General features: G+C 40.8%; 9 protein-coding genes across 9 annotated transcripts; all 9 read left to right on the top strand.

Annotated features, from left to right (window-relative positions):
- The first annotated feature begins 59 nt into the window (after positions 1-59).
- On the top strand, positions 60-1041 carry LOC109997056 (olfactory receptor 52D1-like). The gene has a single exon (XM_020651422.3). It carries the CDS (start codon positions 60-62, stop codon positions 1011-1013), a length of 954 nt encoding a protein of 317 aa, XP_020507078.2. The 3' UTR covers positions 1014-1041.
- A 4568-nt stretch (positions 1042-5609) lies between these two features.
- On the top strand, positions 5610-8144 carry LOC109997062 (olfactory receptor 52E8-like). The gene is made up of 2 exons (XM_020651427.2): positions 5610-6558; positions 7996-8144. Exons 1-2 carry the CDS (start codon positions 5610-5612, stop codon positions 8142-8144), a joined length of 1098 nt encoding a protein of 365 aa, XP_020507083.2.
- Positions 8145-18619: 10475 nt separating this feature from the next.
- LOC109997061 (olfactory receptor 52K1-like) lies at positions 18620-19584 on the top strand. The gene has a single exon (XM_020651426.2). It carries the CDS (start codon positions 18631-18633, stop codon positions 19582-19584), a length of 954 nt encoding a protein of 317 aa, XP_020507082.2. The 5' UTR covers positions 18620-18630.
- A 9353-nt stretch (positions 19585-28937) lies between these two features.
- LOC109997060 (olfactory receptor 52D1-like) lies at positions 28938-29934 on the top strand. Its single transcript, XM_020651425.2, has one exon. It carries the CDS (start codon positions 28949-28951, stop codon positions 29900-29902), a length of 954 nt encoding a protein of 317 aa, XP_020507081.2. The 5' UTR covers positions 28938-28948; the 3' UTR covers positions 29903-29934.
- A 4523-nt stretch (positions 29935-34457) lies between these two features.
- On the top strand, positions 34458-35411 carry LOC109997053 (olfactory receptor 52D1-like). Its single transcript, XM_020651419.3, has one exon. The coding sequence runs from the start codon at positions 34458-34460 to the stop codon at positions 35409-35411; it is 954 nt and encodes a 317-aa protein (XP_020507075.2).
- A 6867-nt stretch (positions 35412-42278) lies between these two features.
- Positions 42279-43659, top strand: LOC109997052 (olfactory receptor 52Z1P-like). Its single transcript, XM_029280687.2, has one exon. It carries the CDS (start codon positions 42358-42360, stop codon positions 43294-43296), a length of 939 nt encoding a protein of 312 aa, XP_029136520.1. The 5' UTR covers positions 42279-42357; the 3' UTR covers positions 43297-43659.
- A 3749-nt stretch (positions 43660-47408) lies between these two features.
- Positions 47409-49086, top strand: LOC114921170 (olfactory receptor 52D1-like). The gene has a single exon (XM_029280686.2). The coding sequence runs from the start codon at positions 47484-47486 to the stop codon at positions 48420-48422; it is 939 nt and encodes a 312-aa protein (XP_029136519.2). The 5' UTR covers positions 47409-47483; the 3' UTR covers positions 48423-49086.
- Positions 49087-51969: 2883 nt separating this feature from the next.
- LOC114921169 (olfactory receptor 52D1-like) lies at positions 51970-54554 on the top strand. Its single transcript, XM_029280685.2, has one exon. It carries the CDS (start codon positions 52046-52048, stop codon positions 52982-52984), a length of 939 nt encoding a protein of 312 aa, XP_029136518.1. The 5' UTR covers positions 51970-52045; the 3' UTR covers positions 52985-54554.
- A 5844-nt stretch (positions 54555-60398) lies between these two features.
- Positions 60399-68389, top strand: znf346 (zinc finger protein 346). The gene is made up of 7 exons (XM_020651450.3): positions 60399-60526; positions 62787-62890; positions 63436-63528; positions 64403-64532; positions 65107-65367; positions 65504-65603; positions 66264-68389. Exons 1-7 carry the CDS (start codon positions 60469-60471, stop codon positions 66487-66489), a joined length of 972 nt encoding a protein of 323 aa, XP_020507106.1. The 5' UTR covers positions 60399-60468; the 3' UTR covers positions 66490-68389.
- Positions 68390-71612: the final 3223 nt, after the last annotated feature.

Raw genomic sequence — 71612 nt, 5'->3', positions numbered from 1 at the left:
TGCTTCACCAGCCTGTATTATAAAATGTATGCTTTTCTTTTACAGAGATGAAGTGAAATATGGACAACAGAACCGTGCTGACATTCACGATGACTGCCTATGCTGTCATGGAAAACAACAAACACGAGCTGTTCACTGTATTCCTCTTGCTGTATCTTATCATTCTCACTCTGAATACGCTGCTCATCACCGTCATACATCAGAACAAAGAGCTGCACCAACCCATGAATGTGTTCACATGTATATTATCTGTCAATGAAATGTACGGCACCACCGCGCTGTTACCTGCAGTCATGGCTCTGCTCATGTCTGACACACATGAGACTAGCGTGAAGTGGTGTTTGGCTCAGGTCTACTTTCTGCAAACATACGCAAGTGCTGAGTTCTGTATATTAGCTGTGATGGGATATGACCGGTACGTTGCCATCTGTTACCCTCTACATTACCACAGCATCATGTCTTATTCAAAGATAAGCAAGCTTGTGGCATTAGCTAGTCTTTACCCGCTGATTCTGTTTGCATGTTTCTACGCTCTGACCTTAAACCTGAGCTTCTGCGGAAAAGTGCTGCAGAAATTATACTGTGTGAACATTGAAGTGGTCAAAAACTCATGTTCAAGTGTGCCATACATAAGTATAGTGGGACTCGTACTGATTCCTTTTTTTGTTGTCCCTCAGCTAGTGATGATTGTTTTCTCTTACATGCAAATTGCAAGAGTGTGTGGGAAACTGCTGCGAGAATCTCGGGGCAGTGCTCTTAAAACATGCATCCCTCATATATTCTCTTTGCTAAACTACACCATAGGATTATTATTCGAAGTCATCCAATCTCGATTCAACATGAACCATGTGGCTGTAGATGCAAGGATCTTCCTCTCTTTGTATTTTATCATCATCCCATCAGTTGCCAACCCCGTGCTGTATGGACTCGGTACTCAAATAGTGAGAGTTCACATACTGAAACGTTTTATCAGACATAAGATCCTGCCTTCAAAGATAAGAGACTTTGGTTAGAGCTTGAATACGGACGAACCTATTACATTGCAAAGCCCCCCCCACCCTTCACAAAAGGTTATTCTTATAATGAAATGAATATGATCAAACTATGTGTTTTCTCATTCATCTTTTGGGCCACCTGACACTTTGCTGTCTTTTAACTCTGTTATTTAGATTTTTTTAAAAGGCGGAAAAAGGCAGCTGGTAAAATATTAATAATTAATGTGTAATGTTTATTTTACACTAAAATGATACAATACGGGTCTTTGCTTACATTAATTGCATTAACTAAAATTAATGGTACTATCCTTTACTTGTAGATAAATATGCACGAGCCAAAAATAAATAAGTTTCTAATACATTAGGCCTCTGTGTTGGATTAAAAAAATGTTACTGTAATGGATGCATTGACTTTTTCAGACACACTGTATATAAATTGCTGGATTGTGCATTTCAGTTATTATTATCTTTATTCTAAGTCATTTGATATGTCTATTTTTTAGTTTAAATAACGACAAAGCTTGGCGTCAAATATCAAATATGAGTATGTTCAATGAAAACTTTCTTCAGCTAATGTCTGCATGTAATGGCTTCAAGTGTTTTTTTTTAAAGTGTAACATTGTTGGTGAAGAGGTAAAGACGGTGCTGCTGTCATGAGTTAAGATTTCACGTCTGTAAAGTTTAAAATTGTAAAGGTAAAGCTCCAGGAGACAGAAGGATGAGACTTATTTATTATAAATAAAGCAAAGATTTACTATCATTGATGGTAAATATATTTGAGTTTTGTGAGTTTGTTCTTGAATCTTTAAGACAACATAACATGCACTTATAGCCCTTATACTGACTGCCATCATTATGGAAAAAACCTGTCATAAGCATCATGGTCCTGGAGGTTTCACACTAATTCTTGCTCTGTTGGTACTTGGTGCTTTTTCTTCTGAGCCGGTAACAGTCTTCAGTTGTGTTTGTGTGGAGCAACACATCAAGCTGACAATATGCTTTTATGTTGGACACTGTGCATTGTTGGGCCTGCTTTCTAAGTAAATACTTGCATTTTGTAAAGTTGTTTGAATTAACTTAAGTTGTCATCTTGTGGTTCTTACATATCCGGCCCCTAATGATTAAGCAGGATGATTAAGCCATTACCAGCTACAATACTAAGAGCCATCAAACTAAAGCACTCAACAAATTAATTCAAATAATAAGAGTTATAAGTCACCATTTAACTGCAATTACTATTTTAAACTCTTATTCATCAGTCCCATTTATGTTGTCCATCATGTAGTCTTTGTGATCACACTGCTTCTTGTAGCAGACACAGTTTATTTACAGGTCTGTGCAGCTTTACTCGGCGTACCATTCCACTGGAGTCAGGCAAGGTTTGGATTATTCTTCCCATTGTCCATGTATTTCATGGGGAAGAACTGTCGTTTGAAACATTGAAACTTTTCTGCCCAAAAGACAGACTTGGTAGACTAACTATTCACTTGGCTTTGGCTGTGAGTCAGTTGTGTCTCGACCAGAAGGTCAGGGGTTAAATCCCTGGCTCTTGCAGTAACATGAAGATTCCTTGGGCTGGACACTGAAGCCCAAGTTTTTCCTGCTGTCGCATCTGCGGTGTGTGAATGTGAATGTGACAATATTGATGGACACTTAACTTAGCAGCCGCTGCCACCAGTGTGTGAATGTGGTTTGAATGGATGAATGAGACGTGGTGTGAAAAGTATTTTGAGGGGCGCTAGTGGCACAGTGGTTAGTGCTCGCGCCCCATGTATGGAGGCTGTCGTCTCAAGCGGGCGGCCCGGGTTCACATCCCACCTGTGGCCTTGTATTTAAAGAGACATACACACCAAAACAGAGCGTTCTGAGAGAGCTGGATTATACGGTGTCGCAAACCTCGTCTGGTGCTTGATTCATGTTAAATTTTGACCAAAGCACAGCACAGATGTTTCATTTAGACCACAGGGGACTGTTTGAAAAGGTGGAAAAGGTGGAAAAGGGAGATAATATGTCCTCTTTAAAGACAAATATGGCAGTTCAGACCTCAGATGGAACGAAACATCTGACAGAACACAGAGATGGAACAAAACAAACTTCACTGACTTTTCAACATACCGTATTTTCCGCACTATAAGGCGCACCGGATTATAAGGCGCACCTCCAATGAATGGCCTATTTTAGAACTGTTTTCATATATAGGGCGCACCGGATTATAAGGCGCATAGAATAGAACGTGTTTACAACTGAACAAGGCTGGGAGATATTGTGAATATATAAATATAAATACGTATAAAACGTAACGTATAAAACTACAAAAACAAAAGTACATAAGACGATTTCCCCAAATAATAAATTATTTCTTTGACGTTTCTCTTAACTCTCAAAACGTAGTTTTATACGTAGTGCATTCACAATAACTCAACATTGTTCAAACGTTAATGTGCATATTCACAATATCTCCCAGCCTTGTTCAGTTGTAAACACGTAAAAGAAACACAGTCTGATACCGCTAATTCAAATGTTAGTGCAGGGGTGCCCAAACAGTCGATCGCGATCGACAGGTAGATCGCTGACTGATTCTCAGTCGATCGCGAGATGTTTTGTCAATATAAAATACAATTGTAAAATAGAAAAGTGATTTCAATTTCATCTCATTGCGCTGTTTCCCACACACGATACCTGTGTTGGGAGCCCAAGTATACTTCCGACCTGTGTGTATTTAATTTTTCATTTATTCATGAAATTGCTGCGTGCATGAGAGAGCGAGCGGCGGAGATAGAGAGAGAGAGAGAGAGAGAGCGCGCTCAAGAGAGAGTGCAGGCATGCGCAATGACGTGCAGGTAAAACCGGGGGGGGTAAATGTTTTACCAAAAAGTCATATATAGAAACTATGCTACGAGTATTAAGCGCATTTGATGAAGCTGCAGCTACTTTTCTCTGCTCCTCTCTGCTGTCATGACTGTGAGCATCGCGGGGGACGAGACACACCAACAAACAGCGCACACGCACACTCACACACACGCACACACACACGCACACACACACACACTTGCACTGGAGCGCCAGCCACCACGCGAACCTTTTTACTTTTTACTTTTAGTGCTACAGCACACAGTTGATCCGTGATCCGTACGGACCGAGGTGGGAACACACGTGACCCGGTCAAACAGTCGGTTGGACTTTACTCCGTTCACTCTCACCGTGTCTGCAGCTAATTTAACAAAAGCAAAATCATCTCACAGCAGCCTGCTGTAGTCTGTAGTCTGCATTATTTTTTACAGAACTCTCATTTATTATTTTCTGTTTGGTGTGTGAGTATTACATGCGTTTGTAGGCTGTTGGTAAAGGCTATGGCTCACTATGTGGACAGGTAGATCTCGGCAGACTGGTAACTTTAAAAGTAGATCTTGGTTCAAAAAAGGTTGGGCACCCCTGCGTTAGTGCATAACTCAACAATGTTCAGTTACGTATAACACGTAAAGCTCACTTTTTCAGTTCATTCCCCGTCCACGAATCCCTCGAATTCTTCTTCTTCAGTGTCCGAATTGAACAGTTGGGCGAGTACGGCATCCAACATGCCCGGCTCCCTCTCGTCATTATCCGAGTCAGTGTCGCTGAGCGCCGTGTACAACCAGTATGGATCAACCAATTAACCAATTGATCCATATATAAGGCGCTCCGGATTATAAGGCGCACTGTCGTTTTTTGAGAAAATTAAAGGCTTTTAAGTGCGCCTTATAGTGCGGAAAATACAGTAGTTGTTTTTCCGGGCACAAATTCGCAACCCACTGATAACGGCTCCGCGACCCACTTTCAGGTCCCAACCCCCCAGTTGAGAACCGCTGCATTAAAGGACTTTTAAATAAACACACACGCTGCAGCTGTTTCAAGCATCACATTTTATTTTTATGTGTTACTTTTACACTTTGCTAAGGTGTCAGAATCTGTGTTGTTGTTTCTCAACCAAACTTTTCTGCTTTTGTGAAGGTGTTGGAGGAACAACATACTTTGGACGCCATGGTAACAAGTTACACACTTATATCACATGATATCAACGCATCTCGGATGAGCATTGTTAAAAGCCCACCCGTGACCAAGTGGCACACTTCGCTACCTCCAGAAGAGGACAGAAAGCAGGTAACAGGATGTGTGTTTGTTGTACTCTGAACCAACAACTTTAGCTTGTTCTGTGATTAAATGTGTTCATTGTTGAGTAATGACCTCTGGTACCATGATACAACATCTACTTAAGGTCAATGCACTTTTACCTTTTTAGATATTTGATGTTAGACCGTCCAAACTTTAATTGTTTTATATAAGTGTACTTTCTAGCTATTTATTCTTCCAATCTTAATCTCATCATATTTTAACAATTCAAGACCTTTCTAGACATAATCTTACACACTGTATAATATTTTAACCCTGCTTTGTGATTTTAATGGCTCTCTATCCATCTGTCTTCTTGTTCTCGCTTTGTTATCCGTCTTTTAATTTCTTCGTTGTTGACTTGATATCATTGAAATAGCTTTGAGTAGCTTCAGTACCAATCATAAAGTGCTTCACCAGCCTGTATTATAAAATGTATGCTTTTCTTTTACAGAGATGAAGTGAAATATGGACAACAGAACCGTGCTGACATTCACGATGACTGCCTATGCTGTCATGGACAACAACAAACACGGGCTGTTCACTGTATTCCTCTTGCTGTATCTTATCATTCTCACTCTGAATACGCTGCTCATCACCGTCATACATCAGAACAAAGAGCTGCACCAACCCATGAATGTGTTCACATGTATGTTATCTGTCAATGAAATGTACGGCACCACCGCGCTGTTACCTGCAGTCATGGCTCTGCTCATGTCTGACACACATGAGACTAGCGTGAAGTGGTGTTTGGCTCAGGTCTACTTTGTGCACACATATGGATGTGCTGAGTTCTTTATATTAGCTGTGATGGGATATGACCGGTACGTTGCCATCTGTTACCCTCTACATTACCACAGCATCATGTCTTATTCAAAGATAAGCAAGCTTGTGGCATTAGCTAGTCTTTACCCGCTGATTCTGTTTGCATGTTTCTACGCTCTGACCTTAAACCTGAGCTTCTGCGGAAAAGTGGTGCCGAAATTATACTGTGTGAACATGGAAGTGGTCAAAAACTCATGTTCAAGTGTGCCATACATAAGTATAGTGGGACTCGTACTGATTGTGTTTTTGATTGTCCCTCAGGTAGTGATGATTGTTTTCTCTTACATGCAAATTGCAAGAGTGTGTGGGAAACTGCTGCGAGAATCTCGGGGCAGTGCTCTTAAGACGTGCATCCCTCTTATAGTCTCTTTGCTAAACTACACCATAGGATCCTTATTCGAAGTCATCCAAACTCGATTCAACATGAACCATGTGGCTGTAGATGCAAGGATCTTCCTCTCTTTGTATTTTATCATCATCCCATCAGTTGCCAACCCCGTGCTGTATGGACTCGGTACTCAAACAGTGAGAGTTCACATACTGAAACGTTTTATCAGACATAAGAGCCTGCCTTCAAAGATAAGAGACTCTGGTTAGTGCTTGAATACGGACACGGCTTGAATACGGACACGGATTTCATTGCAAAGCCCCCCCCCCCCCCCCCCTTAAAAAAAGGTTATTCTTATAATGAAATGAATATGATCAAACTATGTGTTTTCTAATTCACCTTTTGGGCCTCCTGACACTTTGCTATCTGTTAACTCTGTTATTTAGATTTTTAAAAGGTGGAAAAATGCAGCTGGTAAAATATTAATAATTAATGTGTAATGTTTAGATAAATATGCATGAGCCAAAAATAAATAAGTTTCTAATACATTAGGCCTCTGTGTTAGATTAAAAAAATGTTACTGTAATGGATGCATTGACTTTTTCAGACACACTGTATATAAATTGCTGGATTGTGCATTTCAGTTATTATTATCTTTATTCTAAGTCATTTGATATGTCTATTTTTTAGTTTAAATAACGACAAAGCTTGGCGTCAAATATCAAATATGAGTATGTTCAATGAAAACTTTCTTCAGCTAATGTCTGCATGTAATGGCTTCAAGTGTTTTTTTTAAAGTGTAACATTGTTGGTGAAGAGGTAAAGACGGTGCTGCTGTCATGAGTTAAGATTTCACGTCTGTAAAGTTTAAAATTGTAAAGGTAAAGCTCCAGGAGACAGAAGGATGAGACTTATTTATTATAAATAAAGCAAAGATTTACTGTCATTGATGGTAAATATATTTGAGTTTTGTGAGTTTGTTCTTGAATCTTTAAGACAACATAACATAAACTTATAGCCCTTATACTGACTGCCATCATTATGGAAAAAACCTGTCATAAGCATCATGGTCCTGGAGGTTTCACACTAATTCTTGCTCTGTTGGTACTTGGTGCTTTTTCTTCTGAGCCAGTAACAGTCTTCAGTTGTGTTTGTGTGGAGCAACACATCAAGCTGACAATATGCTTTTATGTTGGACACTGTGCATTGTTGGGCCTGCTTTCTAAGTAAATACTTGCATTTTGTAAAGTTGTTTGAATTGACTTAAGTTGTCATCTTGTGGCTCTTACATATCCGGCCCCTAATGATTAAGCAGGATGATTAAGCCATGACCAACTACAATACTAAGAGTCATCAAACTAAAGCACTCAACAAATTAATTCAAATAATAAGAGTTATAAGTCACCATTTAACTGCAATTACTATTTTAAAGTCTTATTCATCAGTCCCATTTATGTTGTCCATCATGTAGTCTTTGTGATCACACTGCTTTGTGGCGGTGCCCTGCTCGGCTGCGGCTGCAGTGGCTCGTGATAGCAACACGAATATAATGGATAATAACCCAGTCAGTTCTGATAATTTCACAGTACACCTGCAGCGTAGTTACTCTAAAGTAATATACGACCGCCAGGCAATTTTAGTTTTAGGTAAATCAAACAGTTTCAGTCCGGTAGAAGCAACTACTCTGGACCTTCTACGTAGCCTCGGAATACTACGCCGGCTACATCCAGCGGCCTGTGAAGCAGCGGAGCCTCGTACCAGCGGTGTCCACCAGCGGAGGAGACGGAAGCGGTGTGACCGGAAGCAAAAACGGGGATGCCGAGCGGGGCAACAACCAAGCTAAAAGCTAACCCGCACAGAACGCCGCTTCCTTCCATCCTGCTTTCTAATGTCCGCTCCCTGGAGAACAAACTGGACTACCTGAAGCTGGATTTAACTGCAAAACGGGAGATGAGAGACTGCTGCATATTTCTCACAGAAACGTGGCTGAAACCATCCGTTCCACATGAGGCAGTTAGCATAGAGGGGCTAACATTATTTCGGTCGGATAGGAGCAGCTCTCTCACTGGTAAATCCCGAGGCGGCGGTGATAGCAACAGGAATATAATGGCAAATAACCCAGTCTGTTCTGATAATTTCACAGTAAACCTGCAGCGTAGTTACTCTAAAGCAGGGGTGGTCACACTTTTTCAGCATGCTAGCTACTTATAAAATAACCAAGTCAAAATGATCTACCTACTACAAAAATGCTAAACATATTTATTCATGAATATATTGAGAATTCTCTATATGTACAATGTATGTTGATGTCCCTTGCATAACAGCATGAGCCCATATTGCACAACACAACACAATTAACTATGTACATTTTTTGTCATTACCTTATTCTGATGACTTGCACTGAATGGAATCAGCCAGGGATGCATAGTCCGGACAGTAGCTGCTGTTAGCCAGCCTCAAGCACACTTCCAAATGACCATCAGTTATAGTGGAACGGTACTTGGACTTAATGATCTTCATGTGGGAAAAGGCTGACTCACATAAATAAGTGGAGCCGAATAAAGCAGTCAAGGAGGTAGCACATTTCCTCATGTTGGGGTACTTTTCCTCTGTGAGTAAGTTCCAGAACTCTCCATGAGCTCTGGACTTCAGCTGAATGTCTGCTTGTAATGTCAAAATCTCATCTTCCACTCCAGAAGAGTTCAAGTGAAACAGGGTTGAAATTTTTGATGCGAGTGAATCAACCTCAGCATCTTCCCGAAAAGGATAGCACATGAATGTAGCGACTGGCTCGAGCAAAAAAAAGTCTTGAAAGTGTTTGTCAAACTCTGACAGACATTTGTCAATCTGCTCTGTGTAGCGTGCACTGTCAAGTTGCACACAGGCCTTCCCTTGCATCTCCAGCTCTGACGCCAGGTTCTGGACGTTTGCCAAATCATGGCGCCGCAGCTTTGAGGAGAGATGTTGCATCTTTCGTTTGAATGCATTAACTGAGCTGATCATATTAATTACTGTTTTGTCTTTTCCCTGCAGCTCTAGATTAAGGTCATTCAATAGGTTTGTCAGATCAGTTAAAAATGCCAAGTCTAACAGCCACTGACCGTCATTTAGTTGCTTGTATTCTGCATGTCCAGCTACACGGAAAAACTCCTTAATCTCCGGACAGAGCTCTCGAAATCTTTGCAGGAATTTCCCTCGACTAAGCCATCTCACGTCAGTGTGTAGCAACAACTCAGAGTGGTCGCAGTCAGCCTGCTCCAGATGTGCACGGAATAGCCGTCTTTGAAGAGATCTGGCGCGAATAGAACAGGCGATCTTCATTGCCACATCCATGATCTCTTTCATGTTGAGCATTTTAGCGCATAACGCTTGTTGGTGTATTATGCAGTGGTAATTCAGGAAGTCCGGGAAAGCATCGTCCTCCCTGCATTTGGCAATAAATCCATTCACACGGCCAACCATTGCGGGTGCTCCATCCGTGGTGATGGACACCAATTTGTACACTGGGAGCTGGGTTTTCGTGATAAAGTTATTGAAAGACTGAAATATATCCTCTCCTCGTGTGTGTTCTTTCATGGGCAGTAGTGTTAACAGCTCCTCTTTTGCAGTCATGTCAGTAAACACCATCCGAATAAAAATGCACAACTGGGCTGTGCCACTCACGTCCGTAGATTCGTCCAACTGCAGTGAGAAGCACTCGCAATCTGCGATGTCCTTCCAAAGTTGCTGCGTCAAATCCTCGGCTATGGCTTCACTGCGCCGTGTAACTGTACTTCTTGACAGCTGGAGAGCTTTGATCGAAGATAATTTTAGTTTTAGGTAAATCAAACAGTTTCAGTCCGGTAGAAGCTACTACTCTGGACCTTCTACGTAGCCTCGGAATACTACGCCGGCTACATTCAGCGGCCTGTGAAGCAGCGGAGCCTCGTACCAGCGGTGTCCGCCAGCGGAGGAGACGGAAGCGGTGTGACCGGAAGCAAAAACGGGGATGCCGAGCGGGGCTAACAACCAAGCTAAAAGCTAACCCGCACAGAACGCCGCTTCCTTCCATCCTGCTTTCTAATGTCCGCTCCCTGGAGAACAAACTGGACTACCTGAAGCTGGATTTAACTGCAAAACGGGAGATGAGAGACTGCTGCGCCATATTTCTCACAGAAACGTGGCTGAAACCATCCGTTCCACATGAGGCAGTTAGCATAGAGGGGCTAACATTATTTCGGTCGGATAGGAGCAGCTCTCTCACTGGTAAATCCCGAGGTGGCGGTGTTTGCATATACACCAACAACAACTGGTGCAACAACGGTGAGATAGTCTCAAGTCACTGCTCTCCTGATGTAGAACTACTGACTATAAAATGCAGGCCTTTTTATTTACCCAGGGAATTCACTGTTATGATCTTCACAGCAGTATACATTCCTCCCAGTGCAAACACCAGAGAAGCCCTGAATGTTTTATACCGCTCCATCAGTGAACTGCAATCTACACATCCAGAGGGAGTTTTCATTGTGGCAGGGGGACTTTAATCAGGCCAATATGAAAACTGTTTTTCCTCATTTCCATCAATATGTGGATTTTGCAACCAGGGGTGGGAGCACGCTGGACCTGGCCTACAGCAACATCAAGAAGGCATTCAAGGCTGCACCCCGCCCCCACCTTGGCTCCTCAGACCATCTCTCTGTGATGCTAATTCCAGCATACAAGCCCCTGCTGATCAGGAAAAAACCCACAGTGAAGCAGGTGAGGGCCTGGCCTGAGGGAGCTATGGAAGCATTACAGGACTGCTTTGAATGCACGGACTGGGACATGTTCAAGGCGGCTGCTACGGACAATCACCAGACGTGTGTGGAGGAGTATGCTGAGTCTGTGTCTGCATACATTCAGAAGTGCATGGAGGATGTTAGTGTGATCAAGAACATCTCCACACGGGCCAACGAGAAACCCTGGATGACTAGTGAGGTACGTGCAATGCTGAAAGCCCGGAACGACGCTTTTAAATCTAGCGACATGGTGGCACTAAAAACAGCCAGAGCCAACCTGAACCGTGCCATAAAGGTTGCAAAGCGTGCTCACAGTCAGAAAGTGCAGGACTTCTTTGAGGACCCCACGAACACCAGACGAATGTGGCAGGGCATACAAGTCATCACAGACTATAAAGCTACTCCTCCCCCTCGTGACAACAACATCAACTTTCTCAACGACCTCAACCACTACTTTGCAAGGTTTGAGGCACTCAACACCACTCCAGCGAGGAAATCTATTCCTCACTCCAATGAGCAGCCAATCAGCCTGGACGCAGCTGATGTCCGGAGAACCCTGAGGAGAGTGAACACCCGGAAAGCAGCGGGCCCTGACGACATACCGGGACGGGTGCTTAAGGAATGTGCTGACCAGCTGGCTGGGGTTCTCACAGACATCTTCAACACCTCGCTGATCCAGGCTGTGGTACCTTCATGTTTAAAGACTGCTACAATTATACCAGTGCCTAAAAAATCCACAATCTCCTCGCTCAATGATTACCGCCCTGTAGCACTAACCCCCATCATGATGAAGTGCTTTGAGAGGCTGGTAAAGGACCACATTGTCTCCAGACTTCCCCCCACATTCGACCCGTACCAGTTTGCTTACCGCCCAAACCGCTCCACAGAGGATGCCATCTCCTCTGCACTCCACCTGGGCTTACAACATCTGGAAGAGAAGGACACACATGTGCGGATGTTGTTTCTGGACTTCAGCTCAGCGTTCAATACAATCATCCCGCAGCATCTGGTGAGCAAACTGCCCCCCCTTGGTTTCAGCACCCCCCTGTGTAACTGGCTGCTTGACTTCCTCACAAACAGACCCCAGTCTGTGCGGGTGGGCAACAACACCTCCAGTGTCATCTCCCTGAGCACCGGCTCCCCTCAGGGCTGCGTTCTGAGTCCACTGCTGTTCACCCTGATGACCCATGACTGCTGCGCCAGGTCCACTACTAACCACATCGTGAAGTTTGCAGACGACACAACAGTAGTGGGCCTCATCCGTGACAACAACGACATGGACTACAGAGAGGAGGTGAAACATCTGGTTGACTGGTGCAGAACCAACAACCTGACCCTGAACGTCGATAAAACCAAAGAGATCATCGTCGACTTCAGGAGGCGCCAGCCCAGCCACACACCACTCCTCATCAATGGCACAGCAGTGGAGAGAGTTAGCAGCACAAAGTTCCTGGGGGTGCAGATAACAGACACTCTGACCTGGTCCCTTCACACCGGCGCTCTTGTGAAAAAAGCGCAGCAGCGCATGCACTTTCTGCGTCGGATGAAGAGAGCACACCTCCCTCCTCCTATTCTCACCAACTTTTACAGAGGCACTATAGAGAGCATCATAACAAACTGCATCTCTGTCTGGTCCGGAGCCTGCAGTGCCTCCGACTGGAAGTCCCTGCAGAGAGTGGTGAGGACGGCAGAAAAGATCATTAAGACTCCACTTCCTCCCATCCAGGAGATCGCAAAGATCCGCTGTCTGACCAGGGCTCAGAAAATCAGCAGACACCTCCCACCCCCACCAAGGACTGTTTTCGCTGCTGGACTCTGGAAAGAGGTTCCGCAGCCTCCGAAGCAGAACTTCCAGGTTCTGTAACAGCTTCTTCCCACAGGCCATAAGACTTTTGAACAGGAAAAAATAATCCCTCCATTCCCCCTCAAACCCCCACACAGGACTACCTCACTGGACTGTAAAACACAATATAACGTGCAATATATTTATCTGTATAGTATTTTTACTCATAGTTTTTCTTTTTATATCTATTTATATCTGCACCTTATTTTTAATTTTTATATGTAAGTACATGCTGCTGTTTTTATCCTGCACTACAACGAGCCAAATGCAACGAAATTTTGTTCTTATCTGCACTGTAAAATACAAGTTTGAATGACAATAAAGAAAGTCTAAGTCTAAGTCTAAGTCTAAGTTCTTGTAGCAGACACAGTTTATTTATAGGTCTCTCCAGGACGTTGGTTTTGGTCTGCAGCTTTACTTGGCGTACCATTCCACTGGAGTCAGGCAAGGTTTGGATTATTCTTCCCATTGTCCATGTATTTCGTGGGGAAGAACTGTCGTTTGAAACATTGAAACTTTTCTGCCCAAAAGACAGACTTAGTAGACTAACTATTCCAGACCAGAAGGTCAGGGGTTAAATCCCTGGCTCTTGCAGTAACATGAAGATTCCTTGGGCTGGACACTGAAGCCCAAGTTTTTCCTGCTGTCGCATCTGCGGTGTGTGAATGTGAATGTGACAATATTGATGGACACTTAACTTAGCAGCCGCTGCCACCAGTGTGTGAATGTGGTTTGAATGGATGAATGAGACGTGGTGTGAAAAGTATTTTGAGGGGCGCTAGTGGCGCAGTGGTTAGTGCTGGGGATCCCACCTAATGGTCCAGTCTTCCTGAGTGGTGGAACTGACGGCCAGGATGGACCCACTGAGGCAGCAGGGGCCATCACTGATGGGGGGTTGTATGAAGAGGCACAAGCTCAGGGGCTGCACATCGATACCTTTCTAACCAACAATGATTCTAACACCTTCTTCTCAAGTCTCTCTGCTGGCAAGCGCTTACTTGTTGATGTATGGAGGCTGTCGTCTCAAGCGGGCGGCCCGGGTTCACAGCCCCATGTAAGAGACATACACACCAAAATGGAGCGTTCTGAGAGAGCTGGTTTATACTGGGTCGCAAACCTCCTCTGGTGCTTGATTCATGTTAAATTTTGACCAAAGCACAGCACAGATGTTTCATTTAGACCACAGGGGACTGTTTGAAAAGGTGGAAAAGGGAGATAATATGTCCTCTTTAAAGACAAATATGGCAGTTCAGACTTCAGATGGAACGAAACATCTGACAGAACACAGAGATGGCGGCGCGAGCACATCGCGAGGCCCAGCGTCTCTCTCAGATTTGCAATTTTGCTGTAATTTTATTGTTAATTTCGGGTCTGTTCGCACGGAACAGCCTCGCCTTAACATCCTACACCCGACAGGAACTTTTGGATATCGGAATACACCTCCCTGATGATTTAATCAACAATCTTCGACTCATCCCTGAGATTGCCAAAACACCCGAGGCTACGCACTCTACCCGGCCGGGCGGAAGTGCTCGCAGGCGGCGTCGAGACCGTAAACAAAGGCGGGGGAAGCGCGGAGGTATAAGGGCTAAGCTAAAGCTAACACCGCACCGTCTCCCGTTACCCAGCATTTTCCTCGCTAATGTGCGGTCTTTGGTGAACAAAATGGACGAGTTACGACTTCGCATCATCCACAGCAAGAGAATTATGGACTGTAATGTCATGATATTCACGGAAACATGGCTAAACAACGGAGTACCGGACGATGCTATCAAGCTAGCCGGTCGCCACACACACCGAGCAGACAGAACAGCAGAGGACTCCGGTAAGACCAGAGGAGGAGGGCTGTGCATTTATATTAACAAAGCTTGGTGTACAGACTCTGTCATTATTGGGAGACACTGCTCAGCTAACATAGAGTTTCTCATGGTTAAATGTAGACCTTTCTATCAGCCAAGGGAGCTCAGCTCCACTATTGTAACTGCAGCCTACATCCCCCCTGATGCCGATGCTAAAGCTGCTATGAAGGAACTTTACACCGCTATCAGTAAACAACAGACTGCTCACCCGGAGGCTGCATTTATAGTTGCAGGTGATTTTAATCACTCAAACTTAAAGACAGTGCTCCCTAAATTTCACCAGCATGTTTCCTGCAATACAAGAGGAAACAAAACTTTGGACCATGTTTACACAAACATCGCAGGGGCCTACACCACGACCCCCCTCCCCCACCTGGGACAGTCAGACCACCTTTCTTTGTTCCTCATCCCCAAGTACTCCCCACTCATCCAACGTGTGAAGCCATCAGTGACAACGATTAAAGTGTGGCCAGCGGGGACAGACTCTGTACTTCAGGACAAGTTCCATCACACAGACTGGAGTATGTTTGCTTCGCAGGCTACCTTGGGCTCTCACACAGACATTGACACCTACACTTCTTCTGTGCTGGATTATATCAATACCACCATCGACAGTGTTACAACATGGAAGCAGATCACCACGTACCCAAATCAGAAGCCATGGATGAACAAGGAGGTGCGTCTCCTGCTGAAGGCCCGCAACACCGCCTTCAGATCAGATGATGCAATGGCCTACAGCGTATCCAGGGCAAACCTGAGGAGGGGCATCATCAAGGCCAAGCACTGCTACAAGCTGAAGGTAGAGGAACACTTCTCCAACTCCGACCCCAGACGCATGTGGCAGGGCATCCAGGCCATCAGTGACTATAAACCCAGAAACTCCACCCCGATAACCACAGATGTCTCCTTCCTGAACGAGGTAAATCACTTTTATGCTCGTTTCGATAGAGACAACAGAGAGACACAGACCACGACCAGACCTCCTGCAGACAACCAGCCCCTCTCACTCACCTCCACAGATGTCCACGCTGCACTGAGCCGGATCAACGCTCGAAAGGCTGCTGATCCAGACGGCACCCCCGGGCGCGTGCTTAGGGCATGTGCGGAGCAGCTCACTGGGGTTTTTACGGACATCTTCAACCTGTCCCTCGCCCAAGCAGCTGTGCCAGCATGCCTCAAAGCCACCTCCATTGTCCCAGTGCCGAAACACTCCAGCCCGACAGGCCTGAACGACTACCGCCCTGTGGCACTCACACCCATCATAATGAAGTGCTTTGAGCGACTGGTCCTAGCACACCTGAAAAACTGCCTCCCACCCACACTGGACCCATTCCAGTTTGCCTACCGCAGCAATAGGAGTACAGAGGATGCAGTCTCCACTGCGCTGCACTCTGTGCTCACTCATCTGGACAATAACAACACATACGCACGAATGCTGTTTGTTGATTTTAGCTCAGCATTCAACTCTGTCATCCCCTCCAAGTTGAACACTAAACTCGGAGACCTGGGCTTCAACTCCTCCCTCCGTCACTGGATAATGGACTTTCTGACCAACAGACCCCAGTATGTTAGGTCAGGACACACCTGCTCCACCACCATCACACTTAACACAGGCGTACCACAGGGCTGTGTGCTGAGCCCATTCCTCTACTCCCTCTTCACCCACGACTGCAGACCTGTACATGGATCCAACACCATCATCAAGTTTGCGGACGATACAGCGGTGATTGGCCTCATCAGCAACAACGATGACACGGCCTACAGGGAGGAGGTACAGCATCTGGCCGCCTGGTGTGCTGACAACAACCTGCTCCTCAACACCAGCAAGACGAAGGAGATCATCGTGGACTTCAGGAGAGAAAGAGGAAGCACGCACAACCCCATTCACATCAACGGGATGGCTGTTGAACGTGTCTCCAGCTTCAAGTTCCTGGGGACTCACATCACAGAGGACCTCTCCTGGTCCACTAACACCTCCAGTCTGGTTAAGAAGGCTCATCAACGCCTCTTTTTCCTGAGGACACTGAAGAGACACCACCTGTCTTCAGCTGTACTGATGAACTTCTACCGCTGTGTGATCGAGAGCATCCTGACCAGCAGTGTCTCAGTCTGGTACGGAAACTGCTCTGTCGCAGACCGTAAGGCGCTACAGCAGGTGGTAAAAACCGCCCAGCGCATCACAAGGTGTCCACTTCCTGCCATTGAGGATGTCCAAAGAAAACGCTGTCTGCGGCGAGCTCATGGCATCCTTAAAGACTCCTCCCACCCTGCCCACAGACTGTTTACCCTCCTGCCCTCCGGCAGGCGCTTCAGAAGCTTCCGGACCAGAACCAGCAGACTGAGGAACAGCTTTTTCCCCAGAGCTGTTTCTCTACTGAACTCTACCCCCCGAACTCTGAACTCTGTCTCTCTCTCTCTCTCCCTCTCTCTCTCCGCACCCTGCTAACCCCCCTTTCCCCTGCATATCACCTCACACCCATCATCCCCCGACCACTCCTCCTGGTCACACACACACATCTCTCATCCATCTGTATTATTATTGTATTATAGTATGTTCATATTCTTTAAATTATCTGTAAACTTGTATAACATGCTCACTGCATCTTAATCTGTATATTATTAGTATAGCATGCTCACTGCATCTTAATCTGTATATTATAATCCTAAAAACACACTTATTTTGTAGCATTACTTATTTATAGCATTTATTTATATTTATTGCATCCCATTAATCCAGCCGTCCAGATTTACCTAATAATTCACTTTTTTTGGCTACATCTGTAAATTTTGCAATTACTGTACATAGCACAGAATTACTGTACATAGCACAGACTCTTGCACTCAATTACTGTACATAGCACAGACTATTGCACTTTCTGCTTATTTGCACTTCTGGTGAGATGCCAAACCTCATTTCGTTACTCTATACTTGTATATGTGTAATGACAATAAAGTTGAATCTCATCTCATCTCATCTCATCTCAGATGGAACAAAACAAACTTCACTGACTTTTCAACATTGTTTTTCCGGGCACAAATTCGCAACCCACTGATAACGGCTCCGCGACCCACTTTCAGGTCCCAACCCCCCAGTTGAGACCCGCTGCATTAAAGGACTTTTAAATAAACACACACACGCTGCAGCTGTTTCAAGCATCACATTTTATTTTTATGTGTTACTTTTACACTTAGCTAAGGTGTCAGAATCTGTGTTGTTGTTTCTCAACCAAACTTTTCTGCTTTTGTGAAGGTGTTGGAGGAACAACATACTTTGGACGCCATGGTAACAAGTTACACACTTATATCACATGATATCAATGCATCTCGGATGAGCATTGTTAAAAGCCCACCCGTGACCAAGTGGCACACTCTGCTACCTCCAGAAGAGGACAGAAAGCAGGTAACAGGATGTGTGTTTGTTGTACTCTGAACCAACAACTTTAGCTTGTTCTGTGATTAAATGTGTTCATTGTTGAGTAATGACCTCTGGTACCATGATACAACATCTACTTAAGGTCAATGCACTTTTACCTTTTTAGATATTTGATGTTAGACCGTCCAAACTCTAATTGTTTTATATAAGTGTACTTTCTAGCTATTTATTCTTCCAATCTTAATCTCATCATATTTTAACAATTCAAGACCTTTCTAGACATAATCTTACACACTGTATAATATTTTAACCCTGCTTTATGATTTTAATGGCTCTCTATCCATCTGTCTTCTTGTTCTCGCTTTGTTATCTGTCTTTTAATTCCTTTGTTGTTGACTTGATATCATTGAAATAGCTTTGAGTAGCTTCAGTACCAATCATAAAGTGCTTCACCAGCCTGTATTATAAAATGTATGCTTTTCTTTTACAGAGATGAAGTGAAATATGGACAACAGAACCGTGCTGACATTCACGATGACTGCCTATGCTGTCATGGAAAACAACAAACATGGGCTGTTCACTGTATTCCTCTTGCTGTATCTTATCATTCTCACTCTGAATACGCTGCTCATCACCGTCATACATCAGAACAAAGAGCTGCACCAACCCATGAATGTGTTCACATGTATGTTATCTGTCAATGAAATGTACGGCACCACCGCGCTGTTACCTGCAGTCATGGCTCTGCTCATGTCTGACACACATGAGACTAGCGTGAAGTGGTGTTTGGCTCAGGTCTACTTTCTGCAAACATATGGATGTGCTGAGTTCTTTATATTAGCTGTGATGGGATATGACCGGTACGTTGCCATCTGTTACCCTCTACATTACCACAGCATCATGTCTTATTCAAAGATAAGCAAGCTTGTGGCATTAGCTAGTCTTTACCCGCTGATTCTGTTTGCATGTTTCTACGCTCTGACCTTAAACCTGAGCTTCTGCGGAAAAGTGGTGCCGAAATTATACTGTGTGAACATGGAAGTGGTCAAAAACTCGTGTTCAAGTGTGCCATACATAAGTATAGTGGGACTCGTACTGACTGTGTTTTTGATTGTCCCTCAGCTAGTGATGATTGTTTTCTCTTACATGCAAATTGCAAGAGTGTGTGGGAAACTGCTGCGAGAATCTCGGGGCAGTGCTCTTAAAACATGCATCCCTCATTTATTCTCTTTGCTAAACTACACCATAGGATTATTATTCGAAGTCATCCAATCTCGATTCAACATGAACCATGTGGCTGTAGGTGCAAGGATCTTCCTCTCTTTGTATTTTATCATCATCCCATCAGTTGCCAACCCCGTGCTGTATGGACTCGGTACTCAAATAGTGAGAGTTCACATACTGAAACGTTTTATCAGACATAAGATCCTGCCTTCAAAGATAAGAGACTTTGGTTAGAGCTTGAATACGGACGAACCTATTTCATTGCAAAGCCCCCCCCTTTAAAAAAAGGTTATTCTTATAATGAAATGAATATGATCAAACTATGTGTTTTCTCATTCACCTTTTGGGCCACCTGACACTTTGCTGTCTGTTAACTCTGTTATTTAGATTTTTAAAAAAGGTGGAAAAAGGCAGCTGGTAAAATATAATTAATTAATGTGTAATGTTTATTTTACACTAATATGATACAATACAGGTCTTTGCTTACATTAATTGCATTAACCGAAATGAATGGTACTATCCTTTACTTTTAGATAAATATGTATGAGCCAATAAATAAATAAGTTTCTAATACATTAGGCCTCTGTGTTAGATTAACAAAATGTTACTGTAATGGATGCATTGACTTTTTCAGACACACTGTATATAAATTGCTGGATTGTGCATTTCATTTATTATTATCTTTATTCTAATTCATTTGATATGTCTATTTTTTAGTTTGAATAACTAAAGCTTGGCGTCAAATATCAAATATGAGTATGTTCAATGAAAACTTTCTTCAGCTAATGTCTGCATGTAATGGCTTCAAGTGTTTTTTTTAAATGGGAACATTGTTGTTGAAGAGGTAAAGACGGTGCTGCTGTCATGAGTTAAGATTTGACGTCTGTAAAGTTTAAAATTGTAAAGGTAAAGCTCCAGGAGACAGAAGGATGAGACTTATTTATTATAAATAAAGCAAAGATTTACTATCATTGATGGTAAATATATTTGAGTTTTGTGAGTTTGTTCTTGAATCTTTAAGACAACATAACATGCACTTATAGCCCTTATACTGACTGCCATCATTATGGAAGAAACCTGTCATAAGCATCATGGTCCTGGAGGGTTCACACTAATTCTTGCTCTGTTGGTACTTGGTGCTTTTTCTTCTGAGCCGGTAACAGTCTTCAGTTGTGTTTGTGTGGAGCAACACATCAAGCTGACAATATGCTTTTATGTTGGACACTGTGCATTGTTGGGCCTGCTTTCTAAGTAAATACTTGCATTTTGTAAAGTTGTTTTGTCAATAAATCTTAAAATTTGGTTGCTTTATCATAAAACTAACAATATGAATAATATAATTATGAAAAGATACACTTTGCAGATGATATATTTACACACACTTTCCTTACCACAGAAATACAACAGACATTATAAGCCTGGAGAATAAAGAAACAGGGATTGATTTTGTGAACTAACTTACAAAATGGCACCTTGGCAATCATACAGCTGGATTGTATTCATGAAGCTAATCAGTAATAAAGTAGGTCTTTATATTGGGGTATTTAAGCGTACAATTTTATGCTGAACCCAAACATATCCTAAGTGACTGAAAGGTTACTCTATAGTACATAGGATTGTGTAGTCTGACAAGGCAACTGGTCAGCTTTGCATTTTAAGGAGGCCTTTTTGTAACTTTTGGTTACCCGGGAAAAAGTCAAGTCACATTTATTTATAAAGCACATTTAAAAACAGAGTGCTGTACAAAGCATTAAAAAAAGGATGTACAGGTCACAAAATCCACAAGAAACATAAAATACAATAAAATAAAAAATGATGAAAGCGACAACTGGAACCTGAAATAAAGGCCTATTCAGGGCCAGAGGACTCAAATGCTAACGTATAAAAATATGTCTTGAAATATTAATTAACCACATTTAGAGGAAGACCAAGCAGTTACTCTTGATAAACCATTCACAACAACAGAATTCCATAATGCATTAAAACTCATGCCAAACAACAAAGCTCCAGGTCCTGACGGCTTCCCTTCTGGAATATTCTAGCCCCCATTTTCAACAGATTAAAAGCAGAAATCCAACAAACATCTAAACTTCCCACAAACATGAACACTGTTTTAATATGCCTCCACTTTAAAAATGTGGTTTTGGAAAATTTTTTATTCACTGGGTGAGGGTTCTTTACACAACACCTATGGCCACAATCACAACCAATGGAATCACTTCAAACCGTTTCACTTTACACAGGGGCACGAGACAAGGATACCCACTCTCTCCTTCGCTATTCGCTATTTTTATTGAACCACTTGCTGCAGCCAGCCGCCAAAAACAAACCATCACAGGAATCAAAACACAAAATATGCATCATAAAATCAGCCTTTATGCAGACGACATTCTCCTTTATCTACAAAAATCATCATCATCCGTACCTGAAACCATTAATCTCATAAACACTTTCTCAAAAATCTCAGACTACACTATAAACTGGTCCAAATCAACTATTCTCCCTCTCAGTCCAAATAGTTGGGATGTGGCAGCGAAAACATCACCAAACTCCCTGCGCACCTCTAACATCACTTATTTAGGAATTAATATTTCCCCCAGGCTGTCAGAGTTAATTAGTCTCAACTTCAACCCCCTTCTCAAAACAATAGATGATGAACTCCACTGCTGGATGACCCTACCGCTATCACTCATAGGTAGAATTGCTACAATAAAAATGACCATATTACCCAAAATTAACTACCTCTTCTCTATGATCCCAACAAAGCCCCCACAATCCTGGTTCAAATCCCTTGACTGCATCACTTCAAAATTCTATTGGAAGAACAAAACAGCCAGAATTAAATTAGAAACACTACAAAACCCCAAACCCCAAGGAAGTCTACAAGCACCTAACTTTTTCCACTACTTCATTACCCACCAACTACAATACATTCACAAATGGACCAATCCCATTGAATCTGACAATTTATTATAAAACATTATGCATAGAAATCAACATCTCACACCTTCCTTTCATTAGCCCCTCTATCAAACGCCACCCGTTTTAAAATCCCTTCCATAGCAACAACTCTGACAGCCTGGTGGAAATTTCACCAAATAACTAACGCCACTATTTCTTAAACCAAACAAACTCCCATCTGGAACAACCCGGACTTTACAATAAACAAGAAACCACTCCACCTCTCAGCATGGATCACTAAAGGCATCACACACCTCGAGCACATTTTTCATAACAACACTCTTGCCTCATTCCCTCATTTGATTCAGAAGTTCGGCATTGGGGAACAGCACTTTTTAGAATATCATCAAATTCATTCCTCTATAAAAAGCAAAATCAATATTATCACATCCAACTTTGAACTTCCACCACTAACCACAGACATAATCAATATCAAAACAAGGAAAAAAATATTATCTAAAATCTACAAAATAATCCTGAAATCTGACCAAACAGTATCCATACCGTTCACAAAACGGGAAACTGACCTCCAGATAGCCCCCAATGCCGACTTCTGGACCCAAATCTGCAGAAACATATTCTCCATGTCAAACAATACAAACCTACAACTCATACAATACAAGATTATTCACAGAGTTCACTACACGGGTGAGAGGATGTTTAAAATGGGCTTCACTGATTCTAAATTATGCTCACACTGCACACAAAACGCCACAGACGGATACCTGCAGGTCACATGGGACTGTACACCAATAAAGAATTCTGGCATGACATCACTGACCACCTCTCTGTACTCTTGAGCTGCCACATGTTCACCAACACTCTGAATACTAGGAGACATATCTACCATCAACTTAAATATCACATCCAGCAAAATACTTCTCATAGCCTTAACCATCGCCAAGAAAACTATCCTCATGAACTGGAAGTTGAGAAAAAAAATCAACATTGCACATTGGAAAAACTTACTCACCGAATATATATCAATGGAAAAACTAACTGCCTCACTCAGAAATCAAACTGCCGAATTTGAATCTGTCTGGAACCCAATAATCAACAACCTCAACTCATAACTACCCCCACAACATCCAACCCATCAACTCTCTCTGCCTGTGCACCAATCACACCCAACACACACACAAACAAACAAACACACACACACACACACACACACAATTTACAAGTGACTGCATTTTCATACACTTTTATTTTTTCTCAAACCAACCCCAAAACCCCGGCTGCAGTCAACTTCCGCTAAAACATAATCATTACACAAACTCTCACCTCTCACACCACAACATTGGTTAACATCAACATATTCAACACATACCACTGCTCAACTCTTCAACTCTCTTCCACCTCTCAAGTCCCCCTTACTAAGGACCTTCTCTTCCTCTGCATAGCCTTTTCAACATGCAATTGTTTCCGATGGCTTCTCGCAACACCTTTTCTGCACAGACGAAATTTGTGCTGTTATCAGAGTGCATGACAGTGACCTGTCCTCGTCTGCTTATGAAACGGCGCAAGGCGTTGATGCAGGAACTGGTGTCAAGACTGTCTGCTACCTCTATGTGTACTGCTCTGATGGTAAGACAAGTAAACAGTACCCCATACTTTTTGACAGTTACCCGGCCCCGTTTAACATCAAAGGGTCCAAAGAAATCGACACCTACATTGGTGAAAGGTGGTGGTTGTCTGGTAGGAGACGATCTTCTGGCAGATTTGCCATTTTCTGTTGACCAGCTCGGCCTCGTAGTCTTCTGCAGATTGTGCAGTCCGATACAAGCTTCCTGATGGCTGAGTTTGCTTGAGGAATCCAATATCTTTGTCTTAATTGCGACAACATGTAGTTGCGCCCGCAGTGACCAACCTTTTCATGAACATCACGCAAGATAAGAGTAGCAGCTCTGGAGTGTTTCGAAAGGATTGCTGGATGTTTTGCATCCTTTGGCATGGCAGATTTTTCCAGCCGTCCTCCAACTCTCAATATGCCATCTTGCAAATTGGGGTCAAGCTTGAATGATCTCTCTCTCTGCCGCCCTCAACTGTTTCAAGGTAAGTGTTTTCTTCTGCGCAGCAGATTTCTACTTGTGCTGTTGTACAAGTACCCTCTGTCTCGCTGGGTCTATTTCTGACTGACTGACGAAGCATTGGAACTCTTTTCTTTTGCCTTTCAGGTGGATCAACGTTTCCTTGACTTGCAAAATCCATGAAACTGCTCTCTTCAGTCTGTCCCAACTTGAGAAGTACTGAAGCAATTGATTCATGGGGTCAGACTTTTCTTTAGCTGTGATTCTGTCTGCTGTGATGGTCTTGATTTCTGAATCATATTGCAGGTCTTGAGTTGAATTTTTTGGTCTTTGTGGCCATTCACTTGCTGGCTGCAATAGAAACTGTGGTCCGTTTATCCATGTTTCACCTTGCATCAAGCTCTCGACTTTTATGCCTCTAGTGGCCTGATCCACAGGGTTGTCTGTTGTTCTGACATACCTCCACTGTTCTGACTTGGTGGCCTCTCGTATGAGGGCAATCCTGTTTGCCACAAAATTTTTGAAGCGAGCAGTCTCACTGTCGATGTATCTGAGAACAGTCATACTGTCAGTCCAGAATATAGACTGCTGAAGTGGGAGCTGCATTTCTACCTGCAGCATCTTGTCCACCTTCACTGCGACAACTGCTGCAGTTAACTCGAGTCTCACAAATCCACAAATCTTGTAGTCTTTTGAACTGACAGCATGAACTGTTTGTCCTCCTGAGACATCTCTTCCTTGTCATCATAATGACGCTCTGGAAAGTCTGTGTTGTACTGCTGGATCAGTAGTTGTTCGATTTCCATCACTGAGATCCGGTTGATGCTGTAGTGAGTTGTCTCATCCGTGGAACTTGTCATTCTGTCATTCTTTACAGGTCCACACACCATCCAGCCCAGGATAGTCTTTACAGCATAGGGCCCATTGTTTTGACTATTGACTACGTGCCACGGTTCCATAGCCTTTGCGTTGTTGGCTCCAATGAGAAGTCCCACTTCAGCATCAATGTAAGGAAAGCTTATGTCGTTCAGATATGGACACTTTTGGAGATGTGATTGACTGGGGATGTTCTCTTTCTGGACAGGGATATTGCTGTGTATAAAGACCTTTGACAATTGAATGTACTCTGTTTCTTCCAATCCACACACTGCCAAGTGTGAGAGCATGTAACTGCTTAACAGCGTCTGTCCACCAGGTTTATTTTGGCCCATTGTGCTTATGAAGATCTGAGTAGGCTTCCCTTTCACATTCAGTTTCTTTCGTAGTGCCTCTGTACAGAACGTGGCTGTACTGCCGGGGTCCATAAAGGCGTACGTCTCGATGTACCTTCCACCTTTACCAGCTCTCACTTTCACTGGCACAATAGCTAACATACACTCTGACTCTCCGGCCCCAGTGCAGCCCACTACTTCTTGTGCAACAGACTTTTGAGCACCGGCAACCTCTTCTGTTATAGCGCTGTCATCGTTTGTTAACACAGTTGTAGTCTTGGTTGCTTCTTTCTCCTTGTGCAGGATGTGGGGGTGTCTCAGTGAGCACTGTCTGCACACCATTCTCTTCTTGCAGGTCTTGCTTAGATGACCTTGCGTTAAACACCCAAAACATAGCCCTTTTGTCTCAAGGAACTCAACACGCTCTTGGTGTACCAGTGCCTTAAACTTGAAACAAGACTCCAATGTGTGATTCTTCTGACAGAAAAGACAAGGTGTTTCAAAGGCATTAGCTGCTTTAACAGGGATAGCTTGCTTTGCTGTTGTATCCAGCCTTTTTCTCTCCACTGATACGTTGGTTGCAAAGCTGCTTCCTTTCACTCCACCTTTGAGTGGTTTTCCCTTTTCTTTGATTTTTCCCCACTGCAGATGTGCGACTGTCTTGGAGGTCTCCAAAGATTGGATCCATAGCTATCTTTGCTTGACGGTCAATGAAGACAACAAGATCTGCAAATATTGCTCTGTGTCCTCTCCTTTCCTTAATATCAAATGCTGCATTGCGCCACTTTTCTTTCATTTTGTATGGCAACTACTGGATTCTTCTATCCTCATGTTTGTAGGGTTATCCATTTCCTCCAGAAAGTCCACATCTTCCATTGTTTTACAACAGCCAGTCAAAAATACAGCATAAGTGCTTAGTGCTTTTCCGTCTTCAGACTTGATCTGTGGCTATGACAATGCTTTGTCAATGTAAGCACTAGCTATTCATGTCATCTTCAGATTTCTCACAGTCTTTCAGTACTCTCACTTCAGCTCTTTTTTCTGTAATCGCTGACTCCAAAGCCAGCCTTTCCAGTTTGGCTTTAATACGTGCTTCTTCTAGTTCAAGCTCCTGTTTTGCCTGTAAAGCTGCAGCACGTTCAATCAATCCAGCTAGCTTTGCTTTTTCATGAGCACAAACTGATGATATAACTAACTAACAGCTAACATCCAGCTGGCTCCATCTCCGAGCAGTTTTTCTACTAATGTAGTGGCGTTCCTTCTGGACGTCAAAAAAGTCACTTCCTGAGCTGTAGGCACAGTAACTTCAGTCTGACACGAATGACAGGAGATGTAATCCAGTTCAAAACGTTTAATAAAGAAAAATAAAATTCAAATTACAGTTCGTCACACGGTAGAAAAACTAAATGCTCCCGTGCCTTCCGCAGCTCAAAGCATCAATCAACTGCGCACATGACTCACCAAATTAAAGGTCCAATATGCAAGTTTTATCAGGGAGGGAGCATAAAGATATTAACCAACATAAGTTTGTTTTTAAATCTTTTAACATTGTTTCCCTGGTATGCACATGAAATAACATGAAATTATAAATTATGCATCATATCTTAAATTAAGTTAAATTCTCATCTTGTGGCTCTTACAAACAGTGCAATCTTAAAATTGATTCTGAATCGTATTGGGAGCCAATGAAGGGACGCTAGGACAGGACTGATATGTTCCCTCTTCCTGGATCCTGTCAGCAGCCTTACTGCAGGACCAGCTGCAGACGGGACAGGGACGACTGGCTTATCCCAGTATAAGGAATTCCTTGTTAAAATTAAAAATCCCTTATTCAAGAGTGTCCTGGCCAATACAGGCGGCAGCACAACCTTACTAAGGCCAGAAGAACAGAAAGGCCGATTTTGAAGGAGCACTGACTGAAACTAAAAATAGCGAACAATGACATAAAAAAAATGAAGAACAAATTCACTGACCATGGTTTGAAACATTGAAACTTTTCTGCCCAAAAGAAAGACTTGGTAGAATGTTGGTGTGTGAATGTGAATGTTGGTGTGTGAATGTGAATGTGACAATACTGATGGACACTTAACTTAGCAGCCGCTGCCACCAGTGTGTGAATGTGGTTTGAATGGATGAATGAGACGTGGTGTGAAAAGTATTTTGAGGGGTGCTGGTGGAGCAGTGGTTAGTGCTCGCGCCCCATGTATGGAGGCTGTCGTATCAAGCGGGCGGCCCGGGTTCACAGCCCACCTGTGGCATTGTATTTAAAGAGACATACACACCAAAACAGAGCGTTCTGAGAGAGCTGGTTTATACTGGGTCGCAAACCTCCTCTGGTGCTTGATTCATGTTAAATTTTGACCAAAGCACAGCACAGATGTTTCATTTAGACCACAGGGGACTGTTTGAAAAGGTGGAAAAGGGAGATAATATGTCCTCTTTAAAGACAAATATGGCAGTTCAGACCTCAGATGGAACGAAACATCTGACAGAACACAGAGATGGAACAAAACAAACTTGACTGACTTTTCAACATAGTTGTTTTTCCGGACACAAATTCGCAACCCACTGATAACGGCTCCGCGACCCACTTTCAGGTCCCAACCCCCCAGTTGAGAACCGGTGCATTAAAGGACTTTTAAATAAACACACACACGCTGCAGCTGTTTCAAGCATCACATTTTATTTTTATGTGTTACTTTTACACTTTGCTAAGGTGTCAGAATCTGTGTTGTTGTTTCTCAACCAAACTTTTCTGTTTTTGTGAAGGTGTTAGAGGAACAACATACTTTGGACGCCATGGTAACAAGTTACACACTTATATCACATGATATCAACGCATCTCGGATGAGCATTGTTAAAAGCCCACCCGTGACCAAGTGGCACACTCCGCTACCTCCAGAAGAGGACAGAAAGCAGGTAACAGGATGTGTGTTTGTTGTACTCTGAACCAACAACTTTAGCTTGTTCTGTGATTAAATGTGTTCATTGTTGAGTAATGACCTCTGGTACCATGATACAACATCTACTTAAGGTCAATGCACTTTTACCTTTTTAGATATTTGATGTTAGACCGTCCAAACTCTAATTGTTTTATATAAGTGTACTTTCTAGCTATTCATTCTTCCAATCTTAATCTCATCATATTTTAACAATTCAAGACCTTTCTAGACATAATCTTACACACTGTATAATATTTTAACCCTGCTTTGTGATTTTAATGGCTCTCTATCCATCTGTCTTCTTGTTCTCGCTTTGTTATCCGTCTTTTAATTTCTTCGTTGTTGACTTGATATCATTGAAATAGCTTTGAGTAGCTTCAGTACCAATCATAAAGTGCTTCACCAGCCTGTATTATAAAATGTATGCTTTTCTTTTACAGAGATGAAGTGAAATATGGACAACAGAACCGTGCTGACATTCACGATGACTGCCTATGCTGTCATGGAAAACAACAAACATGGGCTGTTCACTGTATTCCTCTTGCTGTATCTTATCATTCTCACTCTGAATACGCTGCTCATCACCGTCATACATCAGAACAAAGAGCTGCACCAACCCATGAATGTGTTCACATGTATGTTATCTGTCAATGAAATGTACGGTACCACCGCGCTGTTACCTGCAGTCATGGCTCTGCTCATGTCTGACACACATGAGACTAGCGTGAAGTGGTGTTTGGCTCAGATCTACTTTGTGCACACATATGGATCTGCTGAGTTCTTTATATTAGCTGTGATGGGATATGACCGGTACGTTGCCATCTGTTACCCTCTACATTACCACAGCATCATGTCTTATTCAAAGATAAGCAAGCTTGTGGCATTAGCTAGTCTTTACCCGCTGATTCTGTTTGCATGTTTCTACGCTCTGACCTTAAACCTGAGCTTCTGCGGAAAAGTGGTGCCGAAATTATACTGTGTGAACATGGAAGTGGTCAAAAACTCATGTTCAAGTGTGCCATACATAAGTATAGTGGGACTCGTACTGATTGTGTTTTTGATTGTCCCTCAGGTAGTGATGATTGTTTTCTCTTACATGCAAATTGCAAGAGTGTGTGGGAAACTGCTGCGAGAATCTCGGGGCAGTGCTCTTAAAACATGCATCCCTCATTTACTCTCTTTGCTAAACTACACCATAGGATCCTTATTCGAAATCATCCAAACTCGATTCAACATGAACCATGTGGCTGTAGATGCAAGGATCTTCCTCTCTTTGTATTTTATCATCATCCCATCAGTTGCCAACCCCGTGCTGTATGGACTCGGTACTCAAACAGTGAGAGTTCACATACTGAAACGTTTTATCAGACATAAGAGCCTTCTTTCAAAGATAAGAGACTCTGGTTAGAGCTTGAATACGGACGAACCTATTTCATTGCAAAGCCCCCCCCCCCCCTTCACAAAAGGTTATTCTTATAATGAAATGAATATGATCAAACTATGTGTTTTCTCATTCACCTTTAGGGCCACCTGACACTTTGCTGTCTGTTAACTCTGTTATTTAGATTTTTTTAAAAGGCGGAAAAAGGCAGCTGGTAAAATATTAATAATTAATGTGTAATGTTTATTTTACACTAAAATGATACAATACAGGTCTTTGCTTACATTAATTGCATTAACTAAAATTAATGGTACTATCTTTTACTTTTAGATAAATATGCACGAGCCAAAAATAAATAAGTTTCTAATACATTAGGCCTCTGTGTTAGATTAAAAAAATGTTACTGTAATGGATGCATTGACTTTTTCAGACACACTGTATATAAATTGCTGGATTGTGCATTTCAGTTATTATTATCTTTATTCTAATTCATTTGATATGTCTATTTTTTTGTTTAAATAATGACAAAGCTTGGCGTCAAATATCAAATGAGTATGTTCAATGAAAACTTTCTTCAGCTAATGTCTGCATGTAATGGCTTCAAGTGTTTTTTTAAAGTGTAACATTGTTGGTGAAGAGGTAAAGACGGTGCTGCTGTCGTGAGTTAAGATTTCACGTCTGTAAAGTTTAAAATTGTAAAGCTCCAGGAGACAGAAGGATGAGACTTATTTATTATAAATAAAGCAAAGATTTACTATCATTGATGGTAAATATATTTGAGTTTTGTGAGTTTGTTCTTGAATCTTTAAGACAACATAACATAAACTTATAGCCCTTATACTGACTGCCATCATTATGGAAAAAACCTGTCATAAGCATCATGGTCCTGGAGGTTTCACACTAATTCTTGCTCTGTTGGTACTTGGTGCTTTTTCTTCTGAGCCGGTAACAATCTTCAGTTGTGTTTGTGTGGAGCAACACATCAAGCTGACAATATGCTTTTATGTTGGACACTGTGCATTGTTGGGCCTGCTTTCTAAGTAAATACTTGCATTTTGTAAAGTTCTTTGAATTAACTTAAGTTGTCATCTTGTGGTTCTTACATATCCGGTCCCTAATGATTAAGCAGGACAATTAAGCCATTACCAACTACAATACTAAGAGTCATCAAACTAAAGCACTCAACAAATTAATTCAAATAATAAGAGTTATAAGTCACCATTTAACTGCAATTACTATTTTAAAGTCTTATTCGTCAGTCCCATTTATGTTGTCCATCATGTAGTCTTTGTGATCACACTGCTTCTTGTAGCAGACACAGTTTATTTACAGGTCTGTGCAGCTTTACTTGGCGTACCATTCCACTGGAGTCAGGCAAGGTTTGGATTATTCTTCCCATTGTCCATGTATTTCGTGGGGAAGAACTGTCGTTTGAAACATTGAAACTTTTCTGCCCAAAAGACAGACTTGGTAGACTAACTATTCACCCGGCTTTGGCTGTGAGTCAGTCGTGTCTCGACCAGAAGGTCAGGGGTTAAATCCCTGGCTCTTGCAGTAACATGAAGATTCCTTGGGCTGGACACTGAAGCCCAAGTTTTTCCTGCTGTCGCATCTGCGGTGTGTGAATGTGAATGTGACAATACTGATGGACACTTAACTTAGCAGACGCTGCCACCAGTGTGTGTATGTGGTTTGAATGGATGAATGAGACGTGGTGTGAAAAGTATTTTGAGGGGCGCTAGTGGCGCAGTGGTTAGTGCGCGCGCCCCATGCATGGAGGCTGTCGTCTCAAGCGGGCGGCCTGGGTTCACAGCCCACCTGTGGCATTGTATTTAAAGAGACATACACACCAAAATGGAGCGTTCTGAGAGAGCTGGTTTATACTGGGTCGCAAACCTCCTCTGGTGCTTGATTCATGTTAAATTTTGACCAAAGCACAGCACAGATGTTTCATTTAGACCACAGGGGACTGTTTGAAAAGGTGGAAAAGGGAGATAATATGTCCTCTTTAAAGACAAATATGGCAGTTCAGACCTCAGATGGAACGAAACATCTGACAGAACACAGAGATGGAACAAAACAAACTTCACTGACTTTTCAACATACCGTATTTTCCGCACTATAAGGCGCACCGGATTATAAGGCGCACCTCCAATGAATGGCCTATTTTAGAACTGTTTTCATATATAGAGCGCACCGGATTATATGGCGCATAGAATAGAACGTGTTTACAACTGAACAAGGCTGGGAGATATTGTGAATATATAAATATAAATACGTATAAAACGTAACGTATAAAACTACAAAAACAAAAGTACATAAGACGATTTCCCCAAATAATAAATTATTTCTTTGACGTTTCTCTTAACTCTCAAAACGTAGTTTTATACGTAGTGCATTCACAATAACTCAACATTGTTCAAACGTTAATGTGCATATTCACAATATCTCCCAGCCTTGTTCAGTTGTAAACACGTAAAAGAAACACAGTCTGATACCGCTAATTCAAACGTTAGTGCAGGGGTGCCCAAACAGTCGATCGCGATCGACAGGTAGATCGCTGACTGATTCTCAGTCGATCGCGAGATGTTTTGTCAATATAAAATACAATTGTAAAATAGAAAAGTGATTTCAATTTCATCTCATTGCGCTGTTTCCCACACACGATACCTGTGTTGGGAGCCCAAGTATACTTCCGACCTGTGTGTATTTAATTTTTCATTTATTCATGAAATTGCTGCGTGCATGAGAGAGCGAGCGGCGGAGACAGAGAGAGAGAGCGCGCGCAAGAGAGAGTGCAGGCATGCGCAAGGACGTGCAGGTAAAACCGGGGGGGGTAAATGTTTTACCAAAAAGTCATATATAGAAACTATGCTACGAGTATTAAGCGCATTTGATGAAGCTGCAGCTACTTTTCTCTGCTCCTCTCTGCTGTCATGACTGTGAGCATCGCGGGGCACGAGACACACCAACAAACAGCGCACACGCACACTCACACACACGCACACACACACACACTTGCACTGGAGCGCCAGCCACCACGCGAACCTTTTTACTTTTTACTTTTAGTGCTACAGCACACAGTTGATCCGTGATCCGTACGGACCGAGGTGGGAACACACGTGACCCGGTCAAACAGTCGGTTGGACTTTACTCCGTTCACTCTCACCGTGTCTGCAGCTAATTTAACAAAAGCAAAATCATCTCACAGCAGCCTGCTGTAGTCTGTAGTCTGCATTATTTTTTACAGAACTCTCATTTATTATTTTCTGTTTGGTGTGTGAGTATTACATGCGTTTGTAGGCTGTTGGTAAAGGCTATGGCTCACTATGTGGACTGGTAGATCTCGGCAGACTGGTAACTTTAAAAGTAGATCTTGGTTCAAAAAAGGTTGGGCACCCCTGCGTTAGTGCATAACTCAACAATGTTCAGTTACGTATAACACGTAAAGCTCACTTTTTCAGTTCATTCCCCGTCCACGAATCCCTCGAATTCTTCTTCAGTGTCCGAATTGAACAGTTGGGCGAGTACGGCATCCAACATGCCCGGCTCCCTCTCGTCATTATCCGAGTCAGTGTCGCTGAGCGCCGTGTACAACCAGTATGGATCAACCAATTAACCAATTGATCCATATATAAGGCGCTCCGGATTATAAGGCGCACTGTCGTTTTTTGAGAAAATTAAAGGCTTTTAAGTGCGCCTTATAGTGCGGAAAATACAGTAGTTGTTTTTCCGGGCACAAATTCGCAACCCACTGATAACGGCTCCGCGACCCGCTTTCAGGTCCCAACCCCCCAGTTGAGAACCACTGCATTAAAGGACTTTTAAATAAACACACATACGCTGCAGCTGTTTCAAGCATCACATTTTATTTTTATGTGTTACTTTTACACTTAGCTAAGGTGTCAGAATCTGTGTTGTTGTTTCTCAACCAAACTTTTCTGCTTTTGTGAAGGTGTTGGAGGAACAACATACTTTGGACGCCATGGTAACAAGTTACACACTTATATCACATGATATCAACGCATCTCGGATGAGCATTGTTAAAAGCCCACCCGTGACCAAGTGGCACACTCCGCTACCTCCAGAAGAGGACAGAAAGCAGGTAACAGGATGTGTGTTTGTTGTACTCTGAACCAACAACTTTAGCTTGTTCTGTGATTAAATGTGTTCATTGTTGAGTAATGACCTCTGGTACCATGATACAACATCTACTTAAGGTCAATGCACTTTTACCTTTTTAGATATTTGATGTTAGACCGTCCAAACTCTAATTGTTTTATATAAGTGTACTTTCTAGCTATTTATTCTTCCAATCTTAATCTCATCATATTTTAACAATTCAAGACCTTTCTAGACATAATCTTACACACTGTATAATATTTTAACCCTGCTTTGTGATTTTAATGGCTCTCTATCCATCTGTCTTCTTGTTCTCGCTTTGTTATCCGTCTTTTAATTTCTTCGTTGTTGACTTGATATCATTGAAATAGCTTTGAGTAGCTTCAGTACCAATCATAAAGTGCTTCACCAGCCTGTATTATAAAATGTATGCTTTTCTTTTACAGAGATGAAGTGAAATATGGACAACAGAACTGTGCTGACATTCACGATGACTGCCTATGCTGTCATGGAAAACAACAAACATGGGCTGTTCACTGTATTCCTCTTGCTGTATCTTATCATTCTCACTCTGAATACGCTGCTCATCACCGTCATACATCAGAACAAAGAGCTGCACCAACCCATGAATGTGTTCACATGTATGTTATCTGTCAATGAAATGTACGGCACCACCGCGCTGTTACCTGCAGTCATGGCTCTGCTCATGTCTGACACACATGAGACTAGCGTGAAGCGGTGTTTGGCTCAGGTCTACTTTCTGCACACATACGCATGTGCTGAGTTCTTTATATTAGCTGTGATGGGATATGACCGGTACGTTGCCATCTGTTGCCCTCTACATTACCACAGCATCATGTCTTATTCAAAGATAAGCAAGCTTGTGGCATTAGCTAGTCTTTACCCGCTGATTCTGTTTGCATGTTTCTACGCTCTGACCTTAAACCTGAGCTTCTGCGGAAAAGTGCTAGAGAAATTATACTGTGTGAACATTGAAGTGGTCAAAAACTCATGTTCAAGTGTGCCATACATAAGTATAGTGGGACTCGTACTGACTGTGTTTTTTGTTGTCCCTCAGCTAGTGATGATTGTTTTCTCTTACATGCAAATTGCAAGAGTGTGTGGGAAACTGCTGCGAGAATCTCGGGGCAGTGCTCTTAAAACATGCATCCCTCATATAGTGTCTTTGTTAAACTACATCATAGGATTCTTTTTCGAAGTCATCCAATCTCGATTCAACATGAACCATGTGGCTGTAGATGCAAGGATCTTCCTCTCTTTGTATTTTATCATCATCCCATCAGTTGCCAACCCCGTGCTGTATGGACTCGGTACTCAAATAGTGAGAGTTCACATACTGAAACATTTTATCAGACATAAGATCCTGCCTTCAAAGATAAGAGACTTTGGTTAGAGCTTGAATACGGACGAACCTATTTTATTGCAAAGCCCCCCCCCCCCTTTAAAAAAAGGTTATTCTTATAATGAAATGAATATGATCAAACTATATGTTTTCTCATTCACCTTTTGGGCCACCTGACACTTTGCTGTCTGTTAACTCTGTTATTTAGATTTTTTTAAAAGGTGGAAAAAGGCAGCTGGTAAAATATTAATAATTAATGTGTAATGTTTATTTTACACTAATGATATAATACAGGTCTTTGCTTACATTAATTGCATTAACTTAAATGAATTGTACTATCTTTTACTTGTAGATAAATATGCACGAGCCAAAAATAAATAAGTTTCTAATACATTAGGCCTCTGTGTTAGATTAAAACATTTTTACTGTAATGGATGCATTGACTTTTTCAGACACACTGTATATAAATTGCTGGATTGTGCATTTCAGTTATTATTATCTTTATTCTAATTCATTTGATATGTCTTTTTTTTAGTTTAAATAACGGCAAAGCTTGGTGTTAAATATCAAATGAGTATGTTCAATGAAAACTTTCTTCAGCTAATGTCTGCATGTAATGGCTTCAAGTGTTTTTTGAAAGTGTAACATTGTTGGTGAAGACGTAAAGACGGTGCTGCTGTCATGAGTTAAGATTTCACGTCTGTAAAGTTTAAAATTGTAAAGTTAAAGCTTCAGGAGACAGAAAGATGAGACTTATTTATTATAAATAAAGAAAAGATTTATTATCATTGATGGTAAATATATTTGAGTTTTGTGAGTTTGTTCTTGAATTTTTAAGACAATATAACATATGCACTTTCAACCCCTTACACTGACCGTCTTCATTTCAGCAACAAGGCAAGGATAGCAAAATGTTTTATCACTGTATCTGCCTTTTTGAGGACAGGCTGTGTAGTTCTTTATATGTTGAGTTTGTCGATGTTAACGTCGAATGAAATTTAAAGAGTGAAAACAACCTGCCATAAGCATCATGGTCCTGGAGGTTTCACACTAATTCTTGCTCTGTTGGTATTTGGTGCTTTTTTTTTCTGAGCAGGTAACAGTCTTCAGTTGTGTTTGTGTGGAGCGACACATCAAGCTGACAATACAAGATGAATCTTAAATAGATTTCCTGACATTGTTCATGCTTTGATGTCAATCAAACAATAGATAATACAGTAGACATGTGGTGTGCTAAAGCTGGAACTCAAACATATTTTGATTTTGAACTGAACTTGTTAATAGTGACCTCTTGATGGTGATTTCACAACAGACTGTACTCCTCTACATGAGACCATGCTGCTTTTATGTTGGACACTGTGCATTGTTGGGCCTGCTTTCTAAGTAAATACTTGGATTTTGTAAAGTTGTTTTGTCAATAAATCGAGAGTTACTTATGTAACTACGGTTCTATGAATTCTTCCTGACCGCCAGAGGCAGTTCTTAACACTGGATTATATCTGTCTCGTGCACGCACAGGTCGAGTATTTAATATCAACAAAGTCACGTGACCTGGGATGACGCCTGACGTAGCTTAAATAGCCCGCGTCATCACGTGAGACGCCCCTTCAGAATCTTCTCGCCAAGATTCCGGGTGACGGAGACCTCTAGCGGTCATGTAGAATTCATAGAACCGTAGTTACATACGTAACTCACGTTCTATTTCATTCTTCCTGACCGCCAGAGGCAGTTCTTAACACTGGATGACTAATACCAGCATGGTCACAAGGAATCCCAACTCACCGTGAACTGTCTCAAAGTTCCTGAAAAACAGCTGCTGCCAGGGCACAGCAGCGACATTCACCCTGTAAAAACGGGCAAAGGTACATGGTTTGGCCCAAGTGGCTGCAGCACGTATCTCACTTAGAGGGACCTCTTAGAGGGTAGTGCTGCCCAGGAAGTGGAGACACTCCTGGTGGAATGGCCCTTATTAAGAGGCATTGAGCACTGAGTTCCATCGCATGCATGCCTCACTCACCGACAAGACTTGAAGCTCACTCACACGTTTCGCCGAAGCCATCGCCAGAAGAATAGCGGCCTTTGCTGACAGCCACTCAATCCCTGCCTGCCAAGGAGGCTCAAAGGGGGGGAGGCAAAGGCCTTCAAGCACCAACTACAGGTCCCACGAGGGAACCTTAATAGCCCGCGGAGGGTTTTGCCGCTGAGCACCTCTAAGAAACTGGGTCACCAGAGTGTGAGACCCCAAGGTGTGGTTATCAACTTTAATATGCCTGGCCAAAATTGCAGCCACATATACCTTTAAGGTGGAAACAGAGAGCTCCTTCTCTAGCAAAGACTGCAGAAACCGCAGTACTACTGGCACAGAGGTACTCTCAGGAGTCTCTTTGTGGGCTCTACACCAATCTGAAAAAAGCTTCCTCCTGTTGGCATAAAGTGCCCTTGTGGAGGGTGCCCTCAAGTCATTTATGGTCTGGATAACCGCTTGGTCACAAGCAGCAAGGAGTGGTTCAGGCCCCTCAAGGGCCACACCCACAATTGCAGGCCCTCCGGAGTCAGATGCCAGATGCTGCCCCCCAGCTGTGAGAGCAAGTCCTGCCGTGTTGGCAGGCACCATGGAACTCTGTTCAGAAGACTGTACATGCGTGGAAACCAGGGCCTCCCTTCGGGGCAACCAACAAAAGTCTGTGGTTGACCTGCTGTAGTCTGTGCAGCGTTGCTGCTATGAGAGGAAACGGTGGGAAGGCATAAAGAAGACGATCTGGCCATGGGTGTGCCAGAGCATCCTGTCCTAGAGGACTCGTCGTCTCCATCAAGGAGAACCAAAGGCAGTGGGTCGAGGACCTCGAAGCAAACAGGTCCACCTCTGTCTTGCCATATATTCGCCATATCTCCTCTATCACCTCTCCACTCCTCCACTCCCCCGAGGGAGGTTTCTGGCGAGATAGAAAGTCTGCCACCAGGTTCTGTGGCCCTGGCAGGTACATGGCCCTGAGGCTAGCAAGGCGAGGGAAAGCCCATACCAGGAGACGGTGCGCCACCCGCAGCAGCCAGCTTGACCTCATGCCCCCTTGATGATTGATATGGTAGACTGCAGATATGTTGTCGGAACGCACAAGAACATGTCTGCCCTTTAAATACGGCAGGAACTAGATGAGTGCCAAATGCATTACCCGGAGTTCGAGCACATTTATGTGCTGCGTAGCCTCCTGCGCTGTCCAAAGCCCTCTCACCGTTCTGCATTTCCACACTGCCCCGCAACCTGAAGTTGAGGCATCGGTCATTACAACTTCGCGACGTGAGGGTACTATACCCAACAAAACGCCTCCGGACAGAAACTCCCTGTTTCTCCATGGCCGCAGAGCAAGAAGACATCAGCTGGACACCATGACTCTCTTGGATCTGTGCCCCCTTGGACCTAAATGGAGGCCATTTGTCCAAACCTGGAGGGGCCGTAGGTACAAAAGGCCCAGTGGCACCACTGATGTTACAGACGTTAGCATACCCAACAGCCTGAGGAAAAGGCTGTACTGTAACCTCCTGCCCCTCCGGAAACGGAGGAGATGCTGGAGTATGGCCTCCACTCTGCATTGTGTCGGGGAGGCCAGCATATGACCTGAATCCAGGGTCAATCCAATAAACACCGCCCTTTGGCTGGGTATGAGACAGCTCTCGGCATAATTGACTGTGAGGCCCAACTGTGACACATGGTGAAGAAGGGCTGAAGTGTCCTGATCTGACTGCCTCCGGGTCGAGGCACAGATCAGCCAGTCGTCCAGGTATGGGTGGACATGCATACCCCTGGCCTGCAACTGGGCCAATGCTGCCCGCATGCACCGTGTAAAGACCCGCAGGGCCAGGGATAGCCCGAAGGGGAGCACTTTGAACTGATAAACCCTGCCTTCGAATACAAAGCGCAGGAATTTTCTGTGATGGAGTGCGATTGGCACATGAAAGTATGCGTCCTTTAAATCGATGGATGTGAACCAACTCTGCCGCGTCACAGCCTGTAGCACATCTGCTGTTCTCAGCATGTGGAAGGGCAACACCTTCAGAAATGTGTTCAGCCCTCTTAGATCTAGGATAGGGCAAAACCCACCCTCTTTTTTGGGGATCAGAAAACACACTGAGAAGAACCCACCTTGCTGTGTCTGATGATTTACGCCTTCTATGGCGTCCTTCTCCAGGAGGTTGGCTATCTCTTGGCTGAGTGCCTGACGTCTTCGCTGACCGTGGTATGTCGGACTCCACTGAAAACTGGGAGCCGGTGTCGGAACTGAAGATTGTACCCTTGGGAAATCGTGGCCACCACCCAAGGGTCTGAAGTACAGCTTCTCCAGTAGCTGAGGTGCTGCTCGGAGAAGCATCCGACAGCCGGCCCTGGGGCATCAGGGCCTGCCCCCCTGGCCCTTAGGGTCCTTTCCCTTAGGGAAAGCCAGACCCCCGACCTCTCTGGGTCTGCGGGCACAGACCGCGGGGGAGCTCGTCGGTGGTAATCAGGCCGCTCAAAGGCCGCTTGTGAGGTTCTTGGGCAGCCACCAGGCCGGGCCGGCAGTCGAAGACGACCAGTGCCATAACCCTCCTGAGACCGTCGTCTCAGAGCGGGCGCAGGGCCCTGAAGGCGAGCAAACTGTAACCAAGTTTGGTTCACCTGGACTCCACGCTCTAAGGCTTGCTGTTCTGCTGGCCCAAACAACTCCCCAGGCACTACTGGGAGAACTCGAAGAGCCCTCTGACCTGGCTCAGGAAGTGGAGACTGAGCCAGCCATACCTGGCGCCTAGTCAGGGTTAGTATTGACATTAACCTGCCAAGCTCCCTTGTCAAAGATGTGTCACTCAGGCTCTGGACAGATGCATCCAGACCAGAGGACTGCATCAAATGGGAAAGTGAGTTACCAATACGCCCCATGCGGGCCGCCGTATCATAACATTTCACCAGAAAATCGTCTGTCATGCGACACTGCAGCCTGGGACAGCGAGCATCAGGTCTCAAGGCCTCATCAGGTGACACAATGATGGAGGCTACAGCTGGTTCTACCGCTGGCATCTGGGCCAGCCCATAACTGCCAGGATTCTGCATGGAAGCCAGGGCCCTGCTGTCAGAAATAGGGCGATTCAAGTAAAATAGAACTTGAAACGAACTGGCCCCACAAAACCTACAAAAAAAAAAAAAGCTACAGGAAGCTCTTGTAGACAAGGCATCTCCTTTCCAATCAGGTGGGCCCTCTCCTGGACTTGCCGCCCACCTGCTCGGCTGAAGGTTAAGAAGCAGAGTCTTAATCTCTGCAAACTCTGAGGCTAGCTTATCAACCTTAATGGCTAAACCATCCACCTTCTCTTCCTAGGTGGAGCACATTCCGGCGGTGCGCCACTCGCCCCACCACGCCTCTTTGAAGCCGATCCAGATGGAGGCAGCTGGTCTCCAGGCTGCTGTCCTTCCACCTCAGCAAACTTAACAAACAATTAAGCCGTTCTGTCTTTTCTTTTTCAATATTTCTCTTTTTTATTCTAAATTATTTTACCATTAACCCACAAGCGAAAACTGTTTGCTGGAGAGCCCTCGCTCTTTTACACAAACAAAAATTGTCACGCCTTGACGAGCGAACCCACTCGCGTAGCAGTGTTACAATTACAATCAGCTGTCACACACCGTGATACCATCAGCCTTGCGTTGAAAGTGCAGACACTTCTCACCGCGGAAAAAATAACCAAAGAAACCCGAAGCCAGACTCTTCTCAAAATTAAATCACTGTACAGCTAAGGAAAGGATAATACTTACCTCAGTGGTCCAACTGCAAGCTATCATTAGCCAGTCCGTAATGCGCTGAGAGCCCCAGCGAAAACACCGGCCAGACAGCTCGGTACGGTGAAACAATGTAGCCGTTGTAACTAATTGCAGCCCTTGGAGGACGAAATTCCGTAGCTCCAACCGTGGTTACAGGGCTCCAAGCAAAAAGTTTTTTGGTTTCCTTCTGTAAACAACCTGCATCGCGGATACCTGCGAGAAGATAGAAGGGGCGTCTCACGTGATGACGCGGGCTATTTAAGCTACGTCAGGCGTCATCCCAGGTCACATGCGACTTTGTTGATATTAAATACTCGACCTGCGCGTGCACAAGACAGATATAATCCAGTGTTAAGAACTGCCTCTGGCGGTAAGGAAGAATGAAATAGAATTTAAAATATGGTTGCTTTATCATAAAACTAACAATATGAATAATATAATTATGAAAATATACACTTTGCAGGTGATCTATTCACACACACTTTCCTTACCACAGAAATACAACAGATAGTATAAGCACGGAGAATAAAGAAACAGGGATTGAACTTTTAAAATAACTTACAAAATGGCACCTTGGGTATCATACAGCTGGACTGTATTCATGAAGCTAATCAGTAAGTAGATTTTTATATTGTGGTATTTAAGCGTACAATATTATGCTAAACCCAAACATATCCTATGTAACTGAAAGGTTACTCTATAGAGTTTTCATTATAGAGGCATTTTTTCCAAAAGCAAGTCAATCCCAAGCAGCAAACTTTGGTGCTGAAAAAATCAAACCATGGTAGAAAGTGTAAAAAAAATAAAAAAGTGTCCACTTGAGGCTGGCTCCAAAAACCAAAGAATCCCCATTAGCCCCATTTTAAAATTCCCATTTTTACAGCAGAAATAAACATGTTTACAGACAATGATTTTGGTCCCAATAGTTCCTTTTTTTATTGGTTAAAATGGTATGGGGGATTAATTTTTATAACTCATATATTTAGTTAGTTTAGTCACCCCTGTCTTCAGATTTTGGGAACCAGATATGCAGGTCAAATGACTTCATTTCAGTAGGGAACAAATGTGAAGGGTATAAAAGTATAGCTCAGGAGGAGGGGAGGGGATCTGCTCACACAGGTAATATTACAGGACATTATATGTCATCATACAGAGTTAATCATTGTACAGTATTTTAAGGATAACAACATTTTGTCATATCTAATATCTGTCAGGATGACAAATGTATCTGAAGTCACATCTTTTCATTTGTCTGCTTATCATGGGATGGATGACTTGAAGCCAATGTATTTCTGCATATTCCTGATAATTTACCTAACCATCATTGTTGAAAATGTCGTCTTAATCCGATTGATTTATCATGAAAAAAGCCTGCATGAGCCCATGTACTTATTGGTGTGTAACTTGGCAGTGAATGGTCTGTATGGAAGCACAGCTTTACTGCCAGCAGTCCTGAGCAACCTGTTGTTACGCTCATATGACATATCTCTGGCACTTTGTCAGACACAGATCTATGCAGTACACACATATGCCACCACTGAATTCACAATTCTTGCAGCGATGAGTTATGACAGGTATGTGGCCATTTGTTATCCACTGCTTTATCATGCCATCATGTCACAAAGACTTGTTAAACTGATTGTTTTTACCTGGCTTTACCCTTTTCTGGCTTTTCTGACTGTTTTACTGTTCACTCTTCAGCTGAGGTTTTGTGAAAGAACAATTGAAAAGTTGTACTGCATGAATTATGTTTTAGTCAAACTGGCCTGTTCTGATACGTCTATTGTCAACATAATCGGTCTGTTATCTGCAGTTGTGTACACAGTTCCACAGATTTGTATGATATTTTATTCATATGCACACATCCTAAGAGTATGTTTAGCATCATTTAGCAAGTCCAAGCTCAAAGCCCTCCGGACATGCACTCCCCACCTACTAGCGATAGTTAACTACGCAATAGGTTGCTTTTTAGAAATAGCACTAAGTCGATTTAACACAACTGACCTTCCTTACCAAACCAAGTTGTTTCTGTCTTTGTACTTTTTGATATTTCCCCCAATTCTTAATCCAGCCATCTATGGCTTGAGTATTCAGCTCATAAGAGTCCGACTGTTCAGGCTTTTCAGCAGAAAAAACATGCAAGAGATAAATTAGCAAAGAGGGGTTTTGCTAATGTGCTTTTAAAAAATGTGTCCTGCATGCTGAAGCCTAAAGACACACATGACACCACATCTCCTCTCTCTCCACATAGGCAATCAATTGAATTATTGCATTTACTAAAACAATAACATATCAGCAAGCACTGGGAAAACAAGTGTTGAATTCATGTCATGTCACATTGATTTTCTGATGCCAGCCTTTACATTGGATGATTATGCAGCTGGTTTTGTTCATGCCCGTCCTGCCTGGTCTGAAAACTCCAATATGATTATTTAACTTCAAAAGGTTGATCCAATGTTTTGTTTTGAAGAAACGCAAAAGATTTTGAATGGAAGTGTAGTTGTAATGAACATCTGATCATCTTAATAAAGCATGCAGACATTAATGTGAATATGTTTGTGTGTATTTATATCACCTGACGTTTTTTGTCCTTCTGTTGCTGTTTGATTGAAACTCTAAAAAAATGTAATAATAGTTTAATAATGTAACACAAACTTTTGAAATTTGCATTCAGTGTTGAGTGTTGTAAATATTGCATGAGCCATCATACTGTGATATCAATATTTTAATATTGTGCAGAGTCCCTTTTTTATTCTTTCATGTGGGGTTCAAATCAGGTACACGTTTTCTGAACACAATAATGTCTACAGTAAAACTGCAATAGCTGCAACTCTCAGACAATATTTCCCTCCAATAAAATGAAGATGAAGCTTGTGCATTTTTATATGGAATAAGTCAATTATAAATGAAAAAATGCCAAATTCAAAAACAGAGCCATTATACTAGTCAAGTGTCAGATGTATTTCAATCAACATCAGCCCACACAATGTACATTCAACAAAATAGGCTGAAAGAGAAAACAATCCCATTTTGAATGTTATGAAGCCTAGCAGTCATAAGTTAGATTTGTAGGCTTAAAAATGTTAAACACAGTTGGATGATTTTTATTCACAGCTGTGCTCTGTGACATAGCTCTGAAGAGGTGATGTGCAAACAAATCCTTCAATTGAGATCATATTGTCGTGAATGTTGTACTTTGGTCTCCTTTTTGACCTTTACCATCTTTGAAATGACACATTACAGTGCTAAAAGTAACATGCATATAACCTTCCAGTTTAATATATGATACCTGAGCTGCCATACAAAATGAAGAGGATGATGGTGTCTAAGCACCTGCAGTAACAAACTACAATGCACGCCTTTACATTTCAGATCACTGGAGCCTGGCCTGGCTAAATTTAGTACATTTCACAAGTTCTTATTTTAGTTATTTAGTTAATTCAGCTCAAATAAGCTCAACTTGGCTCATCATGTCTTCAGTTTTTAAAGTAGTTCAGTATAGCTAATTTTTAAGGTGGCAAACAAGGGCAAATGCAATTGTCCAGAATTTCTTAAGGAACATTTAGATTTTCTAAACAATGCAAATTTAAGTACAAAAAAATATGGGACGATTGGAAAGAGATTTAATGTCTGCTATTTTTTTAATACTGCCAGCTAGTTCTTCCTGCATTTCACAAATGCCGCTAGGTTGTTTTTAGTTTGAGTTTAACTTATTTATATTTTTCTAATAACATGTTTTCTCTTACTTACTCAAGCTCATTTTAGACTGTTCTTCATTTATTATTGATTTTATTTTATTTTTTTATTTTAGCTTTGCTTAGCTTACTTTATTAATGTTTTCATTTGGTTATGAATGTATATATAACGTCCTCTTAAGAAGGTTAGCTAGGTTAAAATAAATTCATTGTTTAAACACATTAAAAGAGCAATTAACAAGGGAAACTGCAGCTGCAGGGATAAACATGCACCAGTCTGAATTGTTATATCCCTAAGGAAGCAATTAGTATCTGCTTTATTCTAACACTGAGATCACACTTGATCTATATGAACGGTATGTGGAGATTTTTTTGATCTGGTGGAGCTGTTGTGAAACAGTTGATGAAGAAATATTGTTTCAAAGTCACCAAAGTAATTAACTCTCACATCCAAAATGAATTAAAAAAAAACATCATGCTAGAATAAAAAAGTATTTAAAAAACCCAACCTATTATCAGTATTCTTCGGTGATAACAGCAATTTAAAAAGGTTACTATTTCAAAAGCAATGTTCATTACTTAGGATATTATTCTACAGATGACATGAAACACAAACATTATTGGATGATAGTTTATAACATGGTTGGGATTGCTGTGAATCATAGCCCTCTATGGTGTAAGAAACAAGACAGGAAACCCCAAAGCAAGGACTATATGGCTACCCATACAAGAAGATATAACTGTTAACCAGACTGGTAAAGGTGAGATGGGAACATTTTAAGGACAGCAAGATCTTATGGTCTGAAATGTTAAAAACTGAACCCTTCCACATCAACTTTCTCATCCCATTTGTGTGCAAAGTTCTAGCAAACTCATCTTACCTCTTTTGTTGTGGCAAAGTCAAAGCTCAAACGTACTTTTTTGCCAAAGAAGAAGAACACTGAAGCACTACATGAGTTCCTGCCCTAAAGCAATTTGGAAGGGGTGTGGTGTATTTTAAGTGACACTACCATGCTTAAGGCCCTGACACACCAAGGAGATCATCGGCCGTCGGTCCTAGGTGGACCGTCAGTTAGCGATCGTAGCTCTAGTTTTTGTGGTGTGTCCAGCTCCGTCGCTACCCGTCAGCCCTCATCTGCCTTTTTTCGGCCGATTTGACATGTCATGTTGCATGCTGGCATGGAGAGTTATTTCCTCTCACGCATGCCCATGGTGGTCGGCCGTCGGCTGTAGTCTTTGCGATGTGATCAAGTGCAACTTTTTGGCAAAGACAAAGGCATTGTGAGGCGTCTTGAGGCGACGCCACAGTCGGCCTTCGTCGCCACTACTTCCACGCCGTCTGCTTGGTGTGTCAGGACCTTTATAGTTATCCTGAAGTCAATTAGCACTTCTTTTGACCAGCATCTCCCACCACCAAAATATTCAGACATTTGTGAGGGCAGAATTTGCAAATCCCAAACAAAAAGGGGTGTATGATTGGCAGATTCAAGAGGGACCTGGACCTTAACCCTTTGAAGAGATATAATGCTGATCTATCTGGGCGGGGGTATTGCTGAACCTAACAGTGCCCTGGGAGGGGCGAATGCAGGAGGCCAGAGAGCGGCAAAAGTAGGAATGAACAGAGCTGATGGAGGAATTTAGTAGACATGGTTGATATGCACTTGCATGATAAACAGTCAGTGTGTAAAGTGTTTAGCCTTGGACACAGGCAGGGAATATTTGTTAGGGTATCTAATGTTGATCAAAACTCCAGATGACACCTTATACTGTCATTTAAGATGGTTAGTGCACCACTAGATTCATGTATCAACTATTATAACTATCATGAACTTTACAACCCTTGAGTAGCAATGTAATCCAACCAAGATTGATCAAGCAGACTTTTGTGTGTGCAGCAACAATCACGTAATCATCTGATGATCTGTACAATAACCTTAACTTGTTATTATTTCTCTGCCCTACCTATGGACATCAATGTCCAACCAATTAGTTCAGTGTTTTTACCCTAAAAGGCAGATATTACTAAACCTGTTCCCCCTTATCATTGAGGCCTATCAAATAGGAATTTCCTGTTTAGGATGATCTTCACAGTTAGTGAATGGATGTCCATGAGGTTTCTGTACATCTTACATACAGCTGATCAAAAGATTTGATAGTAGATCTGTCCTAGATATTTCTCCACCACTCCCACATATTTTCAAACAAAGTCGAACTACTTTTAGCTATATTTCATTCTAGTCACAGAGATTTCCTTTTATGTTGGTGTTGAACATAACATGTCAGGTACATAGAAATGTTGCCATGAGAACATCATTTATACTTTATTTTTTTCTCTTATTTGCAGTGTTTGTAAACATGTTTTGTCAAGACTGATGCCTTTGGTATTTGTATGCAATACAGCAGTTTGTATGATTTCATGGCAGTGACACCACACCCCCACATGGGAGCATGCAGGATTTGCCATGGAGGTGAGACATAATACGAGACCGAATTCCAGAGAGGGACTAATGTTAAGGGTATAAAAGTAAAGTTAAATACATGATGAGAGGGGGGTTTCACACAGGTAAAACCGGTTTGCCTCAGATTGTGTAGTAGAGTGAAAATTGTACAGATTATATAAATGTGCAAAGATTAATATCTGTCAGGATGAAGAATGTCTCTGAAGTGACGTCTTTTCATCTGTATGCTTACTATGGAATGGAAGAGCTGAAGCCATTGTACTTTTTCATTTTCCTTATGATATACATCACCATTATTGTTGAAAATGTCGTCTTAATCGGTGTGATTTATCATGAAAAAAGCCTGCATGAGCCCATGTACTTATTGGTGTGTAACTTGGCAGTGAATGGTCTGTATGGAAGCACAGCTTTACTGCCAGCAGTCCTGAGCAACCTGTTGTTACGCTCATATGACATATCTCTGGCACTTTGTCAGACACAGATCTATGCAGTACACACATATGCCATAACTGAATTCACAATTCTTGCAGCGATGAGTTATGACAGGTATGTGGCCATTTGTTATCCACTGCTTTATCATACCATCATGTCACAAAGACTTGTTAAACTGATTGTTTTTACCTGGCTCTTTCCCTTACTTGCCTTTTTAATTGTTTTTTTTTTCACTCTTCAGCTGAGGTATTGTGAAAGAACAATTGAAAAGTTGTACTGCATGAATTACATTTTAGTCAAACTGGCCTGTTCTGATACGTCGATTGTCAACATAATCGGTCTGTTATCTGTAGTTGCGTACACAGTTCCACAGATTTGTATGATATTTTATTCATATGCACACATCCTAAGAGTATGTTTAGCGTCATTCAGCAAGTCCAAGCTCAAAGCCCTCCGGACATGCACTCCCCACCTACTAGCAATAGTTAACTACGCAATAGGTTGCTTTTTAGAAATAGCACTAAGTCGATTTAACACAACTGACCTTCCTTACCAAACCAAGTTGTTTCTGTCTTTGTACTTTTTGATATTTCCACCAATTCTTAATCCAGCCATCTATGGGCTGAGTATTCATTTTATAAGAGTACGACTGTTCAGGCTTTTAAGCAGAAAAAGAAGGATAGAAGCAAACTAGTAAAGATTAGAGTGATGTTGCTGCTCTGCTTCAAAATGTGTTCTGAAACCTATGGCATGTGAAGTCTTTTGTCTCTCCTTTTTATTTAATCCCTATTGCTTTTTCATTTACTGAGACAAAACTATACCAGACAGCACAAAGAAAAAGTAGTGTTAATTCATGTTATACCACGTAGAATTCCTGTTGCATAGCTGGCTGAAGCTGAGACTTTGTGCATATGATGAATTGAGTGTTAATCAGTTTGTGTAAACCTTTGCAGGACAATAGATTATAATGTATTTGTACAGACATTATTTTAATCTTCGCCTCACTGCTTATTGAGATATATCACTAGAATGTTTCTTTTTACTGAATGGTCAAATATTTTTGGTACAAGTAAATGCAAACATTGACTAATTCAAATGTTTACCTTTTGACGTCCAGTCTTATGTTTTTTAGGTATTAGATCATGCAAATTTAATCTGAAGTGTAGTGTTCATAGCACCTTAGTCACATTACTGCAACATCATTTATATAAACTCATTTCAGGCTGCCTATAAGTGCATAGAAATATTGAGCTTCTTTCAAGTAGAAAGCTTGATATAAATTCTAACACAGATATGTGTAGAAGTTCTTCTTGAATAACGTGCTAAAGTTATTAAAGCATATTATCATGAATCATCAATTGTTGCATCTGTTATCTCGTGTTGTTCACTGAAATATTTTAGTTACAAAAAAATCAGGAAGGGATCTTGATAGGAACTTTTGAAAATTGGCATTGAATGTTGAATGTGCAATAAAATGTATGGGAAAGAAGATTAATTTCACTGCATCACAGTTTCAAATAACTTTTTACATGTCATATGAATGATAAAATCTTTAATTTGTGCCAAATCCTATGGGTTTATAAACACAATGACTGTAACATTTACCTAAGATTATTTCACCATTTAATTAGTGGGACCTAATTGCTTACCAATTTAAATAAAATTTGCACTTTTAGCATCATTTTCTATCATTATCCAAAAAGATAAAGGAACTTGGAACAATTTATTACTGTTTTACATTGGCACATTAACTGTATATATAATAAAGATTTACTATTTGATATTTGTATACATATAAATAGAACACTTTCTTTTTATTAATCCTCTTCTGCATGATTTCTTTTGTTAATTTAATTCTATGGCGCCACCTCATGGCACAAATGTGCAATGTCAGTCAATTTCCAATCGTACGGTAATATGTTTCATTTATAAAACATATGCTTTCTTCATTAAAATTACTTCATATCACAAGTAAAACAGCGGCTAAAACTGAAGCAGGTTTGTGAGCATTGAGGGTTAGGGTCATTTTACTGTTTGGTCTTATTTAGTCTCTTATTTGAATTGAGTTTATAATGTCTGTGTTTGTATAGTATCATTGTTTCTAAATTTCCTTAAGTCTAATGATTTTGTTTTAATCCTGTTTTGTTTTACGGTTATACTGTCTAAACAGTCAGTTGTAAATTTGGTCAGTATCATATTTACAGTCTATGGTCAGTAGGCCTACAACTTAATGCTATAAGAGACAGCACTAAAAAGCAGATACTGTCAGCAACCGAATCTAGCGCTTGTATTTTATGAATTCCACCATATCTTTCACTGATAGGACTGATTTTAACTAGATAATGAGCCGTACGTAGAAGTTGTTTTCTTAAGATAAAAAACGGTTCATATGACCCTAAGGGGGTGATTCCAAACCATAATATTTACAGTCTATGATCCAAACTGCTCTTTGCCAGCTGTTCCATTGTTTTCCAGCAGGTAGGCTAGGTGATGCTCAAATTGCAACCAAATCTGTACTCAAACTTACAACCTATTGAAACTACAACCCTGGCTGCTTCTAATCTTTCATTGACAATGGGACACAAGCTGTGTGTGGCGTAGCTAGATGTGTAGTAGCCAGTGCAAGCAGGAAAGGTACAGTAGCCTATATGGAGAGGACATTAAACGGTTAACTCCATAACAGAACATTACAATTAAATAGCCTATAATCATGACAGAAAATGTTAGACCGTGAAAAACAGAATGAGGCTCTGAAATCTCATAGTGCAAAAAAGTAAAAATACAAATCTATCCACTTTATTCTTAGCCCCCATGGTACTTTGCGTGAATTATGGACGCCACTTCTGGTGCTTTCTGTCACTGAACCCAGAACTGGTGTTTGCTATTAGCAATGGGACACGTATTCTGAATGAGCAACTTGGAGATAAAAATGTTGGAACATCATCTGTTTCACCTCAAACAAGATAATGTGATCATCATCCATGCGTGAATTTGAGCAAGTTAGCAAACAATTTAGAACATTTGTCAAATATTTGGCCTTTTTAATCATTAATCAGATCATTTCATTTTTCTACACACAGGTAGTTTAACTTAAAATGTTTAGTTCATGCTGCCCTGCACTCAGCCATGAATCGCCCTAATGTTAAATTAAACTGTAAAGACAACAATAAAACTAACGTCCTGTCGGTCTTCCCACACCAGAAATCCTAACGGTACCTGATGTCCTCCTGGCACTGCTGTCACTCTTTTTTAAGACACAACGTTTCTTGTCCAATGGTCTGTCGTAGCCCGTAAAAGGGGTGTATGATTGGCAGATTCAAGAGGGACCTGGACCTTAACCCTTTGAAGAGATATAATGCTGATCTATCTGGGCGGGGGTATTGCTGAACCTAACAGTGCCCTGGGAGGGGCGAATGCAGGAGGCCAGAGAGCGGCAAAAGTAGGAATGAACAGAGCTGATTGAGGAATTTAGTAGACATGGTTGATATGCACTTGCATGATAAACAGTCAGTGTGTAAAGTGTTTAGCCTTGGACGCAGGCAGAGAATATTTGTTAGGGTATCTGATGTTGATCAAAACTCCAGATGACACCTTATACTGTCATTTAAGATGGTTAGTGCACCACTAGATTCATGTGTCAACTATTATAACTATCATGAACTTTACAACCCTTGAGTAGCAATGTAATCCAACCAAGATTGATCAAGCAGACTTTTGTGTGTGCAGCAACAATCACGTAATCATCTGATGATCTGTACAATAACCTTAACTTGTTATTATTTCTCTGCCCTACCTATGGACATCAATGTCCAACCAATTAGTTCAGTGTTTTTATCCTAAAAGGGAGATATTACTAAACCTGTTCCCCCTTATCATTGAGGCCTATCAAATAGGAATTTCCTGTTTAGGATGATCTTCACAGTTAGTGAATGGATGTTGGTGTTGAACATTCACTTGTCAGGTACATAGAAATGTTGCCATGAGAACATCATTTATACTTTATTTTTTTCTCTTGTTTGCAGTGTTTGTAAACATGTTTTGTTAAGACTGATGCCTTTGGGATTTGTATGCAATACAGCAGTTTGTATGATTTCATGGCAGTGACACCACACCCCCACATGCAGGATTTGCCATGGAGGTGAGACATAATGCAAGACCGAATTCCAGAGAGGGACTAATGTTAAGGGTATAAAAGTAAAGTTAAATACATGATGAGAGGGGGGTTTCACACAGGTAAAACCGGTTTGCCTCAGATTGTGTAGTAGAGTGAAAATTTATACAGATTATATAAATGTGCAAAGATTAATATCTGTCAGGATGAAGAATGTCTCTGAAGTGACGTCTTTTCATCTGTATGCTTACTATGGAATGGAAAAGCTGAAGCCATTGTACTTTTTCATTTTCCTTATGATATACATCACCATTATTGTTGAAAATGTCATCTTAATCGGTGTGATTTATCATGAAAAAAGCCTGCATGAGCCCATGTACTTATTGGTGTGTAACTTGGCAGTGAATGGTCTGTATGGAAGCACAGCTTTACTGCCAGCAGTCCTGAGCAACCTGTTGTTACGCTCATATGACATATCTCTGGCACTTTGTCAGACACAGATCTATGCAGTACACACATATGCCATAACTGAATTCACAATTCTTGCAGCGATGAGTTATGACAGGTATGTGGCCATTTGTTATCCACTGCTTTATCATGCCATCATGTCACAAAGACTTGTTAAACTGATTGTTTTTACCTGGCTCTTTCCCATGTTTGCCTTTTTAATTGTTTTTATTTTCACTCTTCAGCTGAGGTATTGTGAAAGAACAATTGAAAAGTTGTACTGCATGAATTACATTTTAGTCAAACTGGCCTGTTCTGATACGTCGATTGTCAACATAATCGGTCTGTTATCTGTAGTTGTGTACGCAGTTCCACAGATTTGTATAATATTTTATTCATATGCACACATCCTTAGAGTATGTGTAGCGTCATTCAGCAAGTCCAAGCTCAAAGCCCTCCGGACATGCACTCCCCACCTACTAGCAATAGTTAACTACGCAATAGGTTGCTTTTTAGAAATAGCACTAAGTCGATTTAACACAACTGGCCTTCCTTACCAAACCAAGTTGTTTCTGTCTTTGTACTTTTTGATATTTCCACCAATTCTTAATCCAGCCATCTATGGGTTGAGTATTCAGCTCATAAGAGCACGACTGTTCAGGCTTTTAAGCAGAAAAAGAAGGATAGAAGCAAACTAGTAAAGATTAGAGTGATGTTGCTGCTCTGCTTCAAAATGTGTTCTGAAACCTATGGCATGTGAAGTCTTTTGTCTCTCCTTTTTATTTAATCCCTATTGCTTTTTCATTTACTGAGACAAAACTATACCAGACAGCACAAAGAAAAAGTAGTGTTAATTCATGTTATACCACGTAGAATTCCTGTTGCATAGCTGACTGAAGCTGAGACTTTGTGCATATGATGAATTGAGTGTTAATCAGTTTGTGTAAACCTTTGCAGGACAATAGATTATAATGTATTTGTACAGACATTATTTTAATCTTCGCCTCACTGCTTATTGAGATATATCACTAGAATGTTTCTTTTTACTGAATGGTCAAATATTTTTGGTACAAGTAAATGCAAACATTGACTAATTCAAATGTTTACCTTTTGACGTCCAGTCTTATGTTTTTTAGGTATTAGATCATGCAAATTTAATCTGAAGTGTAGTGTTCAGAGTACCTTAGTCACATTACTGTAACATCATTTATATAAACTCATTTCAGGCTGCCTATATGTGCATAGAAATATTGAGCTTCTTTCAAGTAGAAAGCTTGATATCAATTCTAACACAGATATGTGTAGAAGTTCTTCTTGAATAACTTGCTAAAGTTATTAAAGCATATTATCATGAATCATCAATTGTTGCATCTGTTATCTCGTGTTGTTCACTGAAATATTTTAGTTACAAAAAAATCAGGAAGGGATCTTGATAGGAACTTTTGAAAATTGGCATTGAATGTTGAATGTGCAATAAAATGTATGGGAAAGAAGATTAATTTCACTGCATCACAGTTTCAAATAACTTTTTACATGTCATATGAATGATAAAATCTTTAATTTGTGCCAAATCCTATGGGTTTATAAACACAATGACTGTAACATTTACCATTATTACCATTTAAGATTATTTCACCATTTAATTAGTGGGACCTAATTGCTTACCAATTTAAATAACATTTGCACTTTTAGCAACATTTTCTATCATTATCCAAAAAGATAAAGGAACTTGGAACAATTTATTACTGTTTCACATTGGCACATTAATTGTATATATAATAAAATTAGGTTTACTATTTGATATTTGTATACATATAAATAGAACACTGTCTTTTTATTAATCCTCTTCTGCATGATTTCTTTTGTTAATTTAATTCTATGGCGCCACCTCATGGCACAAATGTGCAATGTCAGTCAATTTCCAATCGTACGGTAATATGTTTCATTTATAAAAATATGCTTTCTACATTAAAATGACTTCATATCACAAGTAAAACAGCGGCTAAAACTGAAGCAGTTTTGTGAGCATTGAGGGTTAGGGTCATTTTACTGTTTGGTCTTGTTTAGTCTCTTATTTGAATTGAGTTTATAATGTCTGTGTTTGTATAGTATCATTGTTTCTACATTTTTTTAAGTCTAATGATTTTGTTTTAATCCTTGAAGCCTATAGCCAGGGACAGGGCTTGTAAATTAGCCACGGCTTGAAACCTGTATGGCATCTTCTTTGTTTTTAATATATGAAGCAATGTTCACAGCATTTGTCCCTGTTAAATAAACAAATACAAAATAAATACATTAATTTTCTATTCTTGTGGCCTACACTAAAAAAAACTAATTCAAATATTAAGCGGTAGTGGAGGAGGAATGAAGGGATAACAATGGAAATCTACAGACCATACAAAGAAACACAAAACTGAATAGCAATTACAGCAGGCACGCAAACAATTGAAACTATTTCTATGTGTTATTTTATAATTTCAGATTATCAATACTAAACGTTCTGTTGTTGTGCTCCAGTTTTAAAGGGATAGCTTGCTTTCTGTATCATCCCTTGTCTTGGAAACGTTCAATGTACTTTCACAATCACTGAGGCACAGCTCAGATGCATGGAGAGACATGAAAAATGAGTGGACTGCCTGCATTAATCACATAAAATCAAATAAGAAAACAAATCTAATTCAGCTACACTTGGACAACTGACCTGGAGAGAAAAGCCTGGGGAATTGGTTTCAAGGCACAGCACGCTGTTTTTTCTTATTTTTATCTTCTTTAGACTGTTATCTCAACATAAAAGTAAGTTATTTGACTTTTCACTTGACCCTATGCTGTCACCAGCCCCTAACAGGAAACTAGTGCAGCCAGGATTTCAGGGCGACCTGGTACAATGGGGCCCTATGGATGTGTATGTGGGAAGAGATGGCCACAAACAATAGATTAAGACTTAACAACAAGACACAATATAATTGTATTCTGTAATATATATATAATTAAAAAATGCATAGTTATTCCTAATACATTTTGTCTCATATTTTTTATCTTACATATGATTTACAAAATGAAACTCAGAGTTAATCCGTTGCTTTCAACAATATTGTTACCTATGACATTGTTTTTATTTCATTCTAAAAAATTAAAGCATTGTCAGTTGTGAAATATTAATGAACTAAAAAACAGCATTGATTTATATAACCTTTAGTTCTTACAAATTAAATATACTTCATATAGTCTATTTGTATATCGGCCATACATACAGTATATCGGTTGTAGTTTTTTAAATATATTTCAGTCATATAAAGATGGCGTGTAGTCACCATATCGCCTGCTTGTAAAAAGAACCCTAGTTACTTCAGAGGATACAGTGGATGAAGGGATAGTTTTTATAATACCCTAAGTATGATAAAGTGTTAAAAAAAACTACAATAGCTATTTTTGTTGAATGATTTATCAGGCAACCAATGAAGCTGGAATACAAAACAATTCTTATGATGGCTTAAATGTGTTTGAGGTGAATTAGGATAATAACCATGCAGACATGTTTATACACTTATACATACACTTATTTCACCTCATTATATATAATGACATTTGATTTTAAATGCTGATTACAAAGGATGATTTCCACTTTTACACAAAATGACTGTGAACCTGTGAGCTTAACACCTTGCAACTAAAAACCTTTGTGTCACACTAAGCATCCCCTGGGGACAAAGTTTGACCTCTTATCTCTTCGCTGATCTTGTCCTGTGCTTGTGTAAGTTGTGTTTACTCGTGAAAAATCTCCTTCTGCCAAGTTTGAACCGTCAAATGTATCCCTAACTCTGAATCTTGGCTGTAGAAAATGACACCAACCCGCTGAAAGCCATGAATCGCCCTAATGTTACATTAAACTGTAAAGACAACAATAAAACTAACGTCCCCATGCCTGAAATCCTAACGGTACCTGATGTCCTCCTGGCGCTGCTGTCACTCTTTTTTAAGACACAACGTTTCTTGTCCAATGGTCTGTCGTAGCCCAGCCACAAAGTGGGATAAGAGTTTTCCTTCGTTGGCTTCATTTCCCACATAATGTAATGAACACAGGTACAACGTTTTTGGTGGTCCTTTGGGATTCATCATCTGCAGGTAAGCGATGGAAACTGTAACGTGTCACAGGAACAATCCCGTTTTGTCTTCGGTGCATGTTCAGTACACCGCTGTTCAAGCCACAAATTTGGCTAAGTCTGGTTATTAGTACAACCGCGAACAGCTCAACAGGTAACAGAACTCCGCAGGGACATTTTGGATAAAAAAACTTGTGACATATAATATAACCTAAATTAATATATAACAGTAAAACATCTGACAAAAAATAAAGCAGTATTTGCAAATTAGAAGACGATTCTTTTCAAAAGAACCGCTGTTGATGATTAGCTAGTTAGCCACTGTAAGGAACTAGCTTTTTCCTACTTCCGCTGTATCACCTGAAGTTCCACCCATAATCACTTCTACAGTAGCGCCAACGAGAACAAGGTGGATAATTGTAACTGGTGTTAGACTGTCATGAAGAATTGCTTTTTTGAGGCAGATGTGGCACAAAATTTGCGTTGTGGCCTAACTCGTGGTGAGAGAAGAGTTGAGAGTTAGATCAAAGCAACTTAGCTAATAGATTGCTTTAAATGAAAATAGAAATGGAGTTATTATGGTAGTCATCTTTTCCTGGTGATAATTTCGTTCTGAGTATTTTTCTTTTAAAATGTCAAAGTGGTGTAACGTTTAAGGTTGAAACAGGGACCTTTCACGTGTTAGGCTACACGCCGGAAACTGAAGGCACGCACATGGGTTAATTTAAGACAGATAGTTAATATTTTTAAGAATTTCAACCTCAATATTGAGGAGGTGGGCAAACACATTGTGTCAACATTTGTAATCACAAAGGGTACACACTTTTGGAAAGAGCTGAAAGGCCGAATCAATGATCAAATAAAATGTGAAAAGCACAGGTTTCGCAGAATGAAAAAAATAAAGTGGACAAACTTAAAGAACGGTTGTTCAATCTGTGGCATCTTAAATTCTGGTTTAAAAAAAGCTCTGTCAAATACAGCTTTTTCATGATCAGGCCTACCTCTCATCCAGACGACGTTACAGCACTGACAACAGCAACACTTCTCTGATATGTATGAGTGGATACCGTTAATAGTTATTTGTCTACATCTAGTGGCCAACTCTTATTCAGCAGAAACCCACTGATGACTGACATCCTAGTATATTCTGTTCATTATCTTAAAACTAAAATGGTACTGTAGTAATAAAACATAGGATTAGAATTGACTTTGAAAGTTTTATTAATAAAATTTAACCCAAATTCAGTAATTACATTTATGGCAAATTTACCATAAAATCTGCCATAAAATAGTGTTAACTTGAGGAAAATATTAAAAACCTGGTAACTCCTATTACTGCCCCAGAACACTCAGTGGGGATTCTTGGGTCAGTTGGGGCCCAGCAGAAATTCCCCTCTAAACAGTGTTTATCCCCATTGTGTTATAAATAATCTGACACCAACAAAAACAGTTTTGTTATTAAAGTGTCCCATATTTAGGGCTAGACAAGCATCAATTACTATTATATGCATGAGTGCTGTAAAATGGGGCCCCCTTAGGGAGGTTTCCTACTGTCATTGCAAACTTTGCACATTTTGAGCAGGGTTGCAGTTTATCAGCCTTTAGGTGCCCCCTACTGGCCAGGGGCCCCAAGCAGTTACCTGCTTTACCTGTTGACAAACAGCGCCTCTGAAAACTGACTGAAATGACAGCAATCCTGACACTCCTTACCTGCCTTACCTCACTCACCAATGCTTTTATGAATTTCTTGCCCTTCACTTCCCAATCAGCAACACTACTGAGCAAGCCACATCAAACAAACATAAAGCAGTGGTTGCCGGTAACCTATGTGGTAAGTGCGTGCACCCCATGTAAGCTACAGACGTTTAAGTCCTCTTGAGTGGGCTACCCGGGTTCGAATCCGACCTGTGGCTCCTTTCCCATATGTCATGTCTGTAATATTTACAGTCTATGGTCATTCCCACTCTCGCTCTCTCCCAGACAAAGGCGCTGCTAGTCAACAGGCAACTGATTGGGGCCAAAGACCAGTAGGGGCCCCAGAGGGCTGACAAAAGTTAAACTAAAGCACCAAACCATAATGTGCAAATTTTGCAATGACTCTTATTGCCCTGCTGAACACTGGATTTAGGGCCCCCAAAAGGACTGTAGAATCACCACTGCTCCCAGATTTCTAGCTATTTCCCTATCTCTAAACTACAAAACTACAAAAAAAAACAAAAAACAAAACATAAGGCATGTGGTGTGACTTTTGTTGGCTTTCATCCTGGCAGGATGTGCAAAGGGAACGATTCTCTACTAGATGTAAGTTTCACCAAAGTTAAGTTCTGGGGAGGACTTTGCTATAAGAGATTGAATTAGTGTCCACCTTTTATGTATTCTCAATTGCCTCAAACTTGCAATTTATTATAATATTCAGATTTTTCTGCTGTTGTCAGGTGATGTAAACACAGGTCTTTTGAGCACGTTTTACAATGCAATAAGATAAGCATTAATTACTAGCGTAAAGTTTTGTTAGCAAACAGTATGTGGTTGATGATTACTGTGAGGACCTTTCAGTTTGTATTGCTTTTGGTGACCCCATATGGACAAAGGGGAAGGCTACCTCTTATTTCTTTGGCCTAATCCCAATCTCTAACATAAAGCCTTAGCACTGATTGTTTTTACTGAAAAACACAAACAATTGATCAATCCTTCTATCTTAAATGTATTTGCATTTCCTTTTCACATCACTGGCACTTTGATTCGATTTTCTTATGCTACAATACACAAACACTTGTTTTTAGTGGGTGACTGGGCGATCATGTCACAAAAAGGGCACAATTTGCTGTTTACAGGTTTACATCAGAGCCCTCACTCACCTGACGTCATCACAGTGGGACAGCACTAAGCACTCGTAAACTTACCCAGAACGCACCTCAAAGTCTGAAAGTGTGAACTTTGGGATATAGCCTTTGCTGAACTTGTCCTGTAGATGTTGTTTATTAACATAATAATCTTCTTTTTTTTTTTTATTACAGTCAAATGTTTATCAAGAAACTGCACTGTAGAAATTACACAAAAAGGCAGCTACAGCTTGCTGTTAATGAATTAATGTGAAACCTACTTACCTAATATAATTGTGTTCTAGTCTATTCAAGTCTGTTTCATAACCAGTAGCCTAAAATAAATCCTCAAAGGAACTTTAATGGATTATAACAATTTTGTGTTCAATCATGAAATTCAAAGAAACTTTTAAACTTATTGTTTATAGTATAGAGCTAGAAATATGAACTAAAATAATTTCAACACACACAAAAAATAATAATAGGCCTACAGTTTATTGCAGTATTTTTTTTTGTAACTGTAATGACCGAATTTCCCTCTGGAATTAATAAAGTCACCTATTTCTTTTTCTTTTTAAGAATATATCTTTATTATTTTTAAATTGAAAGACAACAAGCAAGAAACACTTACATCAATTACCGTGTTTTAAACAATACAGGCAAGAAAAAGAAAAAACCTACAACCAACCCACATAATGCAAAATTAAGCAAGCATATAGCACAAAATGGTGGTGAGGGGGGGGGGAGAGAAAAACAGACAAGAGAAATACTTAAAACAAACAGGAGGAGAAAACATAAATAAAGAGCAAATGTAATTACAATAACAAGAGATTACAAAAAGAATTACAAATAAACTGGCTACATGACCAAGACTTCAGGCAGTAGAGAGTAACAGCTTGATTAAGGGTTGAAAACAGGTTGAGTACCGGCCTCTTTAGGAATATCTGTCCAAATAAGTCCATAAAGGCCTCTTCGCAAAGTCTGTGCTTTCTGTACTCCAATATAAGTTACAAAGGGGTAAAGTATTTCTGATTCTGATTTTGAAATACTATCGGGACAAATTGGGCTTCGTGAACAAATGACCCACAGAAGGGCTCAAAGACCTCCTGTCATATCTAAAAACAACTCTAACATGCGCCTGTTGCTTGCACATTCAAATACATGCAGAGTGAAGGCTCTTTGTTGTTTTCGCTTTTTTTTCTCCAATGCGCCCTATCCAATGCGCATGCGCGAAGACTCCGCAGGTTAACAGTTGAAATTATGGCCGTCGCGATGCAGACGGAGGATTTTCCTTACTTACCTTCGGGGCTGGCGGAGGGTATGGCCCCTTTCATGGCTTATTCAATGTTTATCTCAGCAAAAACGGCACCTCAATGCGCCTAGTCCCATCGAGAGCTGCTCAAGCGCTTACATGCCTGTGTTGCTGTTAGCTTATCGCATGCTAACGTTAGCCCGGCGTTGAATGGTGAGCGCAGCGGCTCTGCTAATAAATGGTTAGCTGAAGCTAGCTGCAGCCGTTTTCTGCTCCAAGGTCGAGGGGAGCATGTCTGCATCCCATGTTGATTCAGTGAAATTGCATATTGATCCCTGTGCCTGCGGGACAGTGGATGTAGAGGGAGCCATCATCAGTGTTTCTGCAGCAGGTCTGCAGGTGTTAATGCGGCTTTATTTACCTTCAGTCCTGGTCCAGAGTTTGTGCTTGTTGACACATGTTACATTTTAATAATGCAAATGAACTGTCTGTCTTTATTAGTCAATTTATGTTACCAAGTCCCAGTAGAGTACTTATTATAGTATAAGATACAACAAAGAGTGAGTATATTTCTTTAACTCAATACTTTGTTTGTTTTGAAGCTTACATTAAATCTACCTGTTTCAGGTGAAGTCTGATAAGTTGTTGATGCCACAACTTGCCAGCTTATCATGTTTGCATTGTTTACAAACATTTAAGATAAGATTACTGTAAACTACTAATAAGCTCAGCCCCAAATTGTTGTTAAATTATAATTAAGAGAAAGTCATACTTTACTACAGTAAACTACTTCAATTCAATTCAATTTTTATTTGTATAGCGTCAACTCATAACAAGTGTTATCTCGAGACACTTTACAAAAAGCAGGTCAAATACCTTACTCTTTGTCTGTTAACATTACAAAAGAGCAGGTAAAAAGACCTTACTCATTGCTATGTTACAAAAAGCAGGTAAAAAGACCTTACTCATTGTTATGTTACAAAAAGCAGGTAAAAGACCTTACTCATTGTTATGTTACAAAAAGCAGGTAAAAGACCTTACTTATTGTTATGTTACAAAAAGCAGGTAAAAAGACCTTACTCATTGTTATGTTACAAAAAGCAGGTAAAAGACCTTACTTATTATGTTACAAAAAGCAGGTAAAAAGACCTTACTCATTGTTATGTTACAAAAAGCAGGTAAAAAGACCTTACTCATTGTTATGTTACAAAAAGCAGGTAAAAGACCTTACTTATTATGTTACAAAAAGCAGGTAAAAAGACCTTACTCATTGTTATGTTACAAAAAGCAGGTAAAAAGACCTTACTCATTGTTATGTTACAAAAAGCAGGTAAAAAGACCTTACTCATTGTTATATTACAAAAAGCAGGTAAAAGACCTTACTTACTTATTGTTATATTACAAAGACCCGGCCTATCCATCATGAGCACTTTAGCAAAGCAGCAAAAGTTACAGTGGTAAGAAAAAACTGCCTTATTAAAAGGCAGAAATTGATGTCCAGGATTGTCCATCTACAGTGCGTGGTGTGGGACAAAGTGCTTTAAATGTAGAGCACTTTAATGTAAGTCCTCCAGGAACCTGAGAAGTCTGTGTGGGAACAACGATCAAATTTCCTGATCTCAAAACTTTTTTTTACTCTGACTCCTGCTGTACTCTGTTAACTCAGGCAGTGTGGCTTTACCTTTCCTGTCTCGCCTTTAAGAAGCTTTTTTTTTTTTTTTTTTTTAAGATGACACCTGGATCTTAATGACAAAAGGCCTCAAAACTCTGTTCAACTTTCCAAAGATAGCTTGCCAGTCAATCAATCAATTTTTATTTGTATAGCGTCAACTCATAACAAGTGTTATCTCAAGACACTTTACAAAAGAGCAGGTAAAATACCTTACTCTTTGTCTGTTAACATTACAGAAGAGCAGGTAAAAAGACCTTACTCATTGTTATGTTACAAAAGAGCAGGTAAAAAGACCTTACTCATTGTTATGTTACAAAAGAGCAGGTAAAAAGACCTTACTCATTGCTGTATTACAAAGACCCGGCCTATCCATCATGAGCACTTTAGCCTGTTTTATTTAAGTGAGTGATATTCATTGCATGAGTTAATGCATCAGTTCATCTTCTACATTAAGTCAACAGCATTGAATTAGTCAGGTCTACAACATGTTTCTTTTTGTTTTTTTTCTGAAGTTATGTATTCTAAATTTCAAGTATCTTCAGTGTAACTGTTGTTTGAACTTTATTTTTTTTTTTTGAAGTTGTATGATTTTAATGTTTTCCCAGAAGATGATCTTGATTTGAGATCTCCTGTTTCTGTCTTTCCCCCCTGCAGTAAATAAAATGATAAAGGAGCATGGTGACCTGTTTTCTGACTCTCAGTGTAAAGTCTGCAGTGCCGTCCTCATTTCAGAGTCTCAGAAGTTGACTCATTATCAGGTCAGTGAGCGCACAGCCCGTGCTGTTTCAGTGTCAGGGGACTTAACTTTTTTTTCTGGGTAACTGGGAGGAGAGCTGCAGAATTTATTGGTTTATACAATTAGAGAAACATTGATGACGTTGTTCTAAGCGAGGAGACTCCAAGGTTACATCTTAAACAGATTGTATATACTGAATCAAAGCTATAGTCAGGAAATAGAAGGTGTGAATCATTGCATCAACTGCTTTGACATTTATAGAATATTTCATATAGCTAATATTAAAAGTGGATAGATTATAAAGTCAAATGTTCAGAGTGATCAAGCCATCCATTTTCCACAAGTGATTTTATATAAAACCAAGCAGCTATTATGTAGCTTTGTCTTTTTGGACGGATTAAAAAGATCTGTTTTCCACCTGTTGAAGTTGTTTAAAAGTATTTGAGTGGCAGCTTCTTTCTGTACAAGAGGATATCAGACAAGTCGACCTTTGTGTTGTTTTTCAATGTAAGTATAATGCAAAAGGGTTGAGATCATATTATGTGTTGTTCACTTTACTTTTTTCAGAGCAAGAAACACGCCAACAAAGTGCGGCGTTATTTTTCCCTCCAAAATGAGAAGGAACAAGCGGTCAAAAAGATCAAGTCTTCGCCTGACGCTGTGAGTACAGAGAGCTCCGTTTGAACTGTTCACGTAACACGAACCATTTCAATTTGCCAAAACAACAGTTGCTCTTCAGTGTCTCAAAAACAAACTTATTTTTGTTAAGGTATTGTGATGTGCAAACTATAAATTGAAAAGCACCCAAAAGTAAAAAAGAAAGCTTGAATGTCATTAAACAATTGTACAGTGACATTAGAAATGCTTCACCTTAAAGTGCACAGACATGCAGGCATCCACAGCTACAAATAACATGCATTCAAGTTAAATAATGAAACAACTATTTGCTCAGACAAACTGAGAGAATGCTGTCAGCACTATTGCTGATTTAGAAAATGCATTTTGAGCACAATTCATCATTGTTCTCTTGTGTTTGGGTTCCAGTCTTCTACAACGTAGAGCAGTGGTTGCTAACCTTTTTTTTAATTGAAACCCACTCTGCTTTTATTGCGGATAAGCAGACCCTCCCCCATTTCATTGTTAAATCCCAACAGATTAGACCTCCACACACTTGTTCTTACCTAAAGGACATTTGAACACACTATCAAGTACGTGTGATATCATCATTTCGGTTAATATGTGCAAGTCTAATTTTGACAACCCCAGAGAAGGCAAACCCTCGCGTCCCCCCCGAAGAGCTTTGGCCCCAGGTTTGGAGCCAATGACGTAGAGCATTCAAACTTTGGGCACTCTGTATTTTTGTTTCAGCAAATAGAAATGCACTAAAACATCTGCAGAATGCAAAATAGACAGTTTAAAGCTTTTTTGCTTCAGGAAAGAAATACAGACTAGAGGAACAGTGATCTCTAACTGACAAATGATGCTTCTTGAAGCGTTTCATGTACCTACATGCTTTGTGTGTCTTTATAAACAGGACTGTAACAATGGAGACACAGACCGGTTTAAGAAGTGTCATATATGTGACATGACCTTCTCCTCTCCGGTGGTGGCTGAGTCCCACTACCAGGGCAAAGTTCACGCTAAGAACCTGAGGCTGATCCCAGGTATTTATGAGGTTTTTTTTGTCACAGCCTCCAGCTCTGAAAAAAGCTCTTTATTTCTTTCAATGCTTTTGTTTTATTTGTTTAAATGCTTTACTCGTATGTCTTCCTGTTGTGTCTTGATTGATGTTCATTTGCTTTTGATATGTTGAGCTTTGACTTGTGTCAACACAGAGAGAAAAACTTTGTTATTGGCTTCTGAGTGTTGTGATTTGAGTCAACAGCTCGTCAATACAAAGCACCACACATCCGTTTGTCCACCTTCAGTACAAAAGCACTAAATGTCATGTTGTACTGTTTGCAAGGGAAACTGAAATTCACAGAGCAGAGAAGTAAATATTTAACAGATGCCGTATGGACAGCCAGAAAAGAAAATACAAGTCAAAATGAAGTCTCAAATGATTGATTTCTGTAGAAAGTAGCTGTGTGATAAGCAGGATAATAAGTGAGACAAGACTCTATACTAACCCTTTGGGTCCTAAAACACCCTGTTCATGTTTCATTCAGCTAAAACAACCTGCTCACTGATTTTTATTCATAAAATCAAACCTTTCTACAATTGTTCTCTGTTCTGCAGGTGTTGCCTCGCAAACACCTCCCTCCCAAACACCACCGACAGTTCAGCCAAAGAAGAAGCCTGCGGAGGATTTGAGCAGTGTGGCAGTGACAGGCGGCAACAACAACAACAACAACAGCAACCCAGATCGTTTCTGCTCCATCTGCCAGGCCTCCTTTAACAACCCGCTCATGGCCCAGCAGCACTACGTGGGCAAGAAGCATCGAAAACAGATGACCAAGCTGAAACTGATGGAGACATACGGGCCCTCCACAGCACCAGGTGGGACCACACAGACAGGAAATCACATAGTTATGTTTTCAGAAGATGCCACTTAACAGCTACACTCAAATGAATTCATGACTACATTTCTGTCTATCAGAAAAATTGAATCATCTTCTTTCCTGCATGTCTACAGCTTCCACGCTAAAGGGCTACCCATGCACCGTCTGCAGCATTGAACTGAACTCTGTGGAGCAGTACCAGTCTCACATAAGTGGAGCCAAACACAAGAACCAGTAAGAACACACACGTTGCTAAACATTTCAAAATTAAGAGGGGTTGGCCTGACTACATATTACGTATTAGGGTAGGTACTAACACAGGGGCGAGACTGGTAAGCGGAGCCAGCAGGGGAGAGCAGCACTGTGTGTGTGAACACAATATAAAGCCTCACGCAGGAAAACAGTTTAACGTTTTATTTTTCTCAAAGAGACCTTAAAAACAGGGTGCGTCTTATACACCGGTGCGACTTATATTACGGATTTTACGGTATATCCTCTGAAAATAACTCTGTGAGTCATGACTGATTACAATGGGTGTAACACCCGAGTCCCACTGTCTGTGATGTTTTCCGAGTTTTCCGAGTCCTATCTTCAGTTTGTTTACATCGCCAGGACGGCCGACTGACTCCTCCCCTCTCGTATAAAAGTTGTTTAATTGAGGGACTAGAGAAAAGAAGAATAACATACTGTACTCACTGCTTAACTGTGTTTCTAGATCACGCTCATTTCGGGTAAATTCATCTGCTGGATCAGAAAAACGCATTTATAAAGCCTTTAATGAACAGAATTCCAAAACAGAAAATGTGTTTGAACTTTTGTTTGTCAGAAAAAAAACAAAAAAAACAACATCTCAAATCAGCCTTAAAATGTGTTTTTGTTTTTGTTTTTTACAAGAGTGAAGAAATCAGGCCCGAAGACTGCAGAGAACCAAGAGGCAGCAGAGCAGTCGTTCAGTGGCGACGCCGCTGGAGAAAACCAGTACAGCAACACACCTGCAGAAGAGCAGTTTGCAGCGGAGGAAGGAGAAGCATACACGGGAGAAGGTGAAGTGTACACAGCCGGAGGTGAGCAGTACGCTCCTGAGGACACGGAGTACTCAGAGGAGTGCCAGTACACTTGAGTTTGGGCTGCAGAGGTTTTTCAGTCAGGACATAGAATGACACACAACAACCAGCCCCCCCCCCCCCCCCCCCCCAGCTCATTAACATCGACCTCCATGGACCTTCAGCTCCTGCCAGAGTCTCTAAGTACGTTTTCATCTTCACCACAGGTTTGGACTCTGAACACCCCTACAGGTCATTTTTTGAAATTTATTTAGGAGTCCCACCTGAAAACAATTTTGTTTTGAGTGTGTTTTTTGTTTTTTTTCTCCGTCACAAAGCTTCTGATGAATTGATAAGAAAAGCTGTTTGACCTCCAGAGTGTGATCGTGACCTACAATCATGATGAAGGGCAACTTTGAGGGTTCAACAGGCGTCTACAGTTTGAAAATCTTTCTCAAATGATTGTACATTAAGGCTGGCTATCTACATACCCAGACTTTTTTGTACGCTAGTTTGTTTTTTGTTTTTATTTTTGTCCTTTTCCTTTCATTTGAATCTTATAATTTTCAGGGGAAGCCAATGGTTTCACATGTTGAAAGTGTTCTGTAGGAAAGGAGAAAGAAAAGATTTATATCTGTAAACACTAAAACCCCAAATCTGATCATACATTCTATGCAAGCTTTAAAATAACTGTACTAGGAAGATATCAGGGCGGTAGTAACATTATACACACCTTTATAGTGAAGTTTTCTCGTCCAAGAGGCCATTTCAAATCTATACATTTACACACCTGCTGACACACACTCTAGTCTGATGCTAATATTAACTCTGCGACATACTGACACTTGTTCACTACTAAATCCACCCAGCGCTTCATCAGATGATTCCTCTGGGAGAATGAACATTTAAAAAGGGAACCAATGTGAGATCATCAGTCAGAGCGATGAACAAGAAGCTGCATCACAAGTTTGAAGTCTTCAGTATTTCAGAAGCACTCGATACATTTACATCTTTTCATGAGGTCGCAGAGTGGAGGTTCTTTCCCCACTAAAGATCTTTGACCAGAACAGACACCAGCTGAACAAAAGTAAAATTTTGGCCTGTTATCAAGTTACTCAGAGAATGATCCCTCGCATGACAGCTGAGAAGAAGTGCTCCGTGTTAAAGCTTTGAGCATCATTCAAATGATCAGCCTGTCATCTTAAAAAAAGACACTGCGTGGGTCCTGTGCGATGTGAATCATAGGTGCCCTCTTGTGGTAGTAGCAATAATGACAGGAGTGTATGTGGCCGATGAACCAGTGTGTGTATCTTGCTAAGTACCTCAAATGAAAGGCTACATTTAAGTTTTATATCATGAAACCTATGGAGTAACATAACTACTACTATAAATACTTATAAACCATGAAACATGAATGAGACAGTCTCACAGTGTTAAACACGGCTGCTCTCAAAAGGTCAAATATTTGGTTTTGGGAGTCATTCTGTTATAAAGGAATTGTGAGGTCAGAACAGAGGACTTCACTAAAGAAAAATCTGTCTCATATGAAGACAGATCTGAATCTGTCTCTGTCTCAGAATGCTGATCTGTCTCAGAATGCTGATTTTACAGGAGGATCTAAGTATAAGCAAATCTATAAGTATTAACAAAACCAGGAAAATGTCATAACTGAAAACAAGCGCCTTTTTTGGGGGGGGGGGGGACTCTGTTGACCCAAAAACCTTAAGATTAACAATGCGGAGCACCAAGGCCTTGAGGAAAGCCCGCTCCTTCCACAGAAGGAATGACCTCTTCTGCAGGGCAGCAGAGTCGCACGCAGCCGGATGCTCCACTGACACCGACTGTCAGCTCCCCCCTGCTCTTTATACTCTGCCTCTGAATGCAGAGCGGGCTCAGGTGTGCTCGACCGGTGGCTGCAGTAAGGCTAGGAGCAGCACCTGGAGGGGTCGGAGAGAGAGAGAGAGAGAGAGCGAGAGAGAGAGAGAGAGAGAGAGAGAGAAAACAAAAAAGAACACACAGCACTACAGCACATTAAAGTCGTTAAGCCTGTATTAATAACGCTAACATCTAGTAATCAAACTGCATGTAAGCAATGAAAATACAAAAGTAAGCTGCTTCCCAGTTCATGTGACTTTTTCTTTAATTCTACTGAATATATATTTGTTTTAGTGTCTTCAGTGAATGTATTCAGACACAACCTCACGTCTTGTCTCTTCTAACTGCAAGCTGCATTATTCTCCTACTCTGGTGTTGAAGAGGCTGTGACATTTTGCACATTCAGATCCGTCACTGTAGCCGCTTAAGATGTCGTAACCATCCGGAGAGAGAAAAGAAAATTACAGGTCAGCTCAAAGTTTGTAAAAGTTGAACTCAGTTTTCTGGTTTCATTTAAGAGCATTTTAATTTCAAGCTTAAAGAAACCTCTCCAGAAGTTTGTTTTTTGATTGTTTTACGTGATTTCAACTTCTGTGCACATTTCTGAGTACCTTTGGATAAAAACATTTTCTTTACATGTTTCATCTTATCCTTTTTTTTTTTTTAACTGTTTTTTACTGGCCAACTTTTGTTCATTTCCTGTTGACTGTGAGATATGGCCATCTGATGGTTGCATAAAAAGGAGAGAACTGTTTAACTGTAGGACACTAATATGAAGAAACAAATGGAGGCTCCTCATTCATCGTTGAAAGTTACAGACGCTGCTAAAGGGTTAATTTGACCTTATAGAGTCTAAATGAGATCCTCTCAAGCTTCAAAAAGTACCCGACAAAGTCAAAAGTAAGCATTTTCTACATGTTGATGTCATTTTATATAAATAGTTTCTTTCTCAGTTTTCAGGAGTTTGGAAAGAATGGAAAAAAAAGAGGGCAAAATAGGATCATGGTGAAAATAAAGGAATAGTATCCTCTGGTTTCAAATGCAGTGGATTCATTACAGCTGTGAGATGAATGAACGCTAAGCTTTTTTGTAATGAGTTCAATTCTGAGTTTATTAAAGGGTGAAGATTTTTAAAGATTTTTAGCCGTACAAACGGGGCGTCATGAACTCTAAAAGAGACGTACGGTAGCTGCTCTCTGAGCTCTGTAATTACTGTCAATAGCAGAGAATATTTACCGCAGAGATCTTTAAAAGTGATGTCAGATTAGGAAGTGATGTCAATATTAGAACAACTTTTTTTAGTCCGTTTGTCCTCGTACAGGACGTTGAATATTTTAGTACTGAATGTCTCAAACCTTCCAGCTAAAGAGAAAAAAAAATCTTTTTTTTTGGATGTTATTTATACAAAGAGGGCTCATGCATATTGTCGAGTACATGGTGTGTTAAAGACTAAAGGCCTTTCCTGTTACACCCTCATCTTTTTGTGTGTTAGCTGTTTTGTGGTTACGATTTTTCTTTCACTATAAGTTGTGTACAACTGAGGGGGAAAAAGATGCCGCAAAGATGTGCTTAAGTAAAGAGATGTTTTAAGAGAAACAGTGTGGACATGTTTCTATTTTGTGAACACATTTATTGTATATAACAATCAAATGAATTTCTTATACAAATTAAGGATGTTCAGAAACACAAAGTAGTTTAGAAATTAGACCTTAACATTGTTTGTCGACCAAACAGCAGTCACCACATTTGTAACTCTATGTATTGGTTAAAATGGTTTTAAATGTGTATTTTAAAATGAGGTTTCCTGATGTAGCTTTAGGTGATTATCAGGGGAAGTTTCTAAAGGTAAGTGGAGTTGCCTTTCAGAAAATCTTTCTTTGCTGTCTGTCCAATATGTCATGTCATCAAACATCTGTCCTGCAACTTTAGGTGCTGTTAATGTGACGTTGAAAGGTCTTACAGCTACATATTCCTATGAGGCCTTACCACCGATATCAAGAAAAATGAAGGAAATAGATTTGTTGTCCAGATTGATTATATACTGTAACAGTGGTGACTCGTTGCTTAAACGGAACGGTGTGAGCAGCAGATTCAAGCTCAGAGTTTTCAATTAGATGTTCAACAAGCACGTATTGACCACAGACAAGTCAAACAAAACAAAGCCGTAACTCTCAATAACTAAATGTTCCTGAACATACCCTGTGATTCAGACTCAGTCCACATGGTGGTGCTCTTACTCTTTGCTCGTGCTGGATCAGCAGCAGGGTGTCTTGGACTCTGCTCATGACAGAAGCTCATTCAGGGTTCAGGCTCAGTTCTCCTCATTTGACCCTGTTAACAATGAGCACACTGAAACAATAAACATGCACTTTTTTTTTCTTTAATAACATTAATCAATCATTGTATACTAAACATACTTATACTTTAAACTTACCAACTTCTAAAATATCTTTGATGCATACTTAACTCTTATGATTTTTTTAGAGCGCTGTCTTGGGACATTGGAAATGCACGGAGCCCCTGAAGTCCCAAAAATAAAATATAGGCACGGTGTTACTGTTTGTCAACTGAAAGTTAGGTTGAGATAACATTTCCAGCATGGCAACCACCATTGACAGGCTTCAAAAGCTCAATGCAGTAACCAATTTGTGATGTCACTCAGCCTTAGTCCACTGTTATTTACTGTCGTGACTAAAATATGTTAAAAATAAGTTTGTTTTCCTTGGTAAAGTACTTTATGTTGTGTTATGTTTGAGAAATTATCCCAAATTCATATCACACTTTTGAGAGGATGTTGATCTAGCTTCATTGTCGTGCCATCATTTATCTCCATAGCGTAGTAGCTTTTAGCATTTAGCTGTTAAAGAGACAGATATTTCACTTTTAGGCATCGGTAAAGACCAAAGTAGAGACACTAGACTCAGAGTGATCAGTTGGCAAAAAGCTTCACAGTTTTAGATTTTCTTAGAGCAAACTCTTACAGTTGCTCCTCGCTGCTGAAATTGTGAATTCCTTGTTAATTGACATATGACCTTAAAATACAGTTTTTACTGTTTAATTCTGCTGTCCCCAAGTGGACATTTTCTGCAAGTGTCACTATATAATAGGTTACATGTTCAAGACTAATATTTCTCTTTGATCAGAAATAATTGACAGTGTCTTTATATCTTTCAGATTTTTCTGATATTGCTGAAACCTGATTGATGCCGATAAATCCATGACATCAGTGTTCCTTCAGGCCGTGTCAACTTCTAACCAGGGAAATACCTTCCTATAACTGCTCCTACTGGAACAAGAGTTCAACTTCTTTTTTTTATTTAAAGCC

The sequence above is a fragment of the Labrus bergylta genome, chromosome 14 (assembly GCF_963930695.1).
Source record: "Labrus bergylta chromosome 14, fLabBer1.1, whole genome shotgun sequence".
Taxonomy (NCBI): Eukaryota; Metazoa; Chordata; class Actinopteri; order Labriformes; family Labridae; genus Labrus; species Labrus bergylta.
This window is presented reverse-complemented; position numbering and strand designations above follow the sequence as displayed.

Excerpts from the sequence above, each read along its gene's own strand:
- LOC109997062 (XM_020651427.2), top strand. The coding sequence starts at position 5,610 with ATGGACAACAGAACCGTGCTGACATTCACGATGACTGCCTATGCTGTC. Across the intron at positions 6,559-7,995 it reads TTCAAAGATAAGAGACTCTG|CCTCGGAATACTACGCCGGC; the intron begins GTTAGTGCTTGA and ends CCTTCTACGTAG.
- LOC109997053 (XM_020651419.3), top strand. The coding sequence starts at position 34,458 with ATGGACAACAGAACTGTGCTGACATTCACGATGACTGCCTATGCTGTC.
- LOC109997061 (XM_020651426.2), top strand. The coding sequence starts at position 18,631 with ATGGACAACAGAACCGTGCTGACATTCACGATGACTGCCTATGCTGTC.
- LOC109997052 (XM_029280687.2), top strand. The coding sequence starts at position 42,358 with ATGACAAATGTATCTGAAGTCACATCTTTTCATTTGTCTGCTTATCAT.
- LOC109997060 (XM_020651425.2), top strand. The coding sequence starts at position 28,949 with ATGGACAACAGAACCGTGCTGACATTCACGATGACTGCCTATGCTGTC.
- LOC109997056 (XM_020651422.3), top strand. The coding sequence starts at position 60 with ATGGACAACAGAACCGTGCTGACATTCACGATGACTGCCTATGCTGTC.
- znf346 (XM_020651450.3), top strand. The coding sequence starts at position 60,469 with ATGGCCGTCGCGATGCAGACGGAGGATTTTCCTTACTTACCTTCGGGG. Across the intron at positions 62,891-63,435 it reads AGAAGTTGACTCATTATCAG|AGCAAGAAACACGCCAACAA; the intron begins GTCAGTGAGCGC and ends TACTTTTTTCAG. Across the intron at positions 65,368-65,503 it reads CGGGCCCTCCACAGCACCAG|CTTCCACGCTAAAGGGCTAC; the intron begins GTGGGACCACAC and ends GCATGTCTACAG.
- LOC114921169 (XM_029280685.2), top strand. The coding sequence starts at position 52,046 with ATGAAGAATGTCTCTGAAGTGACGTCTTTTCATCTGTATGCTTACTAT.
- LOC114921170 (XM_029280686.2), top strand. The coding sequence starts at position 47,484 with ATGAAGAATGTCTCTGAAGTGACGTCTTTTCATCTGTATGCTTACTAT.